Raw genomic sequence first — 72089 nt, 5'->3', positions numbered from 1 at the left:
TGTTGCAAAAATCCCCACTCAAAAATTCCAATTATTTTGAAAGTTGGACAATTTTGCCCTTGGTCCAATTTAACTGTCCAGTTGAAAATTGACTTTTTGCATTGGCCATTTTTGAGAAAATCCAATTATGCACCATGAAAGTACATGTCAAATGGAGTTTGTGCATATAAAGAACTTGCAATTTGGACAAACCATGTGGAAGTTATGGCCTCCTGATTATGGGTCATTTTTGAAATTCACTGAGCCATAACTTTCCAACCATACATGGGATTTTCAAGTTCTTGGACTTTTTGGAAAGGTGAGAACAAGATCTACAACTTTCATGTTAAACAAATTTTCATTTGAAGCTTCCTTGGACACGTGGCCTTGAGGTAAAAAACTTTCCATTTTTGGAAACTTCCATTACAAGTCACTTTCTTTTTTTGGCAGTTTTTGTCCTGACTTGATTTCCTTCATTCTTAAGCTTTGCAATGTCATATAACACTTGTTCCAACATGAATGAAGTGTATCCAACTCATTTCCACCTCCAAATCCATCAGATTATGCACAGTTGACCACAGTTGACTTTTCATCTGACAGATGAATCAGGCAATGCATTGATCAATCTGAGCCCCAATCTCCAACTGAAATGGCTCAAGGGTGACACCCTAGCCTCAATAAGCACAAAATAACCAAAGAATGAACCCCATAACCTTCATAAACCTCATCTCCTGATTATGCCCTGATTGGCTCAATACAAACTGATTAGGGTTGACCAGTGGTCAAAACCCTAATCTCAAGGAATCCTGCTTCAATCTCCTGATTACATCCAACCATGATGATGATGATGTATCATTGTAATCAAGATGAAGACCAACATCCATTGAGAATCATGAAACCCTAATTCAAAGCCCAATCCTCAGATGGCCCATGATCAGTCAATAAAACCCCAGGCTTGCACTTTGACTTCCTCATCTTCTGATCAAGACTTGGGAGGATAGCTTGCACAACGTAACCACATGATATGCAATATGAAATGCCTAATGACCTAAAAATGATATGCAATATGATTAGCTAGTCCCAAGAGAGGAGGGCAAATTTTGAGGTGTTACAGCTGCCCCTATTCAATCCACTGTGAACCTGTCGATACGAAATAGCCTCGGCTTTCGGATGATCAGGATGAAGAGTGATTGAATACCAAGAACAGACGAACAATTTGCACTCCGATGGGATAATAATTAACAACGCCTGTCAGCATCGGCGAAGAAACAAACTCGAAAGAAAACGTCGACCTGGATACCAAAATAAATGGTAACGCAGGGATAACCATGGTCTGATCACCACACATCCGCTCGGGATTATTACTCTCTCTTTTTTATGCTTTTCTTGAACCCCGAAATTTCTGCTTGTGCAAACGATCCTCAGACCTCTGCATTTGAACCCCAACATCTTCTTTCTTTGCTCTTTTTCTTGGACCCCGAAAATTTTCTTATCTCTTTTTCATTTTCTTGAACCCCGAACGTTTCTTTGCTCCTTTTTCTTATTTTCTTGAACCCCGAAATTTTTTCCGCGCAAACGATCCTCGGACCTCTGCATTTGAACCCCAGAAAATGCCTCAGCACTCCTCTTTTTGCCAACATAATGAACCCCGATCTCCAGTTTGAACCCCAGTCGCCTGACGATGACTCGCGATCGCCAATATGAACCCCGTTCTCCAGAAAATGCCGCAACACTTCCTTTTCTCCATTTGAACCCCATCTCCAGAAAATGTATCCACATTTCCTTTTCTCCATTTGAACCCCGTTTCCAGAAAATGTATCCACATTTCCTTTTCTCCAATCTCTCGTGATAATTCCGCTGGCAACGTCGGAAATAACACCAAACCACTCTGAGGGCGACATGTCAGAGGGTACACCTTCATAAAGAAGGTGACATGTGTAACTCTTCCTCAGAAGACACCTTTAACGACCTCCATTGGCCTCGGCCAGAGTCTAAGGTAACACATGAACAGAAGATAATCCTAAGGACCTCATCCCGGATATAATCTTCAACTCCATCTCCATTTGAACCCCAGAAAATGCCTCAGCATATACTCTTCTCTGATTGAACCCCGATCTCCAGAAAATGTCGCAACATCTCCTTTTCTCCATTTGAGCCCTGGAATCGCGCTGATCGCGTAACGTCTTCTGATATCATTCCCATCTCTGTCCGACGGAAACATTTCCTCCAATATCGCACTACTGGGGAACACTGCTGATCTGACGTCATGGTACCACACTCCTCAGAGTAACATTTTCAACCAGACACTGACTGATGACTGGGAGAAAACTCGACGTTTACTGGACATCGAACAATGATGTTGACAGGACATCGAACAATGATGTTTACAGGACATCGAACAATGATGTTGACAGGACATCGAACAATGATGTTGACAGGACATCAAACAATGATGTTGACGGGACATCAAACAAGGATGTTGACAGGACATCAAACAATGATGTTGACAGGACATCAAACAATGATGTTTACAGGCATCAAACAATGATGTTGACAGGACATCAAACAATGATGTTGACAGGACATCAAACAATGATGTTGACAGGACATCAAACAATGATGTTGACAGGACATCAAACAATGATGTTGACAGGACATCAAACAAGGACCGACCAGACATTAAACAATGACTGGGAAATAACTCGACGTTTACTGGACATCGAATGATGATGTTTACAGGACACCAAAGAAAGCTCGACCAGACACTTACTGATGACTGGGAAATACTGTTGTTCCAAACTCACAATGCTAAACTCCTCGGAGTATCGTCTTCATTGTCCGGCAAAACCAATCCTCAAGCGGTAACCACGGCTCGAATCGCGCTGATCGCGTAACATTCTCCAATCTTCATTCCCATCTCGGCCCGACGGAAAAGCTTCCTCCAGTATCGCACTACTGGGGAACATTGATGACCTGACGTCGTGATGCTAAACCCCTCAGAGTAACATCTTCACCATCTGATGAAACCAAACCTCCAAGCGGTAACCACAGCTTGAGTCGCGCTGGTCGCGTAACCTTTCCATCTCTGTCCGACGGAAAAAGTACCCTCCAGTATCGCACTACTGGGGAACATTGCTGATCTGATCCTGAGGCTAAACTCCTCGGAGTAACACCTTCGCTGTCTGGCAAAAACCACTTCTCAAACGATAACCACAGCTTGAGACTAGCTTATGCTTGTAATGATGCATGACTTTTTCTGCGTAATGCTCCATAATTATGGAAATGCTACGCGATTTATTATTTTTTCTATGCAATATGCTATGCTTACGCTACATGATGAATGCATAAAAAGCATCCCCCTCAAGGGACTCTTCTGAGGAGCACGAGACACTCTGCTGAGGAACTCGTCAATACTCCGATTCCACCCTGCTGGGGAATAGCACTGCTGCTGGGAAAAGGCAACCCTTGCTGGGGAAACCTCCTTTGCACCCAATCCTACTCGAGAAACCGCCGGGGATAAACACCACCAACGCTCTGTGGGGATACAATAGCTCTTGACTTGCTGAGGATACCAATCCCGACTCTGCTTTGAGAAGACCCTCACAGATACCTGCGGACTTCACTGGGGAAATGCTCACAGATACTCCGCTGGGAAATAGCAACCTCCAGGCTCAACTGGGGAATAACCATCCTGACCCTGCCAGGAAAACGAATGTTACTCCGCTGGGGACAACCCATGTAATCCGCATGTAGGATACACTCAGCTGGGGATGCAAAATCCGTCCGCTACGGGAACTTGTCCAATCCACTGGTAGGATGAACACTGCTGGAGATATATTTCATTGAAACCCGCTCCACTCGGGGAACTGCTGGAGATATATTTCTTTGAAACCCGCTCCACTCGGGGAACTGCTGGAGATATATTTCATTGAAACCCGCTCCACTCGGGGAACTGCTGGAGATATATTTCTTTGAACCCGCTCCACTCGGGGAACTGCTGGAGATATATTTCTTTGAACCCGCTCCACTCGGGGATTAGCAACCTTCAGGCCTGGCTGCTGAGGAAACACCGTTTACCTGCCGGGGATAACCCTCTCGACTCGGCTGGGAGAAACCACAGACCTTGGATCTGCTGGGGAGTTGGTCCTCTAATTCTGCTTGGGGACTTAGCTGGGAAATAAGAATAATTGGCACAAAACACCCGTCGACTCATCGAAACACGGTATCTACCTCCAATACTCACATCAGCTTTCCACTTTTGAGAACTCCCAGACTCGTCTGGACCTTTTCTGCTCCATCATCTTATATTCCAAGTCGCTCCGCGCTCGACGGAGAACGTACTCCTGGGATTTATACATAATTTCAACCTTTCGACTTTGAAGAGTCTTCTTGGTTAATTTCAAAGGTCGTCGGACGTCTCGTCGTCTCTCCGTTCCTTTCTTCATGCACTCGTTCCTGATCAGACTCTGTGGGGAATTTCTACAGGCTTTCCAATCTTCCGATTTTGAAGAGTCTTCTTGGTTACCATCAAGGATCGTCGTACGCCTCAACGTCACTTCGTCGTTTTTCATTCGTTCGTCCCTGAGCGAACTCTCTGGGGATTTGTTACCAAGCTTCCACATCACAACCTGCAAGTGAGTGAAGAATATCTAACAGTACCTGCAAAACAGACCGTCAGATAAAACCGTGCCCCGGGCGTGTCAAGATTTCAACACTTGGGTCACTCAACCTTCCAAATAAGATTTCCAGTTTTCAATCCTATAAACATGCATTGGAAGGGACCTGTATGTCTTAAAAATGCAAAATTCTTTATCAAAAATATCTGGATGTTTTTGCAATCAAAGCGGTAATGAAAGACAAAAACAAAATTATTTGACTGAATATGCATTTTATTGATTGGAAAAGTGTGGCTCAAATGAGCAATACAAAAGGAAGCAATTCCTGAAAAGAGGTAACTGCGCTCAAAAGGAAAAATCTATCCTAATGGCAATGTGAAACCCGTGATCTCATCGAGTTCCAACTCGGTTACACCCCATATGTCCTCAGACTCTCCGTGCTTTCTGCCTTCTGAACAGGACGATTCTGATTGATCCCTACCGGGTATTATCCATGATGCTTTAACCAAAGCGCAAACGATCATGCTAGACGCAGTTGTTCGTTTCAATACCTCTTTTGCCTGGACCGCCCCTTCGGGTTTTCAGTCCACCGGGATACCCTTTTTTGCCCAAGTCGCCTTTTCAGGTCTTCGACTCGCCGGGTGTACAATTTTTCATTTTATCCCTAATTTTTGCCCGAACCTTTCTTTCTATTTTTGGTTCGCCGGGATGCCCATTTTTGCCTGGACTATTTTGTTCTTTTCGTCCAGCGGGTCTCTTTTATACGAAGTATTTTTTAACTGCGTCCGCATTCACAGGGGATGGAAAATCCTCGCCATCCATGGTCGTTAACAACAAGGCTCCGCCAGAGAAAACCTTCTTGACCACGAATGGACCTTCATAATTCGGCGTCCATTTGCCCCTTCAATCGTTTTGAGGAGGAAGGATCCTTTTCAGCACCATATCACCTACGTGATACACCCGAGGTCGCACCTTCTTGTCAAAAGCACGCTTCATTCGCTGCTGATACAACTGCCCATGACAGATGGCTGCTAGCCTCTTTTCCTCAATCAGGCTCAACTCTTCGTACCGGGTCCTTACCCATTCAGCCTCTTGCAACTTCACGTCCATCAGGACTCTTAAAGAGGGAATCTGAACCTCAACAGGTAATACAACCTCCATTCCATATACCAATGAGAAAGGAGTTGCCCCAGTAGATGTACGTACTGAAATTCGATACCCAGGATATCAGTTTCCTACTCAACCACACCATCGGTGCATTCAAACGTTATCCGGGCAACAAAAGCTTATTCACCTTAACCTCCCCATCAGACATCAGAATCCGTTCGGATTTGGGGTCAGGCCCCTCCTCCGGGATCGGTTACTCTCAATCTTTCGATTAAAGCACCTCGAGATATCCTCCTCAGGGAATTCAAACTTCATCGGTTGATCATCCTCCCCGGGTTGTTGGGCGATGTAATCAGGCACTACACCCCTTGATTGCTTTCTGAGAGGTATATCGAATATCGCATTCAATCAAAATCACTGGCCCTTTCGCAACCCGTCCGGTCATTGCTGGCTCTTTCAGAAATCTACCTGATCAACTCCATCTCGAAATCCACAAAGTGGTATGAATCAGCATATACTGTCTCAGTCGGCGAGCAGCCTATGCCAAAGTACATCAAGTTTTCTCGAACAGTGAATGTACTGTTTCACAGTCGGTAAACTTTTTGCTAAGGTAAATTGCATGCTCTTTTCGACGAGACTCGTTATGATGACCCAACACACCTCATAGACCCCTCGAAGGCTGTCAAGTACAGATTTGACAAACGCTCCTCCCACAGAAGGTATCAGAATCAGAGGTTCCTGCAACTTATTCTTTCTTTCTTTTCAATGCCCCTTGGCAATCATTATTTCGCCTGACCGTTTGATCTTTCTTTTTTTTTCAACATCTTGAATATGGGTTCGCACGTGGCTGTTAGATGAGATGTGAACCATGACAGGTAGTTCAATCTTTCTAAGAAACCACGAACTTCTTTCTTTACTTTTTCTCGGTTCAGGTATTTCTCTTTTTTTTTTTTTTTAGCAGGATCAACCTCGATTCCTTCTTATAATGAACCCCCAGCAGCTTACCGGCCTGCACTCTGATAGTGCGCTCACTTGAATTCAACCTCAGTTTGAATTGTCTCAACCAGTCAACCGACTTGCCCCGGTCAGCCAGATGCCCCACTCCTGTTTGGGACTTTGCTATCATGTCATAGCATTGCATTCGGTTTCATGATGAATCATGTCATGAAACAAAGTCACCATGATACGTGGCACCAGCGTTCTGCTTCTCTAGAGGACAGTCTCCTTTCCCTGGTAGCTTGTGCACAACGACATCGGTATCCGACCCTGGCATATCCTGACATGACCAGGTGAAGGCATCCACATGCTCCTTCAATAGGACTACCGTTCTGCTCTCGATTCGCCTCTGAAGCGGCCCCAATTTTCCTATCTCCTTCCTGACCTCGGCAGTACACAGGTTAACAAACTCAATTCGCTCTTCGAGCGGCTGAATCACCTTCTCCTCTTGTTTCAACAACCTGGCTAATTCCAGCAGATCACAATCTTCTTCGCCTTATTCTTCGGCATGATTGCTCAGTTTGTCGAAGTCATATGAGGTGTAACCAAATTGTTATCAATGAGATTCGGAGAATTATTTTTGAAGTTGGGACGAGACAAATCAAAAAGGAAAAAAATGAAAATAAACATTGCCATTTTTATTTGTTTTTAAACTGCAAAAATAAATGAAAAACAGGGAACACCGCTTTTTGACTGAAAAACATCCATTTATTAATGATGCAGAAAATGCAAATTTAAACATGAGGTGGCCCTTACAATGGACCATTACGTGTCGGGCAACACGTATGGCTTTCATGCAGATAAAATCAAAACAGAAATCATTACTCTTCCGGACGAGTGTCAGTGCTGATCTTTTAGGCCTTCCAGCTTCCTGGTACGCACGGCTTTATCCAACCACTGAACTTGCAGTCACTGTCAGTCTCTCCACCTACCGCACAGACGCGATCTGAATCTTCAGCAATTGCACTCACCATCGCCTGACCATGTGCCGGCATGGGATTAGCATTAACGTTGGGAGATGGAGCAAAGTTGATTGCCTTGGAATCCACCAGGTCTTGGACTACGTGCTTAAAAGCTTTGCAGTCCTCTACACTGTGCCCAGGAGCACCCGAATGGAATTCACATTTGACACTTTCATCAAAATTGGCTGGCCTCTGATCAGGTCTCATAGGTGCCAAAGTCCTCAACTGTACCAACCCCATATCTTTCAGCTTTTTCAATAGGAAAGAATATGTCACAGGCGGCCTGTCAAAATGCCGATCACTCATCCTCCTCCTGACTGGATATCCTACCCTCTGAGACCTCTGCTGGAATGGCTGACGCTGCTGTTGCTGTTGTGCAGGCTGATTGTCAGCAGGAATAGTTACCGCAGCGGTGTGCTGGTAGTAACGACCCCTACCGTGTCCTCTCTGGGCGTACACAGCACTCGATTCACCCTCATCCTTGTGCTGGTCATTACCAAAAGATTTCTTCGGTCCAGACGACGAAGCGTTTCCTTGCATGTTCCCCATCTTCAGCCAGTCTTCAATCCTCCCCACCTTTTCGGCAATTACTTTCTGCCCCAAGGCGAACTCTTGCATGACATTGATCAGCTCTCCCATCTTCTCTTTCAGTTCGAGGATGTCAGCGTTGGGAGGATCCATCAGTCTGGGAGTATTGCGCCTGGTGTAATATCTGTGAGGGCGTGTTGAGTGCAAAGGTACGGTTCTGCGAGCACGAGCAATGATTCCTGCAAAACAGCAAACAGGTTAATATGCATGAATGCAACGTCTATCCATATGAGGAAGCTTCTGTCTTTCGATCCTGGTTTCATCGAGACAGATAACATTTCACCAATAACATTTTGACATCCAGATGTCTCTCAACCAGATTATCAATCAATAATACTCCCCATATGGCTAGACATAGGTTCGATGCAGATGAATGCAAAATGAGAATGATGCAGATGAATGCAATGCATAGTGCCATCCTCCAAGTCATCTGATCATCTGTTGCTCTGAATCACAGCCCTGATCTCTGAACCGATCACTACCATCTGAGGTACTGATTAACCATAAGTCCGACTCAAGGGTTCCGAAATAAACGGAAGACATATACATCATCATCATCATCAGACCATCTCTGAACAGATACCCACGATCATCTGAATCGGCCCGGGGAATCCTGAAATAAACGGATCCCCACTAATAAATCACGGACAGCACTCCGGCGTCTCAGAAATAAACGGCCATAAATCCGACTTATAAATAGGACTCTGATCCACGGAACAATTAGTCACCATCAAAGTCACCGTCTGAACATGCATCTGAAAGGATCACCCTCCCCTCACAGGTAAATTCTAAACAGGTCATCCTAAGGCGGACAATAGTCTCGACAATCGGGCAGAGATACTCAATGGGTTTGCCCTTTCGGGTGTGCCATTGCAGCTCTCCTGAGATCGTCTGAACCAAAGATCCGGGAAATGATCGGTCACCAGAGTCAATAGTTCAGATGAAGTAACTCAACCAAAGTGGAGTACCCCACAGAGGAAAGCACTATCAAATGAACCTCGTCTGGCTTGTGGTATGTCACGTTGCAACAATATGCTGATCCAGCAAATGAGGAACATGAGACCACACTAGTCCTAGGTGTATACTCGGGCCTGGGTTTTAGCCCCACTCAGAACACCCACCCCAAACAGAAGAACCACCTGCACAGAGGACGGCAACAACATGATAGTATGATGCATGCAGACATTAATGCAAATATAGATACACACTGGTTAGAATAATAAATGCAATAAATAACACAAAACAAGCAACCTAAACTATCCTAGAACGCTAGGAAGGACTCGCTTAGGGACGATGGACCAGCATAGGTCTACATCGTCTCCCCAGCAGAGTCGCCAGCTGTCGCATCCTGCGAAAAATCAACCGGCGAGACTCGAATAAAATACACACAGAGCCGCCACTGCGCGTTATTTATCCCAAGATAGGGAAAGGAAACGCTCAGAGAAACCTGGAAAGGAAATGGTCTCGCGACCAGAGAGAAAGGGTAAGGGAGTCGGTTACGCAAGGGGAAGGTATTAGCACCCCTCACGTCCGTCGTACTCGACGGGATCCACGTCCTAGAATAAAGAAAAGGTTGCTAAACATCACACACACACACGGGGAACGCAGGTGGGGTTAAGAGGAACGAGCTCGATAAGGTATCGCACCTTATGCCTACATATCTTGTTTGGAACAAGAATCAGAGCCACTGTAGTTCGGCTTACACACGCCAAACAACACAAAACAATCAAACAAACAAAGGTAGCAAACATGGAGCCCGACAACCACTGGATGGAATTACGTCGGCATCCGAACCAAAACACACTCAAAAAGGCAAACGTGGAGCCCGACAGCCAATTACTGGGCTTACGTCGGCATCCGAACCAAAACACACAGTCAGATAACAAGTAAACACACGCAAAAAAGAAAAAGGTTGCCCGGAGTGGTCTCGCACGACCACCTGCCTACATACCTCGTCTGGCACGAGGATCAGGGCGATGTAGTTCCCCTGAAAGGGACTGAAGAACATGCAAACTAGTAGGGAGTCGGGAACTCGAGCCTACAAGTCATCAAGCAAACCAGAAGAAGACGCTGAGACGTCAGAAGAAACGGCACACACAGACTAACAGGGAGTCGGGAACTCGAGCCTGATAGCTGCCAAACAAAACACACGCAAAAAAGAAAAGGGTGCCCGGAGAGACCTCGCGCGGTCTCCTGCCTACATACCTCGTCTGGCATGAGGATCAGGGCGATGTAGTTCCCCTGAAAGGGAATGAATTGCTAGCCAAAAACCAGGGAGACACAACACTAGGGAGACTACGACTCGAGCCTAGATGTTGTCATGCACAGTCATCCCTAAGTTCAGTTTTCTATCCTACTTGCATAAGCAAACTACTCCTATCCAGGAAAGAAGCAAGCACACAAGCATACAGAATAATTCAAGCATACATCCAATGAGAACAAGCATCCCAAACAGATATCCACATAGCACGCACTATAACCAAACAAGTGGCTCACACAATAGGTTTGACTGCCGAAGCGAGTCGTCTGTACGGGCTGGATTTGCTCTTAACCTTGCCATTACGAGGCTAAGGTGAAGCAGATGAAAGGATGAAGTGAGGATCAGACCTCACAGCTCATATCCCTAACCAGGGAGAGCTTCTGACAAATGAGCATGGGTCCAGAATGGGGGGACCCTTCTATACTCGATGACTCTGACACAATGTGCACTGCACAAGATCTTGGGCTAGGATCTCAATGCTACAACCATGTAATGGGAGCAAGGAGAAGACTCAACTGAATAGTGGGGGGTAGGCTGCATACCCCTACCTTCCACCAATTGCCTTATTTAAAGGACTTTCACCTGCTTAGCACGAAATTAAACAAACACAATCATCGCCTCTTAAGGAGGACTTCAGACATTTATTTGCCCGACCCGGTAACAGCCGGGTCTCCAGACTACATGAAGTCAAGAGGACTTACCTCAATGCAAGTTGCTTAAGCAACGCAAAGCAAGAGTTCACAAGGAACTGAGCAACTAAAGTACCTGGAAACAATCAAACACAGTTAGTACTCAGACAGACAAAACCAAACAGCAAGTGTTCAATCAATCAAACTATACAAAGCAATGCACAATACAAGGCAAGCTCAAAGCTTAAGCCTAAGCTTCACCACCTACAAAACAATGTTATGTTAGTGTACAAACATCAAACAACATCAATTGCATTTAACTTGATTCATTCTCCATGTGCATTATGCCTTTGATCCTGAAAAATCAAGCAAACATTAGCAACTAGACCACTAGGCTAAGCCTAGGGTCCAAAGGCAATAAAAATTCCTAAACAGCAAGGTATCCACCAACCAATCTCAAATTAAAGTCAAACAAGAGCAAACATCATTGGTCTCATGTTTATATCATTCATCATGCTCATGTTATGCACAAAACAATCCAAACTAGCTCAAATGAAGCACCAAACATGCAAACAGAACTATTGCATTCAAATCCACATCAAAACACTTCCAAAAATTCTCAAATAAATTACACCTAAACAGGGGCTAATCCAGGTATGGCACACCAAATTTGAGCTTAATTGGGCAAATGGAACCATGTCAATGAAAATCAACAAAAACAGACACAATTATAGGCTCCAAATCACAACATCAATACATGCTTCCACTTCAAAAATTCATAACTCAATGAAAACAAAAAAGAAATGGATGAGACCAAAACAGGGATGTCACATTATGTGTCTATTACAAACATATCAAATTTCATGATCATACAATACCACATGAAGATTTCCCATTCAATCTACCAACATGTATCATACAAGCTTGCAATTGTGACCAACAGAGATGAAAAATCATGATCAAATTGAAAATGCAGTATAAAATTCCACAAAAATTCATACAGCATCTTAATATACCAATCAACCATCATGCAAAATTTCACTTCATTCTAACAAGTCTAGGCCCCTCAAAAAAATCCAGCAAATTGACATAAAGAGGTGTGACACAAATTGTCACACCTAAGTTCTAAAATTCATAACTCCATGGCCAGGTATCAAAAACTCATGAAATTTACATGGAAATAATCAGCATCCAGTCAACAATCATCACAAAAATTTCCAAGAATTTATTTTACATTATGTGCATTTCATGAATCAATTGGCAAAGTGTAGCAAAAATGGATATATGTGAAACAAGCCTATGCCAAATAATAATTTTACCAAGCACAACTTTGACCAATAAGTCAAAAAAAATTCTAGAGTCAACAAGGAAGTCAAAGAAACAATCCACACATTTTTCTGAATTTTCTACAATTTTTTATGAATTTTTTCAATGTGTTTATAATTTTTTATGAATTAAACAAGTTAATTAAAATGAACAATGGCATTTTGGTAAATACATTATGGCGCCAGCGGGAAACATCTTATTCAAAATTTCAAACGAGTTTCTGGATCAAACTCATACAATTTCCAGAAATCGTCTTCTTCTCCAACAGCCACGCCAAGAACACTCAAAATTCAAAGCATCGTCAAAATAAGCATGCGACATATCATTCGAACCGTCTCAACCTCTACAATCCAAATATCCATTCAATTTCTTCCAACTCTTCCTAGGTTCCATGGATCGAGCAAGTTAGGGTTTGGTTACAAAAATTCAAATCGCGATTTCTTAAGCTACAGTTAATCATTTTCTAAACCACAAGCAGCATTAGAACCTACGTGAAAAGAACTTCCAAACGCATATGAACAATTAACAAATCGTGAGATTCGAAATTCTTCAAACCTGGAAATGGCAGTGCAATGTTGATGCTCTTTACGCGCTTTCTCCACAAACAGGTGTTGTATAATGATGAGGAAGGTGATTGGAAGCCTTTGCCTAGCTCGAACCTGCTCCAGTCATGTGGAATTGGAATTTGCCATTGATGATGAGTTCTTGAACAGTCGCGATTGACCAAGCTTTTGAGGTCCTTGAGCACGAACAGATGAAGGAGAAGATGATATGAGTTGAATGCAAAAGGAATTTCGAAGTTTGGTTCAAGATTGAGGAAGATTGATGAAGTTTTGCATTTGGAGTGTTCTTGAGATTTTGATGAATGTGAGAGGTTTTGAGATCCAACTTTGGTAATTGTGAAATTCAGTTGTGATTAGAAGGAGATTAAGTTTATATATGTTGCACTAAACCATGCTTAACCATGTAATTATGCATTTGGAAGAATTAGTGAAAATGGTTAACTTTCAAAGTGAGGGCAAAAATGGAATTTCACTATGCCAGCTAGTGCCACCTCAATGACAGCTCACACAAACTCTAAATATCATGTGTAATCCATTGCCACTTGCCTCACTCTCATTGGATGCTTATTTCTCAATTTCACTATGTGGTAGCAAAATATCCAATTTTAGCCATTGCATTTTTCAAGCCAAATCTCAAATTACATGCCTTAGCCATGAAATGAAGATTCCAACAAATTTCAAATACCATTTATGAGGTGTTGCAAAAATCCCCACTCAAAAATTCCAATTATTTTGAAAGTTGGACAATTTTGCCCTTGGTCCAATTTAACTGTCCAGTTGAAAATTGACTTTTTGCATTGGCCATTTTTGAGAAAATCCAATTATGCACCATGAAAGTACATGTCAAATGGAGTTTGTGCATATAAAGAACTTGCAATTTGGACAAACCATGTGGAAGTTATGGCCTCCTGATTATGGGTCATTTTTGAAATTCACTGAGCCATAACTTTCCAACCATACATGGGATTTTCAAGTTCTTGGACTTTTTGGAAAGGTGAGAACAAGATCTACAACTTTCATGTTAAACAAATTTTCATTTGAAGCTTCCTTGGACACGTGGCCTTGAGGTCAAAAACTTTCCATTTTTGGAAACTTCCATTACAAGTCACTTTCTTTTTTTGGCAGTTTTTGTCCTGACTTGATTTCCTTCATTCTTAAGCTTTGCAATGTCATATAACACTTGTTCCAACATGAATGAAGTGTATCCAACTCATTTCCACCTCCAAATCCATCAGATTATGCACAGTTGACCACAGTTGACTTTTCATCTGACAGATGAATCAGGCAATGCATTGATCAATCTGAGCCCCAATCTCCAACTGAAATGGCTCAAGGGTGACACCCTAGCCTCAATAAGCACAAAATAACCAAAGAATGAACCCCATAACCTTCATAAACCTCATCTCCTGATTATGCCCTGATTGGCTCAATACAAACTGATTAGGGTTGACCAGTGGTCAAAACCCTAATCTCAAGGAATCCTGCTTCAATCTCCTGATTACATCCAACCATGATGATGATGATGTATCATTGTAATCAAGATGAAGACCAACATCCATTGAGAATCATGAAACCCTAATTCAAAGCCCAATCCTCAGATGGCCCATGATCAGTCAATAAAACCCCAGGCTTGCACTTTGACTTCCTCATCTTCTGATCAAGACTTGGGAGGATAGCTTGCACAACGTAACCACATGATATGCAATATGAAATGCCTAATGACCTAAAAATGATATGCAATATGATTAGCTAGTCCCAAGAGAGGAGGGCAAATTTTGAGGTGTTACAGCTGCCCCTATTCAATCCACTGTGAACCTGTCGATACGAAATAGCCTCGGCTTTCGGATGATCAGGATGAAGAGTGATTGAATACCAAGAACAGACGAACAATTTGCACTCCGATGGGATAATAATTAACAACGCCTGTCAGCATCGGCGAAGAAACAAACTCGAAAGAAAACGTCGACCTGGATACCAAAATAAATGGTAACGCAGGGATAACCATGGTCTGATCACCACACATCCGCTCGGGATTATTACTCTCTCTTTTTTATGCTTTTCTTGAACCCCGAAATTTCTGCTTGTGCAAACGATCCTCAGACCTCTGCATTTGAACCCCAACATCTTCTTTCTTTGCTCTTTTTCTTGGACCCCGAAAATTTTCTTATCTCTTTTTCATTTTCTTGAACCCCGAACGTTTCTTTGCTCCTTTTTCTTATTTTCTTGAACCCCGAAATTTTTTCCGCGCAAACGATCCTCGGACCTCTGCATTTGAACCCCAGAAAATGCCTCAGCACTCCTCTTTTTGCCAACATAATGAACCCCGATCTCCAGTTTGAACCCCAGTCGCCTGACGATGACTCGCGATCGCCAATATGAACCCCGTTCTCCAGAAAATGCCGCAACACTTCCTTTTCTCCATTTGAACCCCATCTCCAGAAAATGTATCCACATTTCCTTTTCTCCATTTGAACCCCGTTTCCAGAAAATGTATCCACATTTCCTTTTCTCCAATCTCTCGTGATAATTCCGCTGGCAACGTCGGAAATAACACCAAACCACTCTGAGGGCGACATGTCAGAGGGTACACCTTCATAAAGAAGGTGACATGTGTAACTCTTCCTCAGAAGACACCTTTAACGACCTCCATTGGCCTCGGCCAGAGTCTAAGGTAACACATGAACAGAAGATAATCCTAAGGACCTCATCCCGGATATAATCTTCAACTCCATCTCCATTTGAACCCCAGAAAATGCCTCAACATATACTCTTCTCTGATTGAACCCCGATCTCCAGAAAATGTCGCAACATCTCCTTTTCTCCATTTGAGCCCTGGAATCGCGCTGATCGCGTAACGTCTTCTGATATCATTCCCATCTCTGTCCGACGGAAACATTTCCTCCAATATCGCACTACTGGGGAACACTGCTGATCTGACGTCATGGTACCACACTCCTCAGAGTAACATTTTCAACCAGACACTGACTGATGACTGGGAGAAAACTCGACGTTTACTGGACATCGAACAATGATGTTGACAGGACATCGAACAATGATGTTTACAGGACATCGAACAATGATGTTGACAGGACATCGAACAATGATGTTGACAGGACATCAAACAATGATGTTGACGGGACATCAAACAAGGATGTTGACAGGACATCAAACAATGATGTTGACAGGACATCAAACAATGATGTTTACAGGCATCAAACAATGATGTTGACAGGACATCAAACAATGATGTTGACAGGACATCAAACAATGATGTTGACAGGACATCAAACAATGATGTTGACAGGACATCAAACAATGATGTTGACAGGACATCAAACAAGGACCGACCAGACATTAAACAATGACTGGGAAATAACTCGACGTTTACTGGACATCGAATGATGATGTTTACAGGACACCAAAGAAAGCTCGACCAGACACTTACTGATGACTGGGAAATACTGTTGTTCCAAACTCACAATGCTAAACTCCTCGGAGTATCGTCTTCATTGTCCGGCAAAACCAATCCTCAAGCGGTAACCACGGCTCGAATCGCGCTGATCGCGTAACATTCTCCAATCTTCATTCCCATCTCGGCCCGACGGAAAAGCTTCCTCCAGTATCGCACTACTGGGGAACATTGATGACCTGACGTCGTGATGCTAAACCCCTCAGAGTAACATCTTCACCATCTGATGAAACCAAACCTCCAAGCGGTAACCACAGCTTGAGTCGCGCTGGTCGCGTAACCTTTCCATCTCTGTCCGACGGAAAAAGTACCCTCCAGTATCGCACTACTGGGGAACATTGCTGATCTGATCCTGAGGCTAAACTCCTCGGAGTAACACCTTCGCTGTCTGGCAAAAACCACTTCTCAAACGATAACCACAGCTTGAGACTAGCTTATGCTTGTAATGATGCATGACTTTTTCTGCGTAATGCTCCATAATTATGGAAATGCTACGCGATTTATTATTTTTTCTATGCAATATGCTATGCTTACGCTACATGATGAATGCATAAAAAGCATCCCCCTCAAGGGACTCTTCTGAGGAGCACGAGACACTCTGCTGAGGAACTCGTCAATACTCCGATTCCACCCTGCTGGGGAATAGCACTGCTGCTGGGAAAAGGCAACCCTTGCTGGGGAAACCTCCTTTGCACCCAATCCTACTCGAGAAACCGCCGGGGATAAACACCACCAACGCTCTGTGGGGATACAATAGCTCTTGACTTGCTGAGGATACCAATCCCGACTCTGCTTTGAGAAGACCCTCACAGATACCTGCGGACTTCACTGGGGAAATGCTCACAGATACTCCGCTGGGAAATAGCAACCTCCAGGCTCAACTGGGGAATAACCATCCTGACCCTGCCAGGAAAACGAATGTTACTCCGCTGGGGACAACCCATGTAATCCGCATGTAGGATACACTCAGCTGGGGATGCAAAATCCGTCCGCTACGGGAACTTGTCCAATCCACTGGTAGGATGAACACTGCTGGAGATATATTTCATTGAAACCCGCTCCACTCGGGGAACTGCTGGAGATATATTTCTTTGAAACCCGCTCCACTCGGGGAACTGCTGGAGATATATTTCATTGAAACCCGCTCCACTCGGGGAACTGCTGGAGATATATTTCTTTGAACCCGCTCCACTCGGGGAACTGCTGGAGATATATTTCTTTGAACCCGCTCCACTCGGGGATTAGCAACCTTCAGGCCTGGCTGCTGAGGAAACACCGTTTACCTGCCGGGGATAACCCTCTCGACTCGGCTGGGAGAAACCACAGACCTTGGATCTGCTGGGGAGTTGGTCCTCTAATTCTGCTTGGGGACTTAGCTGGGAAATAAGAATAATTGGCACAAAACACCCGTCGACTCATCGAAACACGGTATCTACCTCCAATACTCACATCAGCTTTCCACTTTTGAGAACTCCCAGACTCGTCTGGACCTTTTCTGCTCCATCATCTTATATTCCAAGTCGCTCCGCGCTCGACGGAGAACGTACTCCTGGGATTTATACATAATTTCAACCTTTCGACTTTGAAGAGTCTTCTTGGTTAATTTCAAAGGTCGTCGGACGTCTCGTCGTCTCTCCGTTCCTTTCTTCATGCACTCGTTCCTGATCAGACTCTGTGGGGAATTTCTACAGGCTTTCCAATCTTCCGATTTTGAAGAGTCTTCTTGGTTACCATCAAGGATCGTCGTACGCCTCAACGTCACTTCGTCGTTTTTCATTCGTTCGTCCCTGAGCGAACTCTCTGGGGATTTGTTACCAAGCTTCCACATCACAACCTGCAAGTGAGTGAAGAATATCTAACAGTACCTGCAAAACAGACCGTCAGATAAAACCGTTATCATCTTTAAGTTTTTTAGTAGAGTTTATTTCTCTCCTTTAGTCAGCTTTGCCATGGAATAGCTTGGTATTACGGTCCCCAATTTTCAACCATACAACTATATTTTTCTTCCTCCGTATGGTCTTGATCAATTCATTTTAATGCATATTCTCCTATGTTTGTTCTTAAGCATTTCTGTAATTTCCTTTACTTACTTTTATGTTTTATAATGTTTTTATATTTTATAATTTTTTTATATTTTAGTTTATTTTTATTGTTATTTGATTTTCGTATTTAATTTTCAGCTTTAACAATCTACACTAAAACGATCATAACTGGAGCTCCGAGAATCCGATTGACGCATTCTGATAATTTCCGAAAAGCTAAGAGAAAGAGCTACAACTTTTGTGTTGGAGTCAAAGTCAGATTCGGAGCGCTTATTTTCCAGAATTTCGTTTGAAACTGCAGTATTAGTTTTATTTTAGTTTTGGATCGTTAGTTGTGGGCCTGAGTTATGTATTTGACCCAGTTGAGTTGTAAACGGATTGCCTTGGTTTTCTCCTAATACCTAACAGCCGAAAACATTATTCATGTTTTTTTTACGATTCACGAATTATTTTTCTTACGCTTGAAAGAACCGTAATGGAGAACTAATCTATCCAGACGGATTTGCTGTATTCAGGTTCACTACTTTGAGATTGTTATAATTGCAATTAAAATTCTTTTCCTTTCAATAATATTATATGATTGTTGTTTTCTTAATCTGATTTCCATGTAATATTGTTGGTTAAATTTGAATGATATATGTTCTTGACTTTTGATCGCAATTTAACTCTGTTTAACCGTTAAATTTGCGATATCTATAACCGTATGCTTAATCCGGCAATAAGAATATATACCTTACAATGTCGATCACGCTTGTTGAATAATATTGTGTTCAAATAGGATAGAAGCCGTAGTTGTAACAATCGATTATAAGTTGAACCTGACATAGTGAATTCGTTTGTTTTATAATCACCTATTGCATAACAGCTTATTTCAATAATCACTTATTTAATAATCATTTTTTCCTTAATCGATCCTGAATCCATCCCCCCTAAATCGATTTACCTTTGGTTAGTAATAATCAAGAATCCTTGAGAGACGATTCGAGTCATTGTCGCTATACTACGTTTTCAAAATAACTCAGTTTTGATCCGCGCGCGACAGCGGGTCAAATTGGCGTCGTTGTCGGGGATTCTTGTAATTATTAATCAACATTAGAGTCATAGGTTTAGTGTTCTTGTGTTTAGGCCATAGGTTCCTCGCGGTTTTGGCCAATTCGCGTCTAGAGTTGAAAATTTTGGTTTTTGGAAAAATTGAGTCCGATCAAAAATCTGTTCTGTCTATTAGGAGTAGAAAATTCACCCGATCTTTTGTCCCATACAATAGAGTAGTTACGGGATTCTAGCCTCAAATCGCCAAAAAACCCCTTTTTTCTATTTTTAATGAATTTTTTATTGTTTTCATAGAGTCGGAAAAAATAAAAAAATTCTTGAGGTAACATCTGAACTTTCTTCACCTTCTTTTGTTGTGGTAGAAACTGAAAAGAATAAAGAAAAAGAATATGTACCACCATTCCCCTTTCCACATAGAGTTCTGAAAAATAAAAGAATTGAGGAAGGAGACAAAGAGAGGGAGATCTTGGATGTTTTTAGAAAAGTTGCGGTAAACATTCTGCTTCTTGATGTCATTAAGCAGGTTCTTAAGTATGCAAAGTTTCTGAAAGATTTGTGTACAAACAAGAGGCGGATGAAAGGTGGTGAGAGAGTCAACTTGGGAAGAAATATTTTTGCTTTTATTCAGCCCAAACGCCCCATGAAGGAGAAGGGCGATCCAAAACGCAGCGGAAATTAAAATTTTCTCCTTTAGTGATCCTTATGAATGGGCATGATCAGTGATAGAATAGTTACCTCCTGTGACGATTGAAACCTTTGATGCAGATCTACAGAGCGATCACGAACATTGAACGACGACAATGCCTCTACTCAGTCCACATCAACGGATTCCTTCAATCTCAGTGCTAGCTGCTACGAATGAAGGCTTTGAGTGAGAGAGAAAGAGAAAGAGAGAAAACAAAAATGCAATCGCACTAAATGCTTCTGCAGAAGGGTTCTATTTATATAACCACTTGTGTGGGCTTCAAGCTAAAAACCCACTTAAGTGTATGTGGCCCATATCTTATAATATGTCAAATTCACTTAAGCGCGTGATACCTTACCATATTTCGTATTCTACTTAAGTACACTGTACCTTACGATATTCTACAATTCACTTAAGTGCACCGTACCTTACGGTGTTCCTTAGTTACTCTATCTCTCATCAATCTGTCCTTTGTATGTGACCCTGTAGGTTTTCGCGACATTGACAATTATATTAAATCACGTATTTAACATAATAAACAGTGAGCGGTATCTAGCAACACATCACTGCTATCCAAGACACGAAAATGTCATGTGATCTAACAAATCCTTCTGTGATAATACTTATGTGTATAATTACCCTTTTTCCCTTATGTCTATATTGAACACATGGCATAGACCGTGTCATCCTTGTCCAGTTCAATATTGGGCCCATAGACATTTATCCTGTTATGCAGGATGGACAAATTCCATCTAGGTCACTCATGTCCCTCAGCATGCTTCGTGGAGTACCCATCAACTGTCTTTATGGTTATCTAGTTACGGACAACGTTTGATCAGCAATAAAGCACTCGACTCTACATCTAGGGTCCATAGTGGTTTCAGGTCGAAGGGTGGTATACACCATTATCACCATGAGAATAACTTATGACACTTTGCATAACATTCTATATAGTATTCTCATAGAGGGTCAATCCAATATAAATATTACTCTTAACATTCATACATATGTTTAAGACTTGATAACTCCTTATCCATGATCCATGAGATGTCATCATCAGTCTATATACATAATAGTCTTAATGCTTTAATGTTATCCCACTTCACAATAAAGCTCGACTACAGATATTTTAAGAATAGTGTCCTTACGTTTAATGTGATCTCATGATTAAGTCATACTTAATACATTAAATGTACTAGTTATTCTATGGACTTTATTAAACAAACATAATAAAGAAAAATCCTTTTATTATTAATAAATAATTCGATACAAGTATCAAAAGTATTGGCCTTTAGGGCTTACACCAACACCCATCCATCGAGCAACCCATGTCCTTAGAGCTGAAACAACTCCCGAATAATCTGAAATACGCTTATTTGGAAAGTGATGAAAAACTCCCTGTTATTATTTCTTCTAACCTTGATTCTGATCAGGAAAATAAACTTTTGCAGGTTTTGAAGAAACACAAGAAGGAAATTGGCTGGACATTAGCTGACATCCCAGGTATTAGTCCTTCCATGTGTATGCACAGGATTTTACTTGAGGACGGTGCTAAAACGGTAAGACAGTCCCAAAGGAGGCTTAATCCTTTGATTCTTGATATGGTAAAGAAAGAGGTAACCAAACTCTTGCAAACGGGTATCATTTATCCTATCTCTAACAGTAAATGGGTAAGCCTAGTGTAGGTTGTACCTAAGAAATCTTGACTCACAGTGGTGAAAAATGAAAAGAATGAACTTGTTCCCGCTAAAGTTCAGAATAGCTGAAGAGTTTGTATTGATTATAGGAGGTTGAACCAAGCTACCAGAAAGGATCACTTTCCTTTGCCATTCATTGACCAAATGCTTGAACGACTAGCTGGTAAATCACATTATTGTTTTCTTGATGGTTTTTCAGGTTACTTTCAGATTCATATTGCACCTGAAGATTAAGAAAAGACCACTTTCACGTGCTCATTCGATACATTTGCTTACAGGAGGATGCCTTTTGGTCTTTGCAATGCTCGTAGCACTTTCCAGCGATGCATGATTAGTATTTTCTCTGAGTTTATTAAAAATTGCATGGAAGTGTTTATGGATGACTTTACTGTTTATGGTTCGTCTTTTGATACATGCTTGAAAAGCTTGAATATGGTTTTAGAGAGATGCATCGAGACTGACCTTGTTTTAAATTATGAAAAATGTCATTTTATGGTTGAGCAGGGAATTGTTCTTGGTTACATAATTTCTGAAAAGGGAATTTTTGTTGACCCTGCTAAGATTGACGTAATTTATACATTGCCTTACCCTTCTTGCATTCGCGAGATTTGTTCTTTTCTTGGTCATGCAGGTTTTTACAGGCATTTCATCAAGGATTTCAGCAAGATAGCTCTTCTGCTGTCAAACTTGTTGAAGAATGACGTCACTTTCAGTTTTGATGACAAATGCAAACAAGCGTTTGACTTCTTGAAGAAAGCATTAACCTCCGTTCCCATCATCCAGCCTCCCGACTGGACCCTCCCTTTTGAGATTATGTGTGATGCTTCTAATTATGCTCTTGGGGTTGTCCTTGCACATAAAGTTGACAAGGTTGCCCATGTTATTTATTATGCTTCTAGGACTTTAGATTTTGCACAGTCAAATTACACCACCACTGAAAAAGAACTTCTAGCTATTGTTTTTGCTCTTGATAAATTCAGATCATACTTGTTGGTTCTAAGGTTGTTGTTTTTACTGACCATGCAACTTTAAAGTACTTGTTGAAAAAGCCAGAAGCAAAACCGAGATTGATTCGGTGGATGTTATTGCTCCAAGAGTTTAATGTAGATATTAAAGACAAAAATGGAGTTGAGAACTTAGTGGCTGATCACTTGAGCAGAATAGAGAGAGATGAAGATCCTTTTCCCATCCAAGATGACTTTCCTGATGAGCAGCTTTTTCTTGTGCATGGTATTACTCCTTGGTTTGTTGATATTATTAATTATCTTGTTGCTGGTGTTTTTCCTACAGGTGCATCCAGGACACAAATCCACAAACTCAAGAGTGATGCCAAATATTATGTTTGGGATGATTCGTATCTTTGGAAGTTTGGTAGTGATCATGTAATCAGGAGATGTGTCCCCGATTATGAGATTGCATTCATTTTGAATTTTTCTCATGCATCTAAGTCGACGAATATTTTGGTTCTCAAAGGACTGCAAGAAAAGTCCTAGACTCGGGTTTTTATTGGCCCACTATTTTTAAAGATGCATATGAGGTTTACCGCACTTGTAAAGAGTGCCAGATAGCAGGTACAAATGTCACTCGTAAGAGTGAAATGCCTCAACATCCTATGTTTTTCTGTGAGGTATTTGATGTATGGGGAATCAACTTCATGGGTCCCTTTCCTATATCATTTAGTTTTTTGTACATTTTACTTGTTGTTGATTATGTTTCAAAGTGAGTGGAAGCTATCCCCACTAGGAATAATGATTCTAGAGTTGTTGTAGATTTTGTTAGGTCTAATATCTTTTGCAGGTTTGGAATACCACGAGCTATCATAAGTGACCAAGGCACTCATTTCTGTAACCGCACCATTGAAGCTTTGCTCCGGAAGTATGTAGTTGTGCACAGAATATCTACTGCATATCACCCACAAATAAATGGGCAAGTTGAGATCTCTAACAGAGAGATCAAACAGGTTTTAGAGAAAATGGTGCAACCAAACAGGAAGGACTGGAGCCGCCGTCTAGATGACGTACTTTGGGCTCAAAGAACAGCTTTCAAGACACCCATTGGGATGTCTCCTTATCGACTTGTTTTTGGTAAGGCATGTCACCTTCTTGTAGAGATAGAACACCGTGCCTATTGGGCGGTGAAAAGTTGTAATTTGGAGATGTAACAAGTAGGTATTGAAAGAAAACTCAAATTACAACAGCTTGAAGAGCTTAGGCTAGAGGCTTGTGAAAGCTCTAGGATTTATAAAGAGAAAACTAAGCACTTCCATGATAAGATGATTTATAGGAAGGAATTCTCTGTGAGCCAACAGGTTTTACTGTTTAATTCTCGCCTTAATCTTATGGCTGGGAAACTTAGATCCAAATGGATTGACCCTTTTGTCGTTACTAACGTTTTCCCTCATGGTGGAGTAGAAATTAAAAGTGCAGATACTGACAAAGTTTTCAAGGTCAATGGGCAGCGCCTAAAGCTATTTCATGAGAGTTCAGTGCCTGACAATGCAAGCATAGAGGAGCTTTCTTTGGAAGCGCCCAACTACACTGCAACTTGATCAGGGAGTTCTTATTCCTTTCTCTCAACTTCAATAACTATGTCCTTTCATTGAGGACAATGCTTGTTTTAAGTGTGGGGGAGGGAATTCCCTTTTTATTTTGTTTTCTTTGCTTTTGTTTCGTTGTTTTATTTTCAATTATAAAAAAAATAAAAAATAAAAAAATGCATCTTTTTGAAAGTTCTAGGCTATAGATTAATCTAAGGTTAGTTGTGGAGACTTGGGAAAAGTTCACAAGATCGGTGTCGTCTTAACACAGTGAATCTCCTGAGTATGGAAATTGTTTTGAATACTTGTTATGGCATAACCTTGAATTTTCATTCTCTTATAACTCTTAAGTAGTTTATCTTTGCACTCGGCATCATCTCACACATGCTCTACGTAAGGAAGCCGATGAAAATAAGTGAGTGATCCAAGTTTCTTTTGAAAAAAAAAATTAAATTAGGGAATGCACCTTCTAAGTTGGGTGACCCTCACCCGGTCACTTAACCCAACGATTGTGGAACCTACAAAAATAAAACATAATAGTTACCTATTGTTGGTTGGTTCAGAGGTTTCTGGTGCTGGACTTGGTAGGGTGGATTACGGCCCGATCCCCCACAACTGGAATTGGGTAAATAAGGGGTTACCAAATTTTGTACCAGAACCTCGTGTAAAAAGGATCAGACTCACTAACCGGTTGCCTTACTATGAGTGTGTGGAGATAACGGGCTTAATGTGATTGCGTAAGAATGAAAAAGAATAAAAAGGAGACTGAGTAAGTTCGGCTTTGGCATAATAACATGATTCGGAATGGATTGTGTGTTCAGGAGGCTTATGACTGCATAATTATGGATTAGTGTTCCTACGATATCCTTAGTGTGCATGATTAGTACCTATCGATGCTATCTTAACCAAGGAAGAGTTTGTAGCCTGGAATGAGTAACTGATGTTGTGTGTTTCTTGAGTTTTGATTTTGCTCGGAGTGCAAAAGTTCAAGTGTGGGGGAATTTGATCAGTGAATTTTAATGCATATTCTCCTATCTTTGTTCTTAAGCATTCCTTTGATTTCCTTTGCTTACTTTTATGTTTTATAATATTTTTATATTTTAGTTTATTTTTATTGTTATTTGATTTTCGTATTTAATTTTCAGCTTTAATAGTCTACACTAAAACGATCATAATTGGAGCTCTGGGAATCCGATTGACGCGTTCTAATAATCGCCAGAAATCTAAGAGAAAGAGCTACAACTTTAGTGTTGGAGTCAAAGTCAGATTAGGAGCGATTATTTTCCAGAATTTCGTTTGAAGCTGCAGTATTAGTTTTATTTTAGTTTTGGGTCGTTAGTTGTGGGTCTGAGTTATGTATTTGATCCAGTTGAGTTGTAAACGGATTGCATTGGTTTTCCCCTAATACCTAGCAGCCGAAAACATTATTCATATTTTTTTTACGATTCACGAGTTATTTTTCTTACGCTTGAAAGAACCATAATGGAGAACTAATCTATCCAGACGGATTTGCTGTATTCAGGTTCACTACTTTGAGATTGTTATAATTGCAATTAGAATTCTTTTCCTTTCAATAATAATATATGATTGTTGTTTGCTTAATCCGATTTCCATGTAATATTGTTGGTTAAATTTGAATGATATATGTTCTTGACTTTTGATCGCAATTCAACTCTGCTTAACTATTAAATTTACGATATCTATAACCGTATGCTTAATCCGACAATAATAATATATACCTTACAGTGTCGATCACGCTTGTTGAATGATATTATGTTCAAATATGATAGAAGTCGTAGTTGTAGCAATCGATGATAAGTTGAACCTGACACAGTGAATCCATTTGTTTTATAATCACCTATTTCATAACAGCTTATTTCAATAATCACTTATTTAATAATCATTTTTTCCTTAATCGATCCTGAATCCAACCCCCTCTAAATCGATTTACCTTTGGTTAGTAATAATCAAGAATCCTTGAGAGATGATTCGAGTCATTGTCGCTATACTACGTTTTCAAAATAACTCGGTTTTGATCCGCGCGCGACAATGGATCAGGTCTCTTCTACCGTCAATGAATTAATTCTTTTAGCATCAAGAGCCTTATAGAGATTCATGTCTTCCTTGCTTGTTAACCAGTTTGTTTCATCCTTTAGCATGCCATCGATCCTTTTGATCTCTTTTGATATTATCCCCTCCCTACCTTGTATTATTTGAAAGATTCATCTAGCCTTTGGATTGCCTCCATCTTTTGGCACCTTTTATACTCACACTCATTCCACAACTGCCTAACTAACTTCTCACACCTGGAGTCCCCCGATCATACCTCCTCAAATCTGAACAAATGAATATGTTTTCTGCAGGATTCCTCCATAAGTGATTCCAGGTTAACACGAATGGTAGTGTTATCTGAGCCAAAGCGAGAGAGGTGGAAAAACTTGATTGGAGATGATATATTGATGAAGTTAGTCGTTAGTAGGATTCTTTCAAGATGACATTGGATGTTCTCTTCTTCATATAGACCATTGAACCATATGAAAGGATATCCCTCAAAACCTAAATCAGTTAAACCACAAAGCTCCAGCATTTGACAACTCCAGGATAATTGATTGGAATTTATTTAGTTTCCTCATGTCTTCTCTATTTCTACAAACACGTCGTTGAAGTCTCCAAAGATTATGGCTCTTTCTCCACTTTCCCTTGTCGGGTCCTAAACCAACTGTCAAGTTCTTTTTGTGTGTGATGATCTTATGGGAAACTATACACGCCATTGAAATACCATTATTGATCATCATTCTCCTCTAGCATTGAGAAATATACAATGGTTAAGTTTGAATTATCGTTCCAAAACAAAGTCAGACCCTCTGTTGTTCCTCTCCCATTACCACTACAATCAACAGAATGACAAAAGTTTGTTTCTTACATATGCTTATAATGATAAACTACAATAGTTTATTTTATATTAAGATTAATTACAACTTTGGTCTCCCTGTTTTTCTTTTTTTTAGTTTTGGTCCCCTCATTTTAAAATCCGAGATTTTAGTCATTTTTTAAAGTTTTTTCTTCTTCTGAATTTTAGTCTACCTTCCAAATTGAGACTAAATTTTAATGACATGACATTGGTAGTGATGACATGTCATTTCTGCATTGACCAAATTTAATTCCATGTCATTTTTTATATTTTTAATTAACTTATATATATTTTTAAAATATATTTAGTAATTAATAAATTATTATTATTAAAAATAACATAAATTAACATTATCCAAATAAATCATTTTGAATTATTTTTTATATAATTTTTAAAGAATAAATTATAATATAAAATTTGAAGAATTAATTATTAACGAGTATAAAACAAAACTTTGTGTCTCGAGTGGTGATTGAACAACACCCTCAAAGTTGTAGACATACCAATTTCCCAACTAAGCTACACTTATGCCTTTTTATTCTCTCTCTGGTTTTTTATTTATTAAATGTGTGTTCTTTATGTTTCATATTGGTTATATTCTCTTATCTTTTGGCTTATACCCTCTTTTATACTCTTGTTTGCAACATCATTAAGTTTTCTTTCTCTACTCCTCATTTCAATCTGAAGCTCACCAATAGTTGGATTGCTCCATGTTATAACCAACTAAATGTCATATATAGAATCCAAGTAAGGTTGAATTGATCAACATTTTTCTTTTATTCCACAAATGTTCATTTTTCATATATGGATTAATTATTTTTTCTTCCATGTCCAGTGATTAACACCCACAATTAAACTCATCACACTCCTTATATATATTATTTTTCAATTTTTATCATATATATTTCAGTCTCTATTATATACTCATTGCAAATAACTCATTGATCATAGCTAAACATAAAAGACATATATTATAATGTCAAATACCTATTTTTAGGTATGAGGAAGAATGAAAAGAAGCATTTGGATTCTTGGTGAGCATGATAATTTAAAAGCCACAATTTGTGACTGTTATTAGATAGTCCTCAACATAGCAAAAATTTCCAAAATAGGTTGTTATAGCTCAACATCATATGATGAAATTTTTATCTTTTTAATATGACTATTCTATTCTTTATGAATTATGATCCATAACATCATATTATTTAAGAATAAATAGGCTCTGAATTTTACACAAAATTGCAATAAGGTCAATCAAAATAATAAAACCAAACAAAAAATATTAATGAAAAAATAAAAACAAAACTTCATTGAATTTTGAAATTCAGAGATGGCAAATTAAGCATTCAGTAAACCAAATACAAAAGGCTTAACACACCACACTATTGTTGGGGTTGGTTGAAAATATACATGATGAAGAAGTCTCACATCGCTTAGTTTTGTGAATGAAGAGAGAGTCCAAGGGTATATATAGGATACAAGTTCTTTGAAGTCTCACATTGCTTAGTTTTGTGAAGGAAGAGGGAGTTAAAGACTATATTTAGGATTCAAGTTCTTCATTCCAAGATACACCAGTCAAAAACACTTTAAGCTTATATTTGACTTTATTTGTTCTCTTATAATCTTGTATTAGAGTATTGTGAGATATAGTAAAATATTTGTTTTGGAGGATGTGGATGTACTGGGGGTCTGGTTTAGTAGAGGGTATATTATGTGTTGTAACAGTTTTCACATAATGTTATTCTCTGGTTTTCTATTGACAATGACCCGTGATTTTGGAGTTTTCACGTTATGTTCTTGTGTTGTAATTGTGTTCTTCTTTTTTCTCTATGGTTTGTTTATTTTTTCCTAACAAATGATATCAGAGCTTTTGGTTTGATCCGGGGATAAGTGTTCTTAGTATGCTCTTTGATAGCAGTTTTGTCTGATCTTCCACATCATAAAAAAAAGGTAGTATTGTGAAAGAAATGTTGAGTTGCTGTAAAAAAATTATGCTCTGCAGTTTGGGCTAGAGAAAATTGATGGAAGAATTTTTTGAATCGTGGAAAGTTTAAGTCAAAGATGTGTTGATACAATCAAGATTATACAAGGTGCAAGATTATGTTAGTGGTTGAAGAACTTCCTACCAATAAGAAAGTTGCACCATAATGTTTCAACCTGGTTTTCGACATGTGAAAATTCTTGAAGTGACTTAGCTTCAAGTGAAGTTACGCTTCTTTAGGCGGAGTATAATAGTTTTTTTAAAACTATGATTATCAGTGAAGACAGTGTGGAAACTTTTTGAGTGGTTTAACTTTGAGTGAAATTTATTCTTCATGATAAAGTTTATGATTATCGGTGATGACAATGTGAAATTCTTGAAATGATTTATCTTTAAGTGAAATATACTTTTCATGAGAGGGTGTGGTAGTTTTTAAAATTATGATTGTCAGTGGAGACAATGTGAAAATTCTTGGTGTAGTTTCAAATGACTATACTCTTTATGGTGGTGGAATATGAATGTCGATGAAGATAATGAAAGTTTATGTATTATTTTCAATCAATGTAGAGATTGTTGGGGTTGGTTGAAAATATAAATATTGAAGAAGTCTCACATTTCTTAGTTTTATGAATGAAGAGAGGGTCCAAAAGTATATATATGATACAAGTTCTTTGAAGTCCCACATCACTTAGTTTTGTAAAGGAAGAGTGAGTCAAATGTTATATATAGGATTCAAGTTATTCATTCTAATTTTCAAGATGCAACAGTCAACAACACTTTAAACTTGTATTTGACTTTCTTTGTATTTGACTTTAAATATTTGTTTTAGAGGGTGTGGATGTAATAGAGGTATGAGTTAGTTGAAGATATATTATATGTTGTAATAATTTTTACCTAGTATTATTTTCTGGTTGTCTATTGACAACAACCGTGGTTTTTTCTCCGATTTTAGAGTTTCCACGTGTTCCTCTTTTTTTCTCTATATTTTGTTTGTTTTTTCCCAACAACTATGTCACTTTGAATAACTTGAGAATGGCAAAAAAAATGTTTTTGAAGAATCAATAGTAGCCATGAAGCAAAATGTGGTGAATTTATAACTTTCTCAATTTCAAATAAATAAATCACTAATTCACAAGACTAAAATTGCACCAATAGCCATGGTAAGGTAGAACACGAACCAGGCATAATATAATAATTTTACATGTGGAAGCTAAAAGAAAAGAGAACATAATCAATATGAAAAATAAGAAGAAGCAATTAATAAATAAAAAATTAGAGAGATGATAAAAAGCATAAGTGTAACTCAATTCGTAAATTTCAAATTTTATTTTAAAATGAGATGACCAAATCTGAAAAAAAGAAAAGAAAATAGGGATCCGTTTATATATTATTTAAATAATGTAATAATAAATGGTTCTTATTATTTGATTTAATAATTTGGCATATGTTTATAATCGGGAAGTAGAACCCTCTGCTAACTCTATATAATATGATGAATTACCAAAATTTAATTTAATTTATTTAATTAACATAATTTAAATTAATAATAAAAAAATGTGTTTATTATTGTTGTCTTGTAGTGAGCAGTTATAATCTCAGTCTTATTTTATTTTATTTTGGGAATTTTAAATACGACTTGTGTGTCGTGTCTTTTTATGTACCTTCTTTATGTAACTTATTTTCTCATTTCACCCTCTTGCATGTAAAACGAGTACTCTTTAATGTAATATAATATAACGGAGAAAAGAAGAAGACAAAATCAAATGAGAACAACCATGGATATCTAATTTGGAGAAGCGTATATCGTTATTAGATTTAACTTATGTTCTCTCATTGATTTGAGGGGACAATTGTGCTATGGGCCATGACTTTTTCATTTTGTTTATGTATGTCGATGCATGTGAATGTATGCATTTGAGAGACGATTTATACAAAGGCAGATCTAAACATTATATATTGGTTCAAACACCATTAAAGATACAAAATTTTGTTTTATAAAAAATTTAAAAAGGGATTAAAATTCCAAATTCTAAAATGAGATGACTAAAACTAGAAGAAAAAAAACGAAAGATAGTGGGATCAAAATTGAAATTAAGTTTATATATTATTTAAATAATATAATAATTTAGTATACATTTATAACTGTGCAGTAGAACTCTCTGCTAACTCTGTGTAGTATGAAGAATTGCCAAATTTTAATTTAATTTATTTAATTAATATAATTTAAATTAATAATAATATAAGTGTGTTTATTATTGTTGTCATGTGGTAAGCGGTTATGACCTTAATCTTCTTTTATTTTATTTCTGGAATTTTAAATACGACTTGTGTGTCGTGTCTTTCTCTATACCTCATTTATGTAACTTCTTTTCTCATTTCACTCTCATATGTAAAACGAATATTCTTTAATGTAATGTAATATAATGAAGAAAAGAAGAAAATAAGATCAAAGGAGGACAACCATGGATATCTAGTTTGGAGAAGCGTATATCGTTATTAGATTTAGCTTATGTTATCTCATTGGCTTGAAGGAACAATTGTGTTAGGGACCATGACTTTTTCATTTTGTTTATGTATGTCGATGCATGTGAATGTATGTTGATGCATTTGAGAGACAATTTGTACAAAGGCGGGTTCAGACATTATATATTGGTGTGACTAGAACCGGTCCGGATTTTTTAAAGACTCACGACAAATGATAAAGATGGATCCCTAATAAAAAATATAATATTTTAAAAAAAGAATGTCATATATTTAAATTGTAAAACAACATCAAAATTAGTCATTTATATGTATAACTAACATAAAAACAAATAATTTTGAGGCCCTATCCAATTTTAAAAGCCGGTCTTTAATAAAAATAAATAAAAAGAATATAAAAAGAGTCATATTTTATTTTAGTTGTAACTAACATTAAAAACTAAAAAAGAAAATAAATTATCTATAAATATTTCAATGCCCGAGCTAAATAATATTCTTGCAATTGATATTGCATGCATTTGCTTTTTAAAATTGTAGTATTTTAATTTAGTTATTTAACCAACAATTTTTTTTATTGGAAATATGACTCATACAAATATGATTTTTGTATTATATATATATATATATATATATATATATATATATATATATATATATATATATATATATATATATATGATTTTGTAAAGAAAAATAGTTTTCTAAATATTTTATGTAATGTTAATAAAATAAGTGTTCTAATTAATAAAAAAATAAAAAATATAATATTTTGTAATATTTTATTTTTTTGTTAGATCTCACAAATCATCAAAGTAATTATAATCATACATTTTATATTATATATATTCTTAAAATAATTACGAGACTTTCAAAATCTTGATACAATGCAATAAATGCTTCAAAGTTTTATTAAAGTTGATATTATAGCTTGAATAAAGTCGAACTAATTAGAAAAATTATTAGACTTTAAAAATACTTTGGTAGACTTGACTAACTCTTGTTCAAAAATCTTTTAAATATATTAATTTAATTTATATATACTTAATCATAATGATTTAATTAAAAATAATACTAGTACTATTAAAATCTTTTAAATATATTAATTTAATCTATATATACTTAATCATAATGATTTAATTAAAAATAATACTAATACTATTAAAATTTTAATATAATTATAAAATAACACTAAATAATATATTTTTATATATAAAAAAATTATCATAAAAATTTAATTATGTTATGAATAAAGATAAAAGAGAATGTTCATCCTTATTCTTCTTTTCATCTTCATATTTCTTATTAATAGTTGTGATTTTACCTCTCCCTTAGGTCCTATAAATAAGATCCACACTGCAATGTAAAGTGTATTTTTGAAGAAGATAATATAATATTATTTTCTCTTTTCTCTTCCTCTCTTTGATCTCTATATTATTTTATTTAGTTTTATAACACGTTATCAACGTGAAACTCTCAGGTATGATTCTTTCACTTCCATATCAAATTAATCTTGAACAATCATTTGTCTACAACCAAGTCGAGTATATTGCTACATCAAATGCACCATATGAAGTTGTTTGGATCAAGAAGTTTATTAGTGAACTTGACATAATCCCTAGCATTGTGGATCTCATTGATCTCTAATGTGATAACAATGTTGCAATCGTACAAGCTAAAAAGCCTAGATCTCATCAATGATTCAAACATATACTTATGTGATATCACCTCGTTCGAGAGATAATAAATAAAGAAAATGTGAATATATGCAGAGTACAAACACTTGACAATGTTGTTGGTCCACTAACAAAGTCTCTTGCATAACAGAAGCATGATGACCATACTATATCTATGGGTATTTGGCTATGCCTAATTGGCTATAGTACTAGTGGAAGATTGTTGGTGTAAGCCCTCAAGGCTAATAATTTTATTATTACTTGGTACTTGTGTCGAATTATTTATTAATAAGTAAAATACATTTCTTATTATGTTTATTTTTTCCAAAATAATAAAGTCCATGTAATAGCTAGTTTATTTAATAAAAATTAAATGTGACTTAATCATGGGATCTCATTAAACATAAGAAAACTATTCTTAAAGTATCTGTAGTCAATCTTTATTGCGAAGTGGGATAACATTAAAGCATTAAGATTGTTATGTGAATATAGTGATGATCATATATCATGGATCATGTATAAAGAGTTATAAAGTCTTCACATATGTATGAATATTAGGGGTAACATTCATACTGGTTCACCCACTATGAGAATACTACATAAAATATTATGCAAAATGTCATAACTTATTCTCATTGTGATATTGATGTATACCACCCTTCGACCTGAAATCACTATGGATCCTAGACGTGTAGTCGAGTACTTTATTGTTGATCAAATATTATCTGTTACTGGATGACTATAAAGACAATTAATTGATACTCCACAAATTATGCTGAGGGACACGAGTGACCTATATTAATTTTTCCATCCTGTGTAACAAGATAGATGTCTAGGGGACCAATATTGAACTGAATAAGGGTGACACGGTTTATGCCTTGTACTCAATATAGTCATAAAGGCAAACAGGTAATTAAACATACAATCATTATTACTAAAAGGTTTTGTCATATCACATGACATTTTCGTGACTTGAGTAGAAGTGATGTGTTGCCAATACCATTCACTATTTATTATATTAAATATGTGATTTAATATAATTGTCAACGTCACGAGAATCTACAGGGTCACACACATAAAGACAAATTCATGAGATATATAATAAATAAGGAACGTCGTAAGGTACATTGTACTTAAGAGAATTATAGAACACCGTAAGGTACGATGCACTTAAGTGGAATACGAAATACAATAAGGTATCACATACCTAAGTGAAATACAGTACACCATAAGGTACAATCCACTTAAGTATGCCTTTTTAGCTTGTAACTCACACAAGTGGTTCTATAAATAGAACCTTTGTGCAAAAGCTTGTTCACTTTATGCAAATTTATTTTAAACTCTATTTCTCTCAAAGTATTCATTTGTAGCAGCTAGTATTGAGATTGAAGGCACTCTGTTCATGTAGACTGAGTAGAGGCGTTGTTCTTTGTTCATCACTTGTATCCATCTGATTCTACATTAAAGGTTTTAATCACGACAAAAGGTAATCGTTTCGATCACTGATTATGCCCGTCCGTGCGGATAAACTAAAGGGAAGATTGTGTTTTCTGTTTTGCTTTGTATCACAGTTTCCCTTTAGTACCCACTCTTAAAGCCAATTTTCCTCATCTTATTCGTCGGTGATTATCGGGTTCGGCAACACCGTGTTTTTCATGCTTTTATTTCTAACCACCAAGACATATGAGTTCCAGTATATTTTCTTGATCAATTTTTGGGCCAGGCAGGATACCATGTCTAAGGCGTTGCTTCCCATGATAGGTTGTGACCTTCTAATCTCAACACCGAGGTTTAAGGCTTCAACTATGGAAGTAATCAAGCCTCTGATCACAATGTCTCATTTCTTTGTTCTGACCATTTTATCCATATGTTCAAGCATAAATGTTGTATATATATATATATATATATATATATATATATATATATATATATATATATATATATATATATATATATATATATATATATATATATATATATATATATATATATATATATATATATATATATATATATATATATATATATATATATATATATATATATATATATATATATATATATATATATATATATATATATATATATATATATATATATATATATATATATATATATAATTATGTGGATTATTATACATGCTTGCCGGTGATTGATGAGATAAGTGATTCAGAGTGAGAACTACTCATAATGCGTTGAATGCATAATGGATTACAACCAGAGTGGATCTATAATCTTTACTATGTTGTTGTGTGATTTTTTACAGGCATAATGGGGTTGTGATCATTGATTGTGTTGTTGTCATTACATGATTATATGCCATGCATCATATGTTGTTGTTGTTGTTGTGAAAAAGGTGAAATTACTATGGACCCTAGATGTGTAGTCGAGTACTTTATTGCTGATCAAACATTGACCATAACTAGATGACCATAAATATTGTTAATGGGTACTCACAAATCATGCTAAGGGATATGAGTGACCTATATGTAATTTTCTCATCCCGTGTAACAAGATAAATGTCTAAGGGTCCAATATTGAACTGGACATGTGACACGATTTATGTCTTGTGCTCAATATAGTCATAAGGGCAAACTGATAATTATACACACAAGCATTATCACTAGAATGTTTTGTTAGATCACATGACATTTTTTTGATTTGGGTAGCAGTGATGTGTTGCTAATACCGTTCACTGTTTATTATATTAAATATGTGATTTAATATAATTGCCAACGTCACGAGAACCTACAGAGTCACACGCATAAGGATAGATTCATGTGACATATAATAAATAAGGAACGTCGTAAGGTATAATGTACTTCAGAGAATTATAGAACACCGTAAGGTTTAATGCACTTAAGTGGAATACATAATACATTAAGATATCATGGGCTTAGATGAAATATTATACACTATAAGGTACAATCCATTTAAGTGTGCCTTTCCAGCTTGTAGCCAACACAAGTGGTTATATTATATAAATAGAACATTTGTGCAAAAGCTTTTTCATTTTATGCAAATTTATTTTGAACTCTCTTTCTCTCAAAGTCTTCATTCGTAACAACTATCACTAAGATTGAAGACACTATGTTCGTGTGGACTGAGTAAAGGCATTATTATCCATTCATCGCTTGTGATCATCCATCTAATTATGCATCAAAGGTTTTAATCATGACAAAAGGTAATTGTTTTTATCATTATCTTGCCCATCAGTAAGGATCAACTAAAGGCAAGTTTGTGTTTTTTGTTTCGCTTTGTATCATAATTTTCCTTTAGTACCCACTAATAAAGCCAATTTTCCTCATCTTGTACGTTGGTGATTGTTGAGATCGATAACACCGTGTTTTTCATTCTTTTATTCCTACCCCCTGGGACGTATGAGTTCCAATATCTTGATCAATTTTTGGGCTAGGAAGGATGCCATGTCTAAGGCGTTGCTTCCCGTGATAGGCTGCCGCGTTTTAATCTCAGCACCGAGGTCTAAGGCTTCAACTATGGAAGTAATCAAGCCTTCGATCCCAATGTCTCCTTTCTTCGTTCTGGACACTTTATCCATATGTTCAAGCATAAATGTTGTAATATATATATATATATATATATATATATATATATATATATATATATATATATATATATATATATATATATATATATATATATATATATATATATATATATATATATATATATATATAATTGTATGGATTATTGTACATGCTTGCCAGTGATTGATGAGACGAGTGGTCCAGAGTGAGAACGACTCATAATGTGTTAAATGTGTGATGCATTACAGTTAGAGTGGAGTTGTAACCATTGTTATGTTGTTGTGTGATTTTTTACAGTCAGAGTGGGGTTGTGATTATTGATTATGTTATTGTCATTGCATGATTGTATGTCATGCATCATATGTTGTCGTTGTTGTGAAAGAGGTGAGTCGCGAGTTCAAAGTAGGGACTAGTGTCTTGTCCCAAGCTCATAATGGGGCTCGAAGTTTAGAGAGGGGACCCGATTTGTATGAAGAACCAAATGTTGGGTCAGTACCGCATGCATATATAGTTAAGTTGTAACTCCGGTTCCGAGTGGGGACCGTGACGAGGAAGAGTTGAGTCAATCTTGCATTGCATTAAATAATGGTTGTGTAAATGAGATGTTTGTGTATTGATGAATACTCTTGTATGATTTTTGTGATTGGTGAATGTTTGTGATGTGGTTGGAATATGAATACATGATATTGTGGTGCACGTTTGATATGTGCATAATTTGTGGTGTGATTTTACTCTGATTATTTTGTGCACTAATTATTATTTGGACGTATTCTCACCCCTTTTTTGTGTTATTGCGTTTGTGCTCCTTTGGAGTACAGACAATCAGGTACCTGAGTAGGAGTTTGGTGTTGAGGATGCCATTGTTCCTTTTTAGTTGTTTGTCGATCAAGTCTTGCAGTTGGAGTCACTCTGATATGTAACACGAGGGGAACAAGTTGTTATTTTATTATGTTTTATGTTGCATATCTTTCATTTGCTTTTGATGATGAACCATTTTTCAAACTTATTATTGTTCAGGCTTTTAATTTCCAATATTTTACAATTTCCGCTGATTATCAAACAATTTCATTTTTAATTATGTGGTTCGTATATGGTTGATTGTTGTTTGAGTAACATCCTACTTGGAGGATATATGTGTTATACATGTTTTATTTAATTATTTGTCGAGTCGGAAAGTAAGGTGGTACAACCTGTGTTGAGATTCTAAGGCAAGAAGGAAAACTCATAGAATTCATTCCTAAACGAAATGACTCCCCATTTTGATAATCCTTTTCAAAAGAGACCTATTTTGTTCTTTAAAGCGACAACGGTTAGCGTGAACGTACCTTTAGGCTAGATGATGCGCCAATGGAGATTATGTTTGCAGACTTTGACTTCTGCAATATATTCATCTTCTGGTATTACAATGGGTAACCTGTCGCCCTTAAGACAAGGTTGAGGTAACTAAGACAAGGTATGTTGCAAACATTTGAGAGCACCTTTGCGAAGGTTTTTGTTGTCTTTGTTGTTTCAGGAAGCTTATCTTAAATTCTATTGGACTTTGGTTCTACAACGATTGAAGATTCATAGAATTTTGAAAAGAGGGAAGATGATCAAAGTGATTTTAGGGTTAGCCGAAAATCACCCATTCCACGGTCATTTTTTACAAGAGGACACCAAATTATTATTATTATTATTATTAGGGTTAAATACACTTTACCCCCCTGTAATGTTAGCGAGTTTAGGGTTACCCCCCTGGTAAAGTTATTTTTTCAATACCTCCCTTATGTTATGTAGATTCCTTCATAGAACCCCCTTAATATCCAGGTGGCATGGAATCTTGGTTTTTTATTTCAGACGTGGCTTTTTAATTTTTTTATTTTCACATGTGAATATCCAGCATGGCATAAATTAGAAATTAGGGTTCTATGAATGAAATCCATCCCTATCCCAAATACATCCATCTCTTCATCTTCGTGAAATCCATCCCTATCCATCCCTCTCTCTCTTCGTGCAATGTATGCGTTATAAAACTAGTTACTAACTATCGATATGCTGCTTCAGTGAGCGTTGTGATCACGGGAGTAGGACCGGATTTCACTAAGATGGAATCGTTTGGCAAAGTTGAAGAATTTGCTGACACTCTGGTTTTCATTTCTTGATCGTATTCAAAACTATTGTTTACTGGTTTTCTCTGTTTCGATTTCAGCTGATTCTTAATTTTCCCACCGATTTCGTTGAATATATAATAACAGGTTAGTGGTTTAGACAGAAGCTGGAAAAAACCACCTGGTGTGGCTGCTAAAATTTCATCTAAAACTGCTGCATTACATTGCATGTAATAAGACTAACTGTATACAGTAACAGGACAGGTACTGTTGGATATACTACAGTGTCTATGTTCGTGTTTGATGTTTGAGTCTAGAGCTAAATGTTGATTAGTAATGATTCTTATCTTGTTGACTACATGCAGTATGGAGATGAGGAAACAGACAAGTATGCTTCCAAGATTCAGAAGGTTAACTTCTTTTCATATTTGACAGAACAAAGTTTTTGATGGTCAAAGACATTCATTCTGGCATTTAGTTTATGCAATTATGCACCATAGTTGATTGAAGTGGATTCTATTTGTTTTTTCATGAAATTCATTCAGCTTCCACTTGAAATTTGCAGGCGGTTCGATCGTTTAAGTTCACATAAACAAAATGTTCATGACAGGAGAGAAATTTTTTTCGTTACAGGATGTCTTCATGACATGATTTATGAGCTAGAAATGTCTGTCTAAATCCTATTAGTATGATATTTACTTCAATACTGATAGACCAAAGCAGTATAAATGAATGACACTAATTGATGTAATGGACAAAGATATTTTGCAGTGAACATCAGTGCCTTTGGTTAAACATCACCCTAGTGGTTTGTTGCTTTACAGAAAATGGAAAGGAAAGAATGAACAGAAAGAAAAATAAAGAGAAACTAGGTTGACTTTGGATATGAGATATGTAGTTTTAACTGACAATATTGAACAGACACTAGGTTGACTTTGCAACCAAATGGAAATTGAATACATTCAGCTTAACTCGCTCAGGTGCCTTACTACTTTGCTGTTTTATAAACTTTTTGTTAGTTTGTTTCTTCTTGTATGGTATAAGTGTATCTAATTCTTATGCACTGTTTTTTTAAACCTTGACTTTGTTTCTAAAATGCATCTAAGCATGAAACATTGCAAGAAGATGTAATTAGTTATCCTTCAATGGAAAATTGATATCTTTGGGAATGTGTAATATTGCAGTGGGACTACAACAACTGGATTGCAGATCAGTGTGGTGTTCCTGCTATGGAAGAATGGAGAAAGCAAATGTATGTCGCTACATCTAAGAATAGGCTCACGCGACCTGAGACTTATCGTGACGAGTGGGACGATGATGACCTGGTTCAACAAGCTGAACATTAATTTGCTAATTATGTGATCTAATGTTGTATTGTTTTGAGATTTACCAAGTCACAAGCTATTCATGTCCTCTGCTCCTAGTTCAATATTATTCTTAAATGGTCAAATAACAGTTTTACAGTCCGGTTTCAAAGAAGAATATTTTACAGTTAAAAATAAGGAAGCAGTTATATATGTTTGAAATACCTTCCATTATTATTTATCCACTAAAGAACAAGTGATAATGATATGTTCAATTTTTATTTTACTTTTTAATGTTTCTCTCTACAATAATAATTGGAATATGGATTAGTGCCTTCCCAAGAAGATTTTTTTTAAAGATAAACATACCTAGGATGTGAAACTGTTTATTTGCAATGAATATTAAGTGAGTAAATGTTCACACACAATAGCTAACATACTTGTTTTCAAGAGCTATAAACTGTCTAACAAACTTGGAACAGCTTTGCTGTTGAGATTTGGTTTGGAACATTGAATTGTAAATCTACATGCATAACCTGCATAATAATTGAGCAAAGAAACTTTGGTCTATAACATCACCATAGAGTACAACCTAAGGTATCAAAGAATACACTTAATCTGTAATATCAGTTAATGAAGTTCTTGTTCTGCCCATAAGACAAGTAACATTCTGCACATTGAACACTTGATGAATAGTCAAATTTCAAGTATACTGTCCTTGATACGTACATATGGATCGGGTGCATGGTGTTTTGCTTCTATTACAAGCTCGGGAAAAAACGAAACAAATGTTTGTATTATCCTCTGCCCAAAATTGGCTCATGCTGTTAAAACCAATATAACAATTAAATCTACATCCTGCTGAAAATCATGGAAGCTTGATTTAAGGATTCACGTCCTGCAGTCAAAAAAATAAACAGCCTCAGGCTCTATCTTATAAAATTCAGCAGGTGAAAACAAAAAATTGGAATCAATTCTCTATCCAGAAACAGAAATGAATTTTTCTTCTATAACGAAACATAGTTCTGTCTTGCAGCTCAGCCCTGAAATTTGTCATGTAATATTTTGTAACGAAACCGGTAGGATTGAGAACCAACCGACCAAACAACTTTAACAGTTTAATCAAGTATATGATACTACCTTACCACTACTTTTCCTCAGAGTCCTTTTTAGATTCATTAGACTGCTCTTTATTCTTTTTTGCACTCGATTTCCTTCCACCTTTCCTGGTTGGTCTTGGTCCTTCCTCTATGAAAAGATGATTATATTTTTCCAGTATCCTCTCTTTCTCGTCACGAAGATGAAGAGAGGGATGGATTTCACGAAGATGAAGAGAGGGATGGATTTGGGATAGGGATGGATTTCCTTCATAGAACCCTAATTTCTAATTTATGCCAGGCTGGATATTCACATGTGAAAATAAAAAAATTAAAAAGCCACGTCTGAAATAAAAAACCAAGATTCCATGCCACCTGGATATTAAGGGGGTTCTATGAAGGAATCTACATAACATAAGGGAGGTATTGAAAAAATAACTTTACCAGGGGGGTAACCCTAAACTCGCTAACATTACAGGGGGTAAAGTGTATTTAACCCTTATTATTATAATATATTTCCCTTCTTTTAATTTTTTTTAAAATTTTAAGAAAAATAAATCCCAAAATCTCTTCGCGTCTCTCTCTTTCTCTCTCTATTTATCTGTTCCAAAACTCAAACCCTACCGTTAGGTTCATTCATCCATCAATCAACAATCAATAGAGCAGTGTAGTCTCCACTGCAGTGATCTTCATCTTCCTCCTTTCCGTTGATCACTTCTCATACGATGTCGTATCGTCCAACTGCAAACTCCAGGACCGAGGTCCGTCGCAATCGATACAAAGTCGCCGTCGATGCCGAAGAAGGCCGCCGACGCCGTGAGGACACCATGGTTGAGATCCGTAAGAATCGTAGAGAAGAGAGTTTGCTCAAAAAGAGGCGCGAGGGTCTTCAACCTCAGCAGATTCCTTCTTCCATTCACTCCGTTGTAGAGAAGAAGGTCATTTTTCGCTTAATCAATTTTTTAATGATAACTACTCTGATCATAGGGTTAAATAATCATGGTATTCTGATTGTTTAATTGTTTAATCGTTGAATTTGAATTTGAATTGCGGAAGACTAGTTAGTTTGCTTAATTACTTGTTAATTTTTTAGATTTGAGCGAACCTAGGTCAGGCTGATTTTTTTTCTCGTTGCGTTTCTTTGTTGTTTCAGTTGGAAAATTTACCATCCATGGTTACTGGTGTTTGGAGTGATGATAATAATTTGCAGCTTGAGGCAACGACTCAGTTTCGAAAGCTGCTTTCTATTGGTTTGAAATTGGATTAACTACTCTTTTTTACTGTGTAGTGACTTTTGATTTATTAGTTAAAGCATCTTTGATTGACTTGGGTTTTTATTTCCAGAGCGTACTCCACCGATAGAGGAGGTTATACAGACTGGTGTTGTTTCTCGTTTTGTTGAGTTTCTGATGAGGGAAGATTTCCCACAATTGCAGGTTTGCTGTATACTTGGGTTTTATTTGTGTGTTTAGTTTGTAATTTAGTAATTAATGTTTTGTTGTATCTGATGTTTCTGATGCTTTGTGTGTTCCAGTTTGATTTAGTTTGTACCTTAGTAATTAATGTTTTGTTGTATCTGGTGTTTGGCCTAAATGTCACGTGTTGTGTGTTCCAGTTTGAGGCTGCTTGGGCTTTGACAAATATAGCTTCTGGAACGTCGGAAAACACCAAAGTGGTAATTGACCACGGTGCTGTCCCGATTTTTGTGAAGCTACTTGCTTCTTCTAGTGATGATGTCCGTGAACAGGTATATTTTACATGTCATAACAAACCTATTTTTAAATGTCGGGGTCCTAACATTTTGTGCATGTTAATAAAATGATATAAAAGGGATAACTATCAAGTCTCAACTACAAAACGTGTTTTCATTTTTGGATTTTGGTTTTTATAAATACTTTTGTGGGTGCATTATGTTTCTGCTGAGTGGTTTTATTTATTCGTGTACTAGATATCGAAAGAACAAAAACAGAACCTTATAACTGCACTATTCCCAGCATCTTTTCTTGAAAACTAAACATTTCTCCTGTGTGGTTTTTGTTATGCAGGCAGTGTGGGCATTAGGAAATGTTGCTGGGGATTCTCCTAGATGTCGTGATCTTGTTCTCGGCCAGGGGGCTTTGGTTCCTCTTTTGGCACAATTGAATGAACATGCCAAGCTTTCTATGCTGAGAAATGCTACTTGGACACTTTCAAACTTTTGCAGGGGCAAGCCACAGCCCCCTTTTGATCAGGTAGAAAAATATGCATTGCTTATTCACTATGAATCCAATAATTCAGCCCTGGCAATATTTTTTCTCTAACTGTTACTTTTCTTTGTTATAATGCAATCCTCTGCCAAGGTCAAACACTTGAGCGGTAGTCATTGTTTAAACTTCCCTGCTGTAATCTTCATAGGAAATAGAAGAGGGACTATAATACTCAATTATTTTATTTTTTTATTTTTCATATTGAATCAAGAGTATGTTTACCGATCCTATAGATTAGCGTGTTTATGTTCTAGCATTATACAGAATAAGTAGAGCTGGTCTTCTGACCCGTTGCACAACACTGTTCAGCCTTTTCTATATTTTCTTTAAGTGAAATATTCCGCGCGTTCTATCATGGAATTGCTGAGAATGCAATTGTACAACCAACTCTTAACTGTTGTCCATGTTTGTGAACCTGGAGGGTTATCCATTAGCTCAATATTTGGTTTGTCCATTATCTGTAATACTGCTTGTGTTGCATTGCTATTGTGTTTTACTTTATGGACCTCACATTTTGCTATCTTTTTACAGGTTAAACCTGCACTTCCTGCTCTTGCTGGTCTAATTCATTCAAATGATGAAGAAGTTTTGACTGATGCCTGCTGGGCACTTTCATATCTTTCTGACGGTACAAATGATAAAATTCAAGCTGTAATTGAAGCTGGTGTTTGTCCCCGACTTGTGGAGCTTCTACTGTGAGTACCTCACATCTCAAATTCGGCCATGCAAGAATGCATGTGCCGCTGGCATTTTCCTGTTCATTTCTAAATGTTCTGCTTTTGTTCAGGCATCCATCTCCTTCAGTGCTGATTCCTGCTCTTCGCACTGTTGGAAACATAGTCACTGGAGATGATATGCAAACTCAGGTATTGACTTTTGGAGCATCTTTTGTAGCTGTTCTGCAATGTACATTAAGTTACTTTACCTTTCTATATTAGGTTCATTCTTGTGTTTTTGTTGTTATATGCAGCAAGGTAATTTGCCTCTCTGTATTAAGGATAAATAAATTACTGTTACCAGGGGTTATAAGGTGGGATGGGTCGGAGAAGGGATATAAATGGCGAGTGATAAGGAGATCAAAACAAACTAGTTACTAACATTTGCTATTAAAAAAAATACTGGTAGCATGGTTTATTATTTGCAATGTCCTCTTCTATTTTCCGTCTGTTTTAAGCATGAATAATCACTCAGATATTACCCAAAATTCTCTAATTTTCTTTTCACTTTTGGAGTTATGCTTGTTGATTGCATTGTTACTTTCTGTTGATGCTATTCATCGGTCATTTTTTGCCCATCTATTGTGTTATAATCATTTTTTGGTTTCCTTATTAGATTACCAAGGTTTTGCTATAATCTTACACCTCCCTCACACACACACACATATAAATGTTATTGCTGAAGTCACATGCCTAACTTTTCTTTGGATTCAATTGAGTTTTCCCTGGATTGTGAGACAATCGCTCTATTTTTTCCCAAAATATTTAAGACCCCTTTGTCAAGTGGCACCTCTGCAAGTTTCTGATAGAATTCTCATTATCACTTACACAGAAAATGATGTGTTTCGGTGTTGAAACATGCATTTCATAATTTACATTTTGTTTGTTTTAACCTGGTGCTTTGTCCCATAGGTTATCATCAATCATCAGTCTCTTCCTTGCTTATTCAATCTGTTGACAAATAATTATAAAAAAAGCATCAAGAAGGAAGCTTGTTGGACCATATCAAACATTACAGCTGGGAATAAACATCAGATTCAGGTACAGTTGGGTTGTATGATAATTAGAATTTAATACTGTTTTGCGATGTTCTCATTGCATTGAACATTTCTTCAATTCCTATTTCCTAATAATTAACAGGCTGTGATTGAGGCCAATATATTTGGTCCTTTGGTGACCCTGCTTCAAAATGCTGAGTTCGATATTAAGAAAGAGGCTGCATGGGCTATCTCAAATGCTACATCTGGTGGATCTCATGAACAAATCAAGTACGGGGATATTCATTTTCAATATTCCCCTAGTGGGTTATTAGTTATTTATTTTCTTGCGATATGAACTATTCTCCGCTGATGACAGGTACCTAGTAGAACAAGGGTGTATTAAGCCCTTGTGCGATCTTCTTATCTGTCCCGATCCTAGGATTGTGACAGTTTGTCTGGAAGGCCTTGAAAACATCTTGAAGGTTGGAGAAGCTGATAAAAATATAGGCAACACTGGTGACGTGAATCTATATGCCCAATTGATTGATGATGCTGAGGGGTTGGAGAAAATTGAAAACCTCCAGAGTCACGACAACACTGAGATTTATGAGAAGGCTGTGAAGCTTCTCGAGACCTACTGGTTGGAGGAAGAAGATGAGACTATGCCTCCAGGGGATGCTTCTCAAGCAGGATTCAACTTTGGTAGCACTGATGCTCCTTCTGTGCCTTCTGGAGGGTTCAACTTCAATCAGTAGATGTTCACGCCTTAATGAGGGCAATGTCTTATATTTAGCCTTTTCTGGTTAGTCTGCGAATTTTTTGATGAGACTATTCTACTATCTTATTAAATTGCATGTTTTTGTTTTCTTCATTTGTTTAAAGTTTATTGAGATTTTTTTTAACTGCAGGAGTTTTGGCTGGTCCATCATTAAAGTCCTACAGTATACAGGACAAAGCTGGGGTCGAATCAATGTGTTGTTTCTGTGTCCAACAAGGTCCAACATTGGTAAATAGAGTGTTGCTGGATTGGCTCGGTTTTTTACAATACCTGTTTTTTCATATCTCATGGTGACAGATGTGCGGTGGCTTGATTTTTTTGCCATCGTAGAGAATAGACATCTCTGAAGTGATTATTACATAAAATGAATGTTCAGTGTCATGGTTTATTTTTCTTCGTTATATGTAGTTTGGAGTCACTTAAGTTTTAGTTATACAATTGTGGGTCTTTTTTGGCAAAATGCCGCATGGTCGTTGGAGTTTTTACCCGTCCGTCCGTATCTATGAATTTTTTGGTCGATGAAGTTTACCTTAGAGTTCAGTTATTCATCATGTTATCTACTATATTTAGTGTCCTTTTTTGGTTGACGGAAGTTTGTTTTGCAACGTCCTAAAACAGGAGAAAGTATTGGTGCAATCATTTTGTATTATATATAGTTTCACTAAGGGCTTGTATTTCTATATATTCCTGCTTCACACTCTCACAAATCTCTGTCTTTGTGCATTGTGCATTATATTTCTATGAAATTTGTAGAAGATCCCTATATGGGTTTTGAAGGGCGAAGCTCGATTCCTTGCACCATTTATTATCCATAATAAATAGCTCATTCCAATAGATGGAACTCAATTGGAATGAGAAATAGAGATTTTTACTATCTTCATTGTTGTTTTAAAGGATTTCTGTTTTCATCTTAATTTTCTTCATTTATGTAATACCTATATCCTCAACTAGTCGACTATCTATCTCAGTCAAAAAGATGCCTATGATCTTTTATTTTAACAAATGTGAAATATTGATTCGTATGTAAAAGCATCTCATCTCTTTTAAATTTCAAGAATTTTTTGAGTGTTTTTGGGTGAAAAATTTTAACGAAGAAAATGATATTTTGAAAAAAATTTAGAATGATGTGTCAAAATTCATTATTTGAATACAAAAAATATAAAAGCTGTTAAAATGATAGAAAATTTACGAAGTATTTTCTCTTTTTTTCTAGGTTAAATTTAAAGAATTTTGAATCAGCAGATTAAAAAAAGAAAGAATTTGAAACCTCCCTAACTCTGATTATATAATGTGAATCTTTGCCCCGTTCTTTCAAATATTTTCAAAAAATTGTAAATCAGTTTTAACAAATTTCAAATTTTATAAATAGTTTTTTTTTTTTTAATTTTCAAATCACAAGTTGATTTATGTTTTTCAAATTTTAAATCGTAAACTTCTAAATATTAGAAAATTTTAACAATTAATAATTTTAATTTTTTTTGAAAAAATAAATAATTTTCAATTGAATGTCACATGACATACCCAAATCACTGCCTATTTACTTATGCACCTTTCCTTTTCAATTAACCTTTTATTTAAATTTTGTCTGGTAATTCGTTTCTTCTTTTATATCTAGAGATATATTTTTCTCTTAGACAAATGTAACCAAAACTTTTAACTATTTTAGAAAGCGGAAACAAATTTTGAATGATTTGGATGAAGTTCTATATTTTCAAGTGAGTAGAAAATATGTGATTGTGCTTCTTTTCTATTTATCGCTTGAATTCATTATCTTTTTTTTTAAAAGAACTAATTAAGATGTTTTTTCTCATGTGTATGTCAAGCTGTTATCTACATTAAGATGATTTATCACATGTCCTTTTTTTTCCTTTCTTTTTTCGTCATTGCTATGTATGTCATCTACATTCACAATACTATTTTGGTTTTTAAGCTTCTCAAAGCTGAAATCAGATATTTTGAGCCGTCTAACTACACTGTTGATGACAACGCTAAGTTTCATTATGTAGAATAAAATTAGAATGTTTAAATAACAAATCAATTTCATTATTAAGAAAGTATCCTTTTAACATTTAGACGAGTTTGGGCACTATACCAAAACCTAAATAAATATGTTTTAATGTTGCTTGAGATCTTTCAAATAATAACATGTGTAAAAATAATTAAAATGAAATTTTAAATGTTTGTGGACAAATTCCCTTTAGCACACTTATTCATACTTAAAAATATACTCGAACTAAACTGTAAACTGTGGTTGAATAAATTATGTTCATTTCCGTCTATTCCTCAAATCACTTTTGACGGATTGAGTTAACACATTATTTTGGTCGGTTTATTTGAATTATTCGACTTATCAATTTTAAAATCCAATTCCTTTATTTGAATTTGACAAAATATAATTTATTCTTATATTGAATTCCAAAATTTCAATTTAAAAATATGTCACATTTAAATTGAGCATTATAATATTCATTAGATTAATTATATTTCCTATCCGGATTACCTAAAAAAAAATACTCTTATATTAAGGGTTAAATATATGTTACCCCCTGTTAATATAATGAATTTTGATTTTACCCTCTATAAGATTTTTTTTTGTGATGCCTTATAAAATCCAGATTCCCTCAATGAAGACCCTGGAGGTAGGGGTGTTCAAAACCAAACCAACCCAATAGAAAACTGCAAACCAAACCAAACCAAACCGAAACCGCAAAAAACCGCATTTGGTTCGGATTCGTTTGAGTCATTTTTTAATAAAACCGCACGGTTTGATTTGGTTTGCGGTTTGTATTTTGTAAACCGAACTAAATCAAACCAAACTGCATTATGTTACAACCCAAATTTTACTTATCTCACATCCACCCAAAACATCAAACCTAATATGCCTTAACTTTACAATTACAAACAACATCAAACCTAGTATGCCTTAACCTTACAATTATAAACGATTTTCTCTTACTCACGTTTAGGGTTTCAATTTCAACCTTCTTAAATCTCTCATGATAGTATCACACATTCTTCTCGTCTTCTTTTCCATGTAGGTTTCGCCTATTCTACTCTAGTAAGTCATCTCTTATGTTCTTTCTTTTTCATCTTTTATGTTACTATTTTCTCTTTTAATTATATTTTTATCGCACCTTTCTTCTCAATCTCGCATCTCTTATGTTCTTTTTTTCATCTTCTCTAATCTCTCATCTCATACGTTTTTTATGTTTTATTATAATGTCTTCGATATTATTTTATGCTACTATTTATATATATTTTTTATTCCACTTTTGTCTAATCTAATTTTTGGTATATTGAATGAAACATTTTTGTCTAAATATGATGAGTTTTGATGTTATTTAGTCATGTATGAATGACTAAATACAAAGGTATGTTGTTCTCTATAGGTGTATGTATGGCACAATAAAAATATTATAAAAAACCGAACCAACCCAAACCGCTTTGGTTTGATTTGGTTTTATTTCTAAAAGCCAACCGAACCAAACCAAACCGCGTGCTTTTTTCTCTTGCGGTTCGGATGATTTTTATCGCCAAAATCGCCAAAACCGCACCGCGAACACCCCTGGAGGTACATTATCTCTTAGATGTTTTACGTGACATTGGACAACTTGTTGACTGTGTGTTTATTTTCACACGTTGCATCAGTTTTGGATTTATCCCCCGTGAAATCTAGGGCCCACAAATACCTTGCGCTTTTTCGTTATCTTCTTCTTCCATTCGCATATACGTTCCTCTTCTTCTTCCACTCAAGTACGAATTTGCTTAGAAACTAACATGGTTGAAAACAACACAGTTGAAAGCATCATCACACTTTCAGTTAGATTTTCATCTTTACCCAAGTGTGGATGCGATCGTGCAATGAAGATGCAGGTCGCCAACACTGTTCAAAACCGTAATAGGAAATTCTGGAGATGCCGTAACACAGGGGTAAGAAAGTCAATAATGTTGCACATCATAAAATCCATTTTGTGATACTTCTGTGTAAATGTTGTTTGTGTTTGCATAATGAGAATATCTGTGACCTGTTTGTGTGGGATGATGAAATTGGATATTGTATGAATGTGAATACTAATATTCTAGTAAGTTGCAAAAACTGTGAGATGGCAAATGTGAAGTTAGAAATCACAGCAAATAAGTTAGAAAAAGCAAAGATGAAGATTGATGTTCATAAGAAGAAATATTTCAATTTGAAGATGAGAATTGTGATCTCGTGGTTTATGTTTGCAATGTTCTAGAAGTCTATGTAGTTTTCATCTTGTTGTAGTTTGTTGTAGCTTAATGTATTTTGAAGTTTATGCAGAAAATGCATTATTGTATTTTGAAGATTATGTAGACAGTGTAAAAAGCCTTTGTATTAATGAAATGTTTCATTTTTCGTCATTCAATAACTGTGGTAAAAATTAATGAGATTAATAGTTCATTAGATGGTTATAAAATGGCACAAAAAGTGTGCATTAGTCATTACAAAATGACATAAAAAATCTGCATGAGTCATTACAAAATAACACACGACATTACAAAAGGACATAATAAAAAGACTTAAGTCATTACATAAGGACATACATGATTACAAAAGGACATTATAAGATTAGAAAAGTTATTACATAAAACTACTTATTTGATTTCTTCTTTGGAGATTTCTTTGTTATCTTCTTTGCATTTTGAGATCCATTGCCTTCTTGTGTCAGAATACCTCATTTATCTTTTGTCAAATACATTGGTTGGTTAGGGTTAAAACCAGACCCTATGATTGGTTTTTTAAACCCTTTCATCGTAACTCTCTCACTTGACCTCTTTCTCATTGCTTTGCCTTCTTGTTTGACTTTAAAATTGCCTTTCTTGTTGACACTGGTTGTGTTAATATCAGTTTCTTGTTTGATTTTAGATTTACCTTTCTTGTTGGCACTAGTTGTGTTGATGTCAGTTTCTATTTGCATAGTTGGATTTGTTGCGTTGATGTTTGTTTCTATTTGCATAGATGGATGTGTTCATCAATAATATTGTTCATCAATACATCACATTTAGGGTAAAAGCTAATTGCATGCTTACACCAACATTTTAGAGGTACTCCAATTAGCCATGTCTAAGCCTTTAGATCTACTTGCTTCAGTTCATTCATTTTTTGCACCCATCCTTGATAATAAGTTATCTTGGCATCTCCCATCATAAGATCTCTTATTAATGGTCCACCTCCAAATTTTTTCTTGAAATTTGCATACAAATGTCTCAGACACAACCTTTGCTCTATTCTTTCAAACATTTCTTCAAATACTGCTACCAAATCCCGTAACAAATATGAAAATCACACACTTTTAAATACATTTAACATTAGATAATTTAAAACATAATGAGAAGTATGAAAACCACACACCTTTTTGCTGATATAAAATAAATATATATTTTATCTTGTCCAACATCTTCCATTAACAACTGTAGAAACCACCTTCAGTTGTCTTTTGTTTCAGTTTCCATAGCACCAACGGTCAATGGAAAGTATTGCGCATTGGGGTCCCTACCCATAACAGTTAAAAGTTGACTACCGTGTTTTGTCTTCAAATGGTATCCATCAACCCCAACAAATGGTGTGCATCCATTTATGAATCCTTTTTTACAACCTTTAAAACAAAAGTAAAAAGATCCAAACCTTGGTTGAATTGATGTGTTTGGTCTGTCAACATTGATCTTCATAGTATTCCCAACATTTCCCCTTTGCAACTCATCAACATATCTCCATAAATTTGGATATTGTTTGTCTGCATCTTCTTCAATTATCTTCTTTGCTATCAACTTTTCCTTCCATGCCCTAGCCATAGTAATTCTCACAGAGTAATTCTATCTCATGTCTTGAATAATATCACAAATCCTAACTGCCACAGATACTTGCATTTTCTTCATAACTGCCTTTGCCACCCACCTTGAATTTGCAAATCTATTATCCAAAACCCTAACATATGTGTGTTGTCTATTATTGTGTTTATATCATAAGTGTGCTTATGACCCACTTTAGAGCATAGCATTAGAAAACCACATTTAGCCTGCATTCTACCCTTAACCTGTAACTATCATTTTTCACAAAAGTAATTTCCCTACCATTTAATATTGACCACTCACGAATTGCCTCTCTAAAGCCATCTAGAGAATTGAATTGCATACCCCACTTAAACTTAAAATTCTTATTCAGTTGGTTTTTCCTAAACTTTTCAAACTTAGGCCCATTATCATAATCAGAAACATCTGGATCAGAGTTGTCTAGATCATCACTAACATATTCATCATCTTCCCATTTCTTGTTTTTGGAACCAGTTAACAATCCATAAATTATGGTACCTTCATGAATGGATAAAGAAATATCAATTCCATCAAATCAATCTGCAATAGCAGTGGTTCTTTCATCCTCACTATCATTAAACCCTTCAACTTCCTCATCATCACGTCCATCTAACTCTACCATCTCATTCACACACCTAAGACTCTTTACTGTGACTTATATATCAATGACATCATGCTCCACAAACATTTTCCCATCTACTTCCGTCGCACAAGTGTATGTCGCGAAATCGTAAGCATCATCACTATTCCTAATATAAAAAAAGTTTTCATCTATGTCAAGAATTTTGGTCCACATTTTGTATGTCCCTTCTATGTAACCCCGTCCATTCACCAACTTATGAATGTTAACCATTGACCACTTATAAATAAGTTGCCCAAACACTATGTCGAAACACCACCCATGTATATCATATCACCATCATACAACCTTACAAATTCCCCATCCATGGTGAAACACAACATTAAACATCTGAAATTATAGATAACAGAAACTTTAAGCCAAAGTATAGTGCAAAAAAAGTTAAGAGCGATGTTTAAATGAAACTTCAAACAAAACCTATGACATTTGCTATTCGTATGCGTCTTCTCACCACCGTGACTGCACTGTAACTTCGTTTTCTCTGATTTCTTCGTCTTCTCCGATTTCTTTGTCTTCTTCGATTTCTATTTTGGGTGAATGACCAATTATGAGCCCTAGGTTTTTCACTGGGGTAAAAAAGAAATTGAATAAATTATAAGTTCTCTTTTCTTTTAAATAAAATACTAAATACACAGTCAGTAAATTGCACAATGCCACGTAGGACATATTTTCAAATTCTGAACAAAAAATGTGACTCGGGGGTCTTCATTGAGGGAATCTTGATTTGGTTAGGGGTAGCGAAACAGAGGTTCGCCCCGTTTAAACCAGTCCAAAAATGGGGTGGAGTGGGCTAACTTAGACATTCGATCTTAAAAGTTAAATCCACCCCCCTTTATTAATGAGTTGGCAGATCGACATTCCAATTTTTTTTCTTACTTTTTCAGTTTAATTTATTACTTTATTTACAATTTTTTTAAATAATAATTTACTAATTTATTTATAACTTTTTATAAATAATTAATGATTTTACTAATTTATATACAAACTTTTAGACCATATAAACAATAATAGACCATTAAAAAATATTACAATAATTCCGTTCACAATTACTTTAGGGGGCTTTATAGAATGAAAGGTAGAATATAGGGATATTATTAATCATTGCATTCATCCAAGTCACCCTCCCACCTATAGAGATAAATGTCTTCTTTTCCAAGTAGAGAGTCTTATACGCAACTTATGCACAATAGTATTCCAGGTCGATCTTCTCTTTGGATTGGCTCCCACTGGGATTCCTAAAAACATGAAGGGTATTGTTTCAATGTTACAGAATAAAAATGTAGAACCAATCTGGATAACTTCTTTTTTCACATTGATACCATTAATATAACTTTTTGTTAAGATATACACACAATCGTGATGCCAAGTAGTATCCCCTCAACACAACTTTAATACTCCAAAGATTTTTCCCATTCTCTAAACTCTTATAAACTTTGTGGAATGTATGTCTTGGGTATCAGAGCCAGAAAAGAAGCAATCATTGTTTTTGGTACTTTAGCATGATAATAGAATTCATTCACAAATCTAAAAATATCATTCTTTAGAATCTCCCAATGGGTTTTGAAAATATCTAGATTAAAGTCATCTAGACTAGGGCTTTTATCACTATCCCCAAACCAATTACTTGTATTATTTCTTCAACCAAAAATGGTGCTTCAAGAGTGTGACTTTCTTTTATGCTCAGTTGCTTGTTTGAAGTTTACTCTTACTAAAAGTGGTCTTTTCAAATTTCGTTCTATAAATTTTCTTTCAAAATGCTATATGACTTTCTTTTTAACCTCCTTAACTTTGACAAGTCTTCCTTTCTCTGTGTTAAGACTTATTATGTTATTTCTTTGAAACCTCTGCTTCATTATCTTGTGAAAGAACTAAGTATTTGAATCCTCTTGAACTTAATCTAAGAATGTTTTCTTTGTGATGCATAGCTTCCCAGATCTTCATTGAAGCCTCAAATCTATTATCTATCAACTCGTATGGGACTTCAAGATTCTTCAGCAACCAAGTGGTTCACTGCTTCTTCAACTTCTAAATCTATGATGTCAAACACTTCTATATTTCACCTCTTAAATTGTCCTTCAAAATCTTTAATTTGGTTCACTGCATCTTCAACTTCTAAATCTATGATGTCAAACACTTCTATATTTCACCTTCTTAAATTGTCCTTCAAAAAAAAATATTTAAGTTCCATGGAAAAAGTAGGTTAGGAAATTAAAAATAAAATGCTTTCAATGAGAGTTGAACTCATGACCTCCCGCTTACTAAACGGGTGCTCTAACCAACTGAGCTATGAAAGCTTGTTGTTAGTTTGTCGACGTTTCATTAGATAATCTAATAGATATTTACTAATTCACTTTTCTGCAAAATAGGACAAACCTTTGTATTTTCTTAAACGTAACTGGACATTTGAGAAAGTACAATTATTTTGTTTCATTCAATGCCAAAGGATAAGTCCATACTCCATTGTCAAAGTTTACTGAAACTCAAATAAACCATACTAAATTGAATAATTGATTCTTTGAACCAATTCCTGTCAAGTACACAAATCAATGACTTGCATATAATATATAATCTGTTTATTAGTCATCTTGGTGTAACATATACTACAATCCTTGTAATTAGAAAGAAAAAAATATAATTTTTGCTCTGTTAAAAAGAAAAGTAACTAATTTTAATATTCTTAGAATTAATATTGTTTGTCAAATAGGGGAGCAATCCCGAGTGGATATAACTCTAACAACTTAGCATTTTACTTTTACTAAAACAACTCTAACAATCTATTACTCCAGCTACACTGTTAACCTGATTGAGCTTAATAACCACTCAGAATCGATTGGAAGATACTACTCACAAGCTTTGTTCAAACTTACTTAGAACAGTAAACGCATTATTAGATATAAGTTAGATACAAGTGCATTGGAAGTTATATAGCCAATTAGAATAATTACATAATATTAAACTAAATAGCAGTCTGCGTTTGAAAAAAGTTAAGGAATTATGAAAGTCATTTTAGGTTCTTAAAAATACAACTTTATTTACTTTGCTTAGTTTATTAGATGCTATATGATGGCTTAGCTAACAGAAACCATTTTATTTCCTGTGAAGTTACATGAAAGTCTGTCGTCACTACTTTGATACAAAAGATAAACGCAACTGCATTTATAAATCCTATAACCTCACCAAACCTCTATTTTTTATTGCATGAATTTCTTTTATGGAAACAAAATTCCAATCCCCCCTAAATGCAATTGCCCGAGGGGGAGAAGATATAAAAATGTCAAGAAAAAAACATGAAAATGACTACACCGCCAAGTTCTGCAGCAAAGAATGTTAAAGTAGAGGTTCATACAACTGCCCTCTTTACATTTTCTGGCTTTTATGTATAGTTTTTGACTGTACTACAACAACCTCTAGAGCTCTTTTCTTCTAACACACCTAATCCGCGCTACCTCTTTCGTGGCAAAACAAAAAAATATTGCAAGAGAATGAATACTGCCTCTTCATCCACTCGTAGCCCAGCCATGTGTAGTGGCTGTGGTTACTCCAAAACTCCATGATCTTCTCTTAGACAGGCTGCTGTACTATGTCCAAGCAGAGATGGTATGTGAATGGAAAGGTCACACCAATGAGAGGTGACCAATATTATAAAGAATATGATATCAAATATCTCCACGGATCACAAAATAATTTCCTTAATAACCAAGAGAACCAACATAACAAAGCACATGATAAGAAGAACCGTCGCACACATTACCATGCCCCCCTTTTTCTGAGTTCTCTCTGCCTGCATGTCCCATAAACCAAATAATTACCATAGAGCAAAAGAGATGAAGAGAATGTTATAGAGAGGGCATGAGAGAAACTGGAAACTAAAGCCAACATAAATAGTAGACAATAAAGACAAGAAGGACCTTCTGCAGCTGTTTAAGGCCATCCTCAACTGTAGTTGCCACATTCTGAATGTTGTAGTCTATTCTATCAACAATGGTTCCCTGTGTATAGAGGATGTCAGTTTTCATAAGGGTGTGGAATTAAGAAAGCTGTTGTCTCCTCCCAGAGGGAGAGGATCTGCTGACCTGGTCTATGACTAGTACTGATAAATCCTTCATAATCTGAGCAAGCTCATTAACAGATTCCACAACCTATAAAAGCAAATAACAAAAACACTGAATCTGTTAAAGAGGCAACAGAGTCAAAATGTGTAACTAGTGACAGTGCATGTGCATCCTTTTTTTACCTGTTCGATCTCTTTTTCTCTTTCAACTGTGAAAGCTTCACTCTTTTTTAGCTTCGCCATCTGATGCTCGTTAAATATCTAGATATAAATGAGGTGGCAGTATCAGTGATCAACAGTTTACATATATAATATAATCAACTACACCCAGTACAGGGAATGATCATATGAATAATAGAATTTGTCAATTAAAGTTCCAGGCTTCCGGTTAACAAATAGCTAATAAACAGGATAAGGATATAAAAAATATTAGCCCATCTCCCCATTCTCAAGAAACACATAGATAAGCCCCCAAAAAAACCTGAAAAGGAAATAAAAATACCATATTGTCCAAGTCATCGTCTTCAAATCTAGATTTACTTCCATTTATGTTGATCTCTAGGTCAACTCCATCTTGACCCTGCATCATCATAAAATGAAAATAATGATTTAAAAACAAAACCCACACTTAATGTAACATGAGAATTGAGATAGTTTCCCAACAAGGGACAGAGAGCAAGGGAATAAGTAAGGCAGGTAGAATTTTCTTCACTAAAATATTCCTTCAAAACAAAAGACTGAGTATACTTCACCACTTGTTCACTGTTAATTGATGATAGAGAAAATCAAGACTCGAGATTTGTTTCACATAACAGAAGAAAAAAAAAAGTGATAAGTCATGAGAGTAACAACTTTCTACAGTACTCTAAATTAGAATTGAGGGTAAATTAAAATTGTTGAGCAAAAGTGAAGCAAATTGATTTAAAAATTTATAACATTTTTATTTATTTAATAATTGATACAAATAAACTATGCCAGTAAACCCCAAACAAAAATGCAAATGTATTTTCATTATTAATGAAGGAAAAATTGTGTAAGACAAAAGCTTTTCCCTCACCTCTTTTTGCTGTCTGAGGCGCTTCAAATAAGTTGATTGTTTCTTGCGAAGCTCTACAGAGAGGCTTTGAAGGCCAGTAGCAAGAGAACGCTGCATACAGTCCATACAATAAGAAAATGTTCAGCAAGCTACAACTAATACCGTTATAGATCCTTCCAACTACATATGGGTGCAGAAATCAAGGCATTTTGGAGATTATTTCACCATCCATCAATTAAAAGAAGTCGAAAAAGGAAGATATATGCTCATAATCGTAAGTTGGAACTTAGAATAACTTTTGTTTGAAATCGGATTCTTCTTATATACATCAGTGAACAAATGATCGTGATGAGTGTACCATATATGCTTTCCCCAGCCATACAACTCAGAAAAAGATTTGAAATAATTTACAAAGTACAAAAACGTATGGTTGACTTGAATTGAAATATACAATTAATAAGTCACTGAAACAAGGACAGGTGGAGACTGAAGAGAACATGGAGTGAGAGAGCAAATCAGTAAACAGTTATATGTTCATTTTCCTAATCCTCTCCTTGCCCACTTCACTCTATAAGATCTTTAAAACGTAGCAGACTTGAAGGCCAGAATAATGTCAACAAAACTTGGTATAGTTTGCTTAGCAACCCTAAAAATAGGATATACTACATTTTCTTCTGCAGATGTGTTTCATATGTGGAGTCCTTTCGACAAATTATTTGGCGTTATTAGAGACTATATGAGTTTGTCCTTCCACTTTGAGAAGTTTCTTCATGTTATCTTCAAAGCATCGGTAAAGATAAGGAAGACAAATTTGTATAAGATGATTGTTTAGCTGAAGCAAAATGAACACATCTTTAAGGGTGTTTGCATGCCTTTGGATGTGTTTTGAGATGAAATTGTCTCTAAAGCTTCACCCTGCACATGCTTCAGGGCATCTAGAAAGCCCATTGGCCGTGGTTTTAAGGTCTACCCATACCCCATAGACTCACACTTATTTAATTGGAGCTTATGTTGCTTTTTTAGTGTTCGTTGAATCTTTTTCCTTTTTTTTTTTTTTTTCTGATTTGGAGTGTGCCTACCCACCTCCCCCACTCACTGTAGTTGATCTCTTTTCCCTGATAAATACTATCTAGAAAATACAAACAATTACCATACCAGTGATACCATGGCAGAGGCTCTGGTTTAGTTTGTGATGATGAACCCACAAACATTTTAACTTGAATAAATCATGTTAAGATTTCAACTTGAATAAATCATGATAAGAGTCCTGCGTTAGCCCTGAAAATATGTTATAAGCGGGGGGAATCTTCACCTTACAAACCAATTTTGTAAGGATTGAGTTAGGCCCAATCCAACTTCTAAGATGGTATCAAAGTCCATTCAAAATCCATTGGGCCACCCATTATCAGACCACTTGGGTCACACTCCAAATGTTAGTCCTGAGTGCGAGAGTTGTGTGTTAAGAGTCTTACATTGGATTAAATAAGGCTTGAAGATATGACTATAGAGGATTTCTTAATGCACCCTATACTTTATTAGGACACCTCGTGAAAAGACAAAAATATTCCCAGATTCCAGAGATACATCTTCGGACGCACCCATGCACACACAATTCATTCGTTTTTGAGTCCTGGGTGTGAGAGTTGTGTGTTACATTGGATTAAATAAGGCTTGAAGATGCGATTATAGAGGATTTCTTAATGCACCCTATAATTTACTAGGGCACCTCGTGAAAAGACAAAAATACCCCCAGATTCCGGAGATACATCTTCGGACGCACCCATGCGCATGCAATTCATTCGTTTTTGAGTCACGCCTTAATTTTATGATTAAATTTAGTCTGGAAATACATTTCCGGAACAGTATCACTGTGTTTTGAAGTGTCCTTCTCTCCAACTAGATTACAAGTTTTCAGCTCACTTTTGTTTTGTTTCAGTACAGAGAAATTAAGGTGTATAGGTTTTGGAATGAGTTGGGGGCTAAAGAATCTGAAGTTCTTTATCTACCAAACAATTACCAATATACTATTGGGCAATTCTGTAACAAATAACACAAATCTGGAAGCATACATGTAAATTCAAATAGTACAAAGTTGAAGACAACATAATGGCCCTCGTTAAATGAAATGTCAGATCCTAGCGGATTACCACACCCATCTCCCAAGCATAATTGATAGATAGGCATGATGATGTTTAAAACTAGTTTATTGGCATATCTATTGCACTTTTTCAATCCTGAATTCCAACTTCAATCTGATCAACTATAATCAACTATATATGAAGCAAACAAAGTGATACTTTTTTTTTCAGTTCTTGTTCCGGAAATGTATTTAAGGAAACACTCCGGAAATGCATTTCCGGAGTAAATTTTATCATAAAATTGGAGTGTGACTCAAAAACTAAGGAGTTGTGTGCATGAGATGCGTCCAGAGATGTATCTCCGGAATCTGAAGGGCATTTTCGGATTTTTATAGGGTGTTATTCCACCACATAGGGTGGGATAAGAAATTCCCTGATTATATATGGGGACAATCCTCACCTTACAAGCTGGTTTTTTAAGGTTGAGTTAAGCCCAGCCCAAATTCTAAGAAATTGCATACATTTTTATGGCCAAAAACAAAAATGCATCTCCTATTAAAAGCATTAAGTGAAAGTTATGTAGTGATAACTACCTGCACATTTTTTCTGACATTAGAATCCTCAGAAGGCCCTGCAGCAGCAAGTCTCCGCAGTCTCTTCTCTGATCTCTTTATCAAGTCAGTTACCTCGTGTGTTAGAGACTCAATAGCATGTTGGTCATCCTTACCATCTCCAAACGATGGCATTAAGGCCTTCGCATGAGCCTTGGACAACTCTGCCATTTTTTTGCGGGCACGTTGCACATTTGCTGATATTTCTTCAGATACATCCACCCATGCTGGAGGTAGCCCAACAGCAATTGGATTTAGACCCTTACTGCATCAGCAAAAACAATGAATATCCTACAATTACCAAATCTCATATAACCTATAACATGCATGCATGTGAAAAACAAAAGACAAATAATTGAAATGTGCATAATAGTTTTATAAACAAATATGATCCAATTTTCGAAGGAAAAATTCCTTTTCCAAGACATTTCTAATTCCCAAAATAAAGGACAGAAAATAAAAATAAAAAATCTTCACTGTAAATAATCATTCAGTTCACTATTACTGGACGATTGTGATTCCACTTAGTTAATTCGAACATGCAGTTAGTTAGACAGTCTGTTACATGTCACTGTTAGTTAGTTGGGTCTATAAATAGTAGAGGATCTCGGTAATTCACTCATTCAATTCATTAGTTAAACCATTCTTCTGCCCCTTATGCATTTGCTCTAGTGGTATAGCTTCTTTTTGGGGCAATACACTACTCTGCTTTCCAAAAATGCCAAGGAACAATTGTGTGGAGCTGTACCAGCTGGTGCAGCTTCTTAAACAACTGCCACATTTTCAATTGCAATGGACCCAACAAAGATTCCAGCTAGTCCTTCATCCTACTGAGAACACATCTGTACTCTTAGTCTTGATTGATGAATAAACCTATGGTTTTGAAGAAAAAACATTATTTTCTTGATGAGAGCATTCCAATCACGATCAGTTTGATTCATGCTTCAATGCGTAGGAAAGGTATAATAATCAATTATGTTCTTGGATTTTAAACTTGGTCACCCCTTCGATCACTCAGAATCTACATTGGAAGTGCTGCTAGAGTGCAGAAGAATATGGAGGAAAGATTTTCCCAAGGAGACCTTGTCAAGGAAATAACTTGATTCTTTTAAACAAACATGTTTTATGTTTCAGACTATTATACTAAACTTAGGGTTCTTCCAGAGGAACTTGATAACCATTGACCCATAAAGGAATCTTCATGCTCAGTCAAGTGCTCTTGTGATGCAATTTGAAATGCATTGATGTATAATGATCAAAATAAGGTGATTAAACTCTTGATGGGATTAAATGCACGCGAGCAGCATCACAAAGACAGCGTCTTTCACTGACAGCGGGCCAAGGGTAGTCCTCCCTCCTCTTCACTCTCTTGTTGTCGTTTCTCTATCTTTGCCTCTCAGTCTCTTTCTCTTAATTTACTTCTTCACATACTCTACACTTCGCTAATTTCTTCATTTGGATTGAATATGTATTAGATTTCATAATTTGACAGAAGCTCAAGGTGGAGGTTGCAGAGCTCTCAGAGAAGATATATGTTCAAAAGTACGTGCCAAAAGCTAATTGCAGAAGCTACAGATTATGCAATGTCGACAAGAACTAAACCCACAATCGCCCTTCATGGATGATTGCACACTTCTTAATAATCGCATGCCGCCTACATACAACTGTTTCGATGCAGAGGGTAAACAGTTACACACAGTTGCAAAAGATGGATCAACCTAATGGTTAGGAATGCCAGTCTACCATGGATCCTATAATGGTGGTAAAAGTAGAATCTGTGAATGGAAAGGTTTACAGTTTCTGTGAATAAACTGGAAGCACAATCATTCCTTAATAGATACATTTTCAATTTAACTAATGTCATATATGCTTCACTAGTATTCTAAGTTAAAAACAAAAATTCCTTCCACTATGGCTTCATGTTTCAATCCACAAACTTCAAAAGCAAATGTGAGCACTCTTAGTTACACACTTCCTTTTTTGTATCTATGGATCATTGAAAATATATAAATCAGAAACAAACTATGGATCTAAATTAAAATGACGCGGGTGTAACCATTTCGAGAATTGATCTACGATAACACCGACAAAACTATAAGATCTGTGAAAACGCACCTCGAACTACCGGGATCTTCTGTACTAAGCGGAGCATAAGATCGATTCGGATTGAGAAGCGAGGTGCTGACCAATTCAATGACGGGACCGTTGCCGGAAGATGTGGACGGCGGCGAAGAGATTGACGGAGCACGAACACTCTTCAATGCGTCTCTGTACTTTCGGAAAAGCAAAGTGCGATTCCGTGTCGCCATTCAGATTCCGAAGATCTGAAACCGAAACAATACACAGAGCGAATTGAATGATGCTACGTCGTTTCGTTACAGTTTAACCAACCGGAATGAAGGAGAAAGAAAGAAGAAGAGAGTTTCGGACACAGTCAGATCGCACCCTCACGTGATCTAAGTTGACGATGTAATAGAGAGTCACGTGACGTGCCTTGAACAACCGATTGTATGCTTTGAATGGAAGCACAGTTAGTTTGGTTTACTTTAATCATGTGACATAGTAATGATTTCAACTTTTTTTTTTTTTAATACCTTTATTTTCCTAAATTAATTTTACATCTTAAAATTTAGATTCTTATCAAATAAAATAAAAACTAATTCAAAATTAGCTCTTCACCAATGAGGGAATTTTTTTTTTTATGACCACGAATGAGGGGAGAGTTAGCAGCTGTTTATTGAATATATTCTTTTATTTTCTTTTTTTAGTTAAGCTTTCGTTTTCTTTTATAATAAAATTTTTAATATTTTCCTATAGCATTATTCTTTTTCAACGAAAAAGTTATTTATTATAATTTATTAATTGATCGAGATGATTATATAAAATGTATTATGTATTTCATGTAATAATCAGGTTTTTTTATCGAGATAACCCACATTTTCGAAAAAAATCCCAAAATACTCCATTTTTCAGCAAAATTCCCAATCTACTCCACTTTTAGGAGGAGGCGTCAATTGGATTGGCGACCCCTCTTAAAAATTGCAAGGAAGCGCCAATTGGATTGGCTAGGGCACCTGCCCTAGCCAATCCAATTCGCGCCTATGTGTAATTTTTAAGAGGAGGCGTTAATCCAATTGGCGACTCCCTTAAAAAAGCCTCAAATGAAAAAACCTCCAACATGAAAGTTGTAGATCTTTTCAAGATAATGAATTTGGATATACATTTTGCATCATTTGGATTTTTTATGAGAAAGTTATGGGCAGTTGAAGTTGGACTTCTGAGTTTTTCAACTATAATCTGACCTATAATGTCTTGCATTATTTCATGTGTTTCTTTTAGAGTTATGAAATTTTGTCCAACATAACAACTGAAATAGACATCTTAAATTTTCCAATGCATTTGGTCCCACCTCAAAATAATTAAAAATGAGTGAGTTAGGTCCCTGCGAAGTTGACCCAAAATTAGGGTTTCTGTCAAAATGACCTATAATGTTTTGAAATGAATGATGAGCTTCCAAGTTTCAAATGGATTTTTGATGAACATGAAAGTTGTTCATGTGGCGACTGTTGTTAAAACTTGAATGGAGGCGCCAATTGGATTGGCTAGGGCAGGTGCCTTAGCCAATCCAATTGGCGCCTTTGTGTAGGTTTTAAAAGGAGGCGCCAACTCAATTGGCGAGTCCCTCATAAAATGCCTTTTTTGTCTTATAAATAGATGCGTTGTGTGACCTATTGTTCCACAAGTTATATAATCATTTGGCTATCATGTTTGGTGTTCGTCGCCATTACGGTAAGGTGATTTATGCGAGAGACAAACCTCAATTGGTGATGCTGTTTTGGAACATCACCACGTTAGATCAACTGAAGAGGGAGCTGGTTCGATGGTTAGACGGGAAAATACCAGAAGGGGAAAAAATCAGAAGTATTGAGAGACTTGACAGTATCTTTGGTTGGGTGCGAATGAAGACTGATAAGGATGCTAGGGAAATGATGTTCGGTCGAGACGACATTAATTTGATTGTTGTAATCAGTTAGAATTATTAATGTTTTCAGATGTTTTGTACTGATGTTGGTTATGAAACTCGTTGTAACAAGAACTTAATGATATATAATGATTGATTGTTACAGAAATACAATGTTACAAAAAGCTTAAGATCTAGATAAAATGTTACAAAAAGCTTAAGATCTGGATAAAATGTTACAAAAATCTTAAGATCTAGATGATGCTCCTTGATTGGGACAGTTGTTTTTGTTGTGTCCTGGTTGACGACAGATACTACATAATCTTATCATTTTATCTGTGGAATCCATCTCTGTTCTGATACGTGTGTTGTTTGGCCTTCCTTTCTTTTTTCTACGCATCTGTTCATTGTGCCAAACCATATCTCCTTCATATGGAGGCCAGTAATCCTCCATTGGTAGTACTGAAAAGCTTTGACTATATACATTCATGATGGTGTTGGCCTTGTACACATCAGATAAATGGGTGTAAGCGTCTTGACGAGTATAAGTGCATGCTGCAATGACATGGGAGCAAGGTATGCGGAAGGCCTGAAATTCTCCACAATCGCACCAACTTCTGTGTAGTCTAACAGCGTAGGCTAAATTTGGTCTCCCCTCGTTGTTGCCCATTGTTTCCTGGACGCTGAAGTTTTGTCTATGACGGTCAAACACTGTTACAGCGTGTGTCGTAGCTTTGATGCTCTCCTCTTTCATGACCTTCATGCAACACTCAATGAATACTTGTCCGGACATTAACACTGCACTCCATCTTTCACCTCTGGTTGCGAACATAGAAGCCAACCTATAATAGGTTGATCTTACCAAGGCGGTTATCGGCAGATTTCGAATCCCTTTGAAAACCCCGTTCATGCATTCCACAATGTTTGTTGTCATGTGGCCCCATCGACAACCACCGTCAAATGCTCTTGTCCACTGCTCTACTGGGATGTTATTTATCCATCTCCCCGCGTCTTCATTAGACAGTCGAATCTCATCACGATAATATTGAAATGACGGTTGAGTTAAAGCATACCCAACATTCACCACCTTCTTGCGAAGATTCTTATCTTTTATAGCACGCATGAAGTTTTGTGCAATGTGTCTGATACAGTAGACATGTGTAGAAGGAGGATCATGTCATTCGTTGTCATGGTTGTTGTAGGCACTTTCAATGGCAGTATGTTTATCTGAAATCAAACATAGATTGGCTTGTGGAGCGACATGCGTTCTGAGATGTCGAAGAAAGAAACCCCATCCACCAGCCGTTTCACCTTCAACAAGAGCAAAGGCAATGGGAAATACATTGTTGTTACCGTCTTGTGCAACTGCCAAGAGCAAAGTACCCTTGTATTTTCCGTATAACCAGGTGCCATCAATTTGCAGGAGAGGTTTGCAGAAAGCGAAACCTTTGATGCACGGGTCAAATGCCCAAAAGAGACGGTGAAATATTCTATTACCTGTAGCACATGTTCCGTCTGGCATCATTGTTGGCACTGTCTCTAGAATTGCCACAGTTTCTGGGACATAAGTTTTTAGTGCCCATAAAAACCGTGGTAATTCCTTGAATGAATCCTCCCAGTTGCCGAAAACCTGTTCAACAGCCTTTGTCCTTGCAATCCATGCTTTCTTGTAAGATGGAGTATAATTATATGTTGTTCGGATATGGGATATAATTATACTCACCTTCACTGATGGGTCTTTATTTACCAATGGCAGAATGTCTTGACATATCAAAGTTGTGCTCAATTTACGGTGATCTCGTTCAACGTTAGTTGCAACACAACTGTGTGGTGGGTCTATTGAACCGATCTCCCAAGAGTCATTTTTCTTCTTGTAAGATGCAGCCAAACGAAACTTACAAAGCATGTTATGACATTCGATAACATACCTTCTAGAATTAGTGTGTTTCACTGTAAAGTCAGCAAAGTTGTTCATGTGGAATTTTTTGATTGCCAAGACACATTCTTCTTTGGTACGAAACATGTCTCCCACCTTTAATTCGCCTACTGGTCTCGGATACGGATTATAGAAGACACTGTCGGACGTTTCATCGTCGTGAAGATCCATATTTGTCATATGTTGAGGAGGATTGTAGGCATGACTAGGAGGTATTGGTGGTGGTTGAGCCTCATCTTCATCGTCGTTGTTCAGGATGTGATCAACTTGTATCTCAGTCTCCTCTTCTTCTTCAACAACAACGTCGACTTCTACTTCTGCTTCTGGGTTGAGTTCATCTGACCATTGTGCATCATCTGCAGCATCTTCACCAGCTGCATCCTGATTGGTTAGTTGAGACTGTTGAGACGGTATACATGGTTGTAGAGTAATGTACAACTCGATACAATCCATGCCTGAATGTTCATGACTAAGAAACATGTTTTCAACATCTTCATCGTCTCGTATCTTAAGGGGGAAAACTTGCATTGACCATTCTCAAAAAATATATGATTTTGATATGTCATCTTTGACACAATACCTGATCCTATAAAGGATTGTATTCTTTTTTTCAAATGCAAAAAGGTTGCATTTCTCTTCATCGTGACTCTAATGGTATCAGTGTTTCTAAAACAAAAACCATGAAGCTCAGACTAAAAAGTTTCACCGTTGCAGTGAATGTTGACACTGTATAATGATGAAGATGACATTTTGGAGATGAAAACTATTTTGCAAGTGCAGATGAATGTGAGTGAAGTGTCTTGGATGTTGATAGTAAGACACTTAAATAGATGGTATCAGTGTCTCACATGCTAGCTAGTTCTGAGATGATGTGTCGGACATTGAAGCTACTCTGAGATAATGTGTCAAGCATGCAAGTCAGTTCTGAGATGAGGTGTCTGTCATGCAATACAGTGTGAGTTGATGTGTCAAGCATGCTAGCTAGTCATGAGTTGATGTGTCTGTCATGCAAGACAGTGTGAGTTGATGTGTCAAGCATGCTAGCTAGTCAAGACAGAAGTGAGTCTTCAGCATGCAGGATACTAGAGAGCCACGTGACTGAGATGATGTGTCAATCTGCAAGACAGTGTGAGTTGATGTGTCAACCAGGCAAGCTATCAAGAAGTGACTCTTCAGTATGCAGGAGACAAGATAGCCATGTGTCGGACATGTAAGACAGTTCTGAGATGATGTGTCAGTCAGGCAAGACAGTGTGAGTTGATGTGTCAGACAGGCAACCTATCAAGAAGTGAGTCTTCAGCATGCAGGATACTAGAGAGCCACGTGTCTGAGATGATGTGTCAATCCTGCAAGACAATGTGAGTTGATGTGTCAACCAGGCAAGCTATCAAGAAGTTAGTCATCAGCATGCAGGAGACAAGACAACCACGTGTCGGACATCTAAGATGGCCAGACATGATGTGTCAACCATGCAAGCTATCAAGAAGCTAGTCATCAGCATGCAGGAGACAAGACAGACACGTGTCAGACACCTAAGATGGTCAGAGATGATGTGTCAATCATGCAAGCCATCCATAAGTGAGTTGTTCAGCATGCAGGAGACAACAATGCCACGTGTCAGACATGCAGATGGTGGCGCCAATTGGTTTGGCGCCTACACTTAAGGCTTGTACATGGTCGCCAATTTGAATGGCGCCCCCATGGAGTCAGTCCTCGAAACCAAGCATTCAGAACTAGCCTTGCATGCATGTACCCTATGGTGTCGCCAATTTGAATGGCGCCCCCTCTTTATTATTGTACATGGTCGCCAAATGAGGTGGAGACACCATGCAAACACAATTTTTTATGCTCTCCTCCATTTGCCTATAAATTCATCCACTCCTTCAACAATTCTTCCACACCAACATTCTCACTACTTCATCTACATTACTTCTTTTACAATTTCATCTTCAACAAAATCTTCCAATTTCATCTACACCAACTCCCCAACAATATGTCTTTACTCACAATGGGCGAAGCACACAGAGGAACAGTTGCAAACATCGCAACATACGTAAGTTTTTTCTTATACTAATTTTTTATGTTTCATCTCCACCAACCCCATTTTATTTTGAAATACCAACTTAGTCAAGTGTTATATTACTTCTATTATAGGATGTATCAAGGTTTCGAACTCGAGTCCACGAATTTGTCCCAATGGACCCGATGATTCAACCTTATGTTGAACTCGCCGGTTTTGGTCACATTAGCAAGATTATGTCTTGGTCTATAGATAACAAGTTCATTCTAGCCTTATGCGAAAGATGGAGGCCAGAGACACACACATTTTGGTTTCCAACCGGTGAGTGTACCGTGACGTTAGAAGACGTCTACATGCTTTTAGGACTACGAATTGAAGGCAAAGCTGTTAATGGTAAGACCAACTATGCAAATTCAATTTGCATGGAGCTTTTAGACACTGATTTGTTAGATGATAATGCTAGAGGTCAAGGTATACTACTCTCACGCCTAAAGTCATATTATAATAGTTTATATTTAGATGAGCATTCTACCGAAGATGCTCGAATAATCAAAACTAGATGTTACATTATGTTGTTACTAGGATCCTTTTTATTTCCCGAAGGTAGTGGTTCTAGCATGCATATTATGTACTTACCTTTACTTAGACATATAGATAGAATAGGTAGTTACAGTTGGGGATCCGCGTGTCTAGCTTATCTCTATAGTTCGTTGTGCAAAAACTCCCACAAAGACACATCTACATTTTCTGGATGTGTTGTTTTGCTACAAGCATGAGGATGGTCAAGACTACCGTCTCTAGCACCGGTCAATAACAACCCCTTCACTTTTCCATATGCAAAAAAGTAAGTTGTTTAAATTGCTATATCTTTACTTACTTCCTTACAATTTAGTACCCATAACTAATTTATTTTAACTTTTTGGTGTAGATGGTTGGCACGTGGTATGAATTACAACAGATGTCCGAGACACTGTATTACTCAGTATCGCAACCTGTTGGATCACCTTCGACCGACAGACGTAAGCAAAATAACTTCATTAATTCGTCATATTATGTTGAATTTTTCTACATTCATTTAAATCCTATCGTCTTTAACATTTCAGTTCATTTAGCGTCCATACTATAACACCTCAAAATTTGCCCTCCTCTCTTGGGGCTAGCTTAACATATTGCATATCATTTTTAGGTCATTAGGCATTGCATATTGCATATCATGTGGTTACATTGTGCAAGTTATCCTCCTAAGTTTTGATTAGGAGATGGAGAGGTTATGTGCAAGCTAGGGTGTCATTGGACTGGTCATTAATCATCTGAGGATGTGGAGGTCCAAATTAGGGTTTTGTGGTTCTCAAGGAGATTGGTATTCATCTTGGGGGGATTGATACATCATCATCATCATGGTCTTGATATCATCCAAGAAGTTCAAGGGTTTGATCAGCTACCTTGGGATTAGGGTTTTGACCACTGGTCAACCCTAATCAGTTGCATTGGACCAATCAGGGCATGGCAAGGAGATGGGGTCTATAATGGATATGGGGATCATCATGTGATTGTATTGAGCTTATGGAGGCTAGGGTTTCATCCTTGAGCCATTTCATCAGAGAATTGGGGCTCAATTTGATCAGTGCATTGCCAAATTCATCTATCAATTGAAAATCGACTGTGGTCAATTGTGCTTGATTTTATGGATTTGGAGGTGGGAGAGAGTTGGATACACTTCATTCATGTTGAAACAAGTTTCATTTGACATGTCAAAGCTCAAGAATGAAGAAAATAAAGTCAGACAAAAAAATTGCCAAAAATAGAAAGTGACTTGTAATGGAAGTTTCCAAAAATGGAAAGTTTTTCATCACAAAATTACATGTCCAAAAAAGCTTCAAATGAAAATTTGTTCAACATGAAAGTTGTAGATCTTGGTCTCACCTTTCCAAAAAGTCCAAGAACTTGAAATTCCCATGTATGGTTGACAAGTTATGGTCCATTCATTTTCAAAAAAAGGCCTATAATCAAAGTGGCATAACTTTCACATGGAATGTCCAAAATGGATGATCTTTTTATGAGAAAACTCCATTTCACATGTACTTTCATGGTGCATAATCAAAATTCATCAAAAATGGTCAATGCAAAAGGTCAATTTTCAAGTGCAACAATTAAAATCCAAGGGCAAAATGGTCCAATTTGAGAAATACATGGAATTTTGAAATGAGGATTTTTGTAACACACTCCAAATGACATTTAGAAGTTGTTTGAGCTGTCATGAGCTGTCATGGTGTAATATTTGGCAAGGGCATTTTTGGACTTGCACTTAAGTTTCACATTACACTAATTAAACAAATTTTTGCTAATTGAAGATTAGTACATTGGATTAAGGGATGGTATAAATGATTAATCATAACAGAATGTTAATCATAATCACAATTCTCAAGAATCCTAACCAACTTTCCCTCCATTTTCTCTCAATTTCTCAAGAATCTTCATCAACATTTTTCACCAAAACTCCATCAAATCTCAACCAAATTGCAAAGTTCTTGTTGATTCATCTTCCATGAACCATAAGCTACATCTGTTTTGGTGAATTTGTGCAAGAAACCTTCGAAATCGTGACTGTTCATGTTGAGCATAACCATGGCAAATTGAGAATTCTCACACCTGGAGCAACCTTGGATCGAGCTAGCTGTTCTACTCAACTTCCTACACCTCAATCATCATCTGTTTGAAGCTTTTACATCCAGAAACTCCAAATTCGAGCACTGCCATCTCCAAGGTGCGTAAATTCAACTCTCACCATTTCTTAAATTGTCATATGCTTTTGAAAGATCATTCAATGTAGAACACGATGCAACTTGTGGTTTGTGAAATGATTGACTGTGGAGAAAGTTATTGTGATTTGAATGTTTGATGTCACAACTTTAATTGCTCGATCCCGATTATATAGTAGGAATTAGGAAATTTGAGTCACATATCTTTGATCTACATTGAAAGACGGTTCTAACGACTATACGTTTGTGCATTTTGGTTGGGTTTCATTGTTCATCGTTGCTGGAAATTTCTGAAAGTGTTCTTGTACAAGAACACGATGAATATGCTGTTAGATCCATAATTGCCTTGGCTTTGGTTCAAAAATGTGTTTGGCGCCACCGTGAGCCAATCAGCGCGCGCCATGCAGTCTTTTCCAAACTACGTCGTTTTGGCTAATGCATTAAAATTTACAAAAATGCCATTTCCGTGTTCAATTATATATTATTTCAATTTGTTTTTTTTCATTTCCTTTTCATTTTGTTACATGATCTTAAAAAAATTCATATCTCACTCAAAACTCATCCAAATTGAGTGAGACTTTTTGCATTATTTTCATGATGATGTGTAGAATTTGATTATGATTTTTGTGGAATTTTTGCATGTGTAGAAAAATAATTGGCCTAGGGTTTGTGGAATGTGTCACATTTATGTATGTCTTGCCAAAACCTTCATGAAATGCTCATACTTACAAAGAAATGAAAGAAAATTTTTGTGCTTATTCTGGACATGTTGATGGTTATTTTCATGTAGAGTTTTTGATTTTTGGACACTTGGTTGATTAGATATGATTTTTTGAATAAAGGTGTGACAGTTTGTGT

The 72089-nt window shown here is 36.7% G+C and overlaps 4 protein-coding genes, 2 long non-coding RNA genes and 1 other non-coding gene across 7 annotated transcripts; 4 read left to right on the top strand and 3 right to left on the bottom strand.

Moving 5' to 3' along the window:
* The first annotated feature begins 21600 nt into the window (after positions 1 to 21600).
* LOC127095493 (uncharacterized) lies at positions 21601 to 24517 on the top strand. Its single transcript, XM_051034173.1, has 8 exons — positions 21601 to 21942; positions 22169 to 22261; positions 22474 to 22536; positions 22666 to 22839; positions 22950 to 23259; positions 23418 to 23688; positions 23767 to 24058; positions 24167 to 24517. The coding sequence occupies exons 1-8, from the start codon at positions 21601 to 21603 to the stop codon at positions 24515 to 24517; spliced, it is 1896 nt and encodes a 631-aa protein (XP_050890130.1).
* Positions 24518 to 39428: 14911 nt separating this feature from the next.
* Positions 39429 to 39981, top strand: LOC127096857 (uncharacterized). Its single transcript, XR_007792846.1, has 3 exons — positions 39429 to 39450; positions 39552 to 39596; positions 39752 to 39981. It is a non-coding gene; the product is annotated as an uncharacterized LOC127096857 (long non-coding RNA).
* Positions 39982 to 40860: 879 nt separating this feature from the next.
* On the bottom strand, positions 40861 to 41923 carry LOC127096856 (uncharacterized). Its single transcript, XR_007792845.1, has 2 exons — positions 41631 to 41923; positions 40861 to 41388 (listed from the first exon to the last, which is right to left on the bottom strand). It is a non-coding gene; the product is annotated as an uncharacterized LOC127096856 (long non-coding RNA).
* Positions 41924 to 42012: 89 nt separating this feature from the next.
* Positions 42013 to 46989, top strand: LOC127096855 (importin subunit alpha-2). Its single transcript, XM_051035393.1, has 11 exons — positions 42013 to 42525; positions 42741 to 42837; positions 42932 to 43023; positions 43203 to 43334; positions 43633 to 43818; positions 44365 to 44528; positions 44621 to 44699; positions 45462 to 45590; positions 45690 to 45817; positions 45906 to 46331; positions 46438 to 46989. Exons 1-10 carry the CDS (start codon positions 42313 to 42315, stop codon positions 46282 to 46284), a joined length of 1599 nt encoding a protein of 532 aa, XP_050891350.1. The 5' UTR covers positions 42013 to 42312; the 3' UTR covers positions 46285 to 46331; positions 46438 to 46989.
* Positions 46990 to 54999: 8010 nt separating this feature from the next.
* On the bottom strand, positions 55000 to 55073 carry TRNAT-AGU (transfer RNA threonine (anticodon AGU)). Its single transcript has one exon. It is a non-coding gene; the product is annotated as a tRNA-Thr (tRNA).
* Positions 55074 to 55952: 879 nt separating this feature from the next.
* On the bottom strand, positions 55953 to 63077 carry LOC127096854 (syntaxin-43). The gene is made up of 8 exons (XM_051035392.1): positions 62671 to 63077; positions 60538 to 60820; positions 57888 to 57977; positions 57333 to 57410; positions 57014 to 57091; positions 56853 to 56918; positions 56688 to 56768; positions 55953 to 56560 (listed from the first exon to the last, which is right to left on the bottom strand). Exons 1-8 carry the CDS (start codon positions 62862 to 62864, stop codon positions 56453 to 56455), a joined length of 978 nt encoding a protein of 325 aa, XP_050891349.1. The 5' UTR covers positions 62865 to 63077; the 3' UTR covers positions 55953 to 56452.
* A 5108-nt stretch (positions 63078 to 68185) lies between these two features.
* LOC127095492 (protein MAIN-LIKE 2-like) lies at positions 68186 to 69420 on the top strand. Its single transcript, XM_051034172.1, has 3 exons — positions 68186 to 68505; positions 68607 to 69177; positions 69401 to 69420. The coding sequence occupies exons 1-3, from the start codon at positions 68227 to 68229 to the stop codon at positions 69418 to 69420; spliced, it is 870 nt and encodes a 289-aa protein (XP_050890129.1). The 5' UTR covers positions 68186 to 68226.
* Positions 69421 to 72089: the final 2669 nt, after the last annotated feature.

This window comes from Lathyrus oleraceus, chromosome 6, assembly GCF_024323335.1.
Source record: "Lathyrus oleraceus cultivar Zhongwan6 chromosome 6, CAAS_Psat_ZW6_1.0, whole genome shotgun sequence".
In the NCBI taxonomy this organism is placed as follows: domain Eukaryota; kingdom Viridiplantae; phylum Streptophyta; class Magnoliopsida; order Fabales; family Fabaceae; genus Lathyrus; species Lathyrus oleraceus.
This window is presented reverse-complemented; position numbering and strand designations above follow the sequence as displayed.

Coding starts and splice junctions, on each gene's coding strand:
- LOC127096854 (XM_051035392.1), bottom strand. CDS start 62,864: ATGGCGACACGGAATCGCACTTTGCTTTTCCGAAAGTACAGAGACGCA. Junction 60,821..62,670: donor GAAGATCCCGGTAGTTCGAG/GTGCGTTTTCAC, acceptor TTGCTGATGCAG/TAAGGGTCTAAATCCAATTG. Junction 57,411..57,887: donor GCCTCAGACAGCAAAAAGAG/GTGAGGGAAAAG, acceptor ATGATGATGCAG/GGTCAAGATGGAGTTGACCT.
- LOC127096855 (XM_051035393.1), top strand. CDS start 42,313: ATGTCGTATCGTCCAACTGCAAACTCCAGGACCGAGGTCCGTCGCAAT. Junction 43,024..43,202: donor AAGATTTCCCACAATTGCAG/GTTTGCTGTATA, acceptor TGTGTGTTCCAG/TTTGAGGCTGCTTGGGCTTT. Junction 43,819..44,364: donor CACAGCCCCCTTTTGATCAG/GTAGAAAAATAT, acceptor ATCTTTTTACAG/GTTAAACCTGCACTTCCTGC.
- LOC127095492 (XM_051034172.1), top strand. CDS start 68,227: ATGGCGCCCCCTCTTTATTATTGTACATGGTCGCCAAATGAGGTGGAG. Junction 68,506..68,606: donor TTGCAAACATCGCAACATAC/GTAAGTTTTTTC, acceptor CTTCTATTATAG/GATGTATCAAGGTTTCGAAC. Junction 69,178..69,400: donor GTGTCTAGCTTATCTCTATA/GTTCGTTGTGCA, acceptor TTTTTGGTGTAG/ATGGTTGGCACGTGGTATGA.
- LOC127095493 (XM_051034173.1), top strand. CDS start 21,601: ATGTCCTTAGAGCTGAAACAACTCCCGAATAATCTGAAATACGCTTAT. Junction 22,840..22,949: donor TTGCACATAAAGTTGACAAG/GTTGCCCATGTT, acceptor TGATAAATTCAG/ATCATACTTGTTGGTTCTAA. Junction 23,689..23,766: donor GTTGTTGATTATGTTTCAAA/GTGAGTGGAAGC, acceptor TATCTTTTGCAG/GTTTGGAATACCACGAGCTA.